Source organism: Pinus tabuliformis, chromosome 6 (genome assembly GCF_031772625.1).
Source record: "Pinus tabuliformis cultivar Carrire ecotype Pingquan chromosome 6, CPIR1, whole genome shotgun sequence".
Taxonomy (NCBI): domain Eukaryota; kingdom Viridiplantae; phylum Streptophyta; class Pinopsida; order Pinales; family Pinaceae; genus Pinus; species Pinus tabuliformis.
The window spans coordinates 1708284535-1708356623 of record NC_142292.1 but is presented as its reverse complement, the minus strand read 5'-3'; the positions used below and the strand labels follow the sequence as shown (position 1 = coordinate 1708356623).

General features: G+C 34.8%; 1 pseudogene; it reads right to left on the bottom strand.

Annotated features, from left to right (window-relative positions):
- Positions 1-29588: 29588 nt before the first annotated feature.
- LOC149265565 (cytochrome P450 94B3 pseudogene) lies at positions 29589-31470 on the bottom strand (annotated as a pseudogene).
- Between the last annotated feature and the right edge of the window lie 40619 nt (positions 31471-72089).

Genomic DNA, 72089 nt, shown 5'->3' with positions numbered 1-72089 from the left:
TAATAAAAAGTACAGTTACTCATGAAAATATAGGAGGAAAGAGATATTATTAACATATGCAAAATCCAACCAAGTCAGGGACTTCCACATACCACCCGACCATATATTGGGTTGAACTAAATCTCTCTTTCAGCCAATCACCCTGGCTCCATATTCCAAGTGTGAATGTGGGATCTCATGGAATAAACTACACAAAACCAAACTAGGGTTTCGAAAGGCCAAACCACTTCAACCCTCAAATAGTGATTCCACCTCACAGCGGGACATCACTAATACTAACCATATCAGTCTTTACCTATGATTTCTAGGGCTCCAAAGTGTTTGTACGAACTGCGACTCCAGGAACTAATAACTCAATCCACGACCTTCCAAGCCTTCATAGTGTTTTTCCAACCTGGCTCTGAGACTAGTAACTCAACCCACCAAGGGCTGCAAAGGGTTTTTCCAACCTAGGCTCTAGGAATAGTAACTCAACTCAAGTTGTTTTAGGGCTCCAAAGGGTTTGTTCCAACCAACAGTTCCAAGAACTGGTAATTCAACCCACAACCATAAGGAACTTGAGCAATAATCAGAAACAATGAGTGGAAAATCCCACAACACCAAGGCTATCTAGGAAATGGAAAGGCTAGAAAAAATCACGATAAATCCAAGAAATCCTCCATGTCAATGATAGATCATAACCAAAGAACCACATGCATATACCATGCATGCCAAAACAAGCAAGGAAATCATACATGCAACTCGATACCTGCAAGGAAATCACGTTGTAGTTGTTCATCTCAGTTATAGTATTAAAAACAATCTCCATGGTGAGATTTTAGTGTTCCCTTCTTACTTTTTGTTTTAAACAGGGAAAATCATAGTGGATCAAGACTGCATGGGCTTTAAATAGTTGGGTTGATTTTGTATCACAATGCATATGGCATTTATTTATATTTTTTATGCTAATTGGGATCTTTCTGTACAATGATAGACTAAATTATTTCTATTTATTTGGGTAATTCAACTTTGCTGCAAGCATGTCCTTTTCTAGTATGGGAATATTACGATGAAATATTGATGGTTTACAACCTTTGAAAGAATCTCTTGGTTAAGCAGTCACAGATGGGGAGTTTTCTCTGCTAGATATGGAAAGGGCTTGCACCTAGTCCCATATCCAACAAGACTTCCATACACAGGCATGATGACTTTCTTAGATGGACGAGATGGCCCATGAGGCAAAGGGATATGAGGTTTCAGACCTTAGTTAGGGTATGAAACACACCCTCTTTATCATCATACCGAGACCCTGTTGACTGTTATAGTTACTTTTTATTGAGTTTTAACTACAATTAGGATATATTTATGGGCAGATCTCTGAAGCCATGCTGAGAGTGTGTGTGCTTGATAAGCATGAAATTACAAATGAACGTTGACTTTGTCTACTTAAACACAAATATGTATGCCTTCCATACTAGCCAAATGCTTGAGAAATGCATTATGGCTACATGGATAACTTTTGTAGATCAATGACATCAACAATAACATTGTAGAATCTTGTTGGATGTCATTCAATATATTACTATTACACAACACATTGAATCTTATTTGATGTCATTCAATATCTTACTATTACAAGGCACACCTTCAGAAAATATTTTAGCATATTGCATTTTCCATTCTTGTGCAACACCATGGGCTTGTGAAGGGTGTCTTTGTTCTTAGTTACTTCAAGGTTTGCTAGTTAGTGTATGTTCACTCGACTATGATTTTCCTTGGGAAAATAACTTTATTAGACTCCAAACCAATTAAATTGCACAACTACACTACTATAATTTTGGATTTTTTTTTTAATTTTTAATACGTGTCTCTGTTTAAATTCGCTTTATTGGTGGAATTCTCATTTTGTTGTCTAATACGAATTTGATTCTTGATAATGAAGCTCTTTGTAGAGGCCAAATAGTTTTCAAATAGTTAATGGCTGCCACCAAATAGCTAACAATGCCTTCTAGCTAGAAATACCATTGGTGGGATGGGATGTTTATGATCCATCTTGTGCCCAATCATTCTGGGATCCATAGAACAAATGTTCAGCACAACCATAATGATATTTTTATGAAGACAATGCCAGTGGAATTGACATGATATAAAATCTTGTTCTTTCTTTTAGAAAATCAGAAAGGAAGAGATATTTTCTTATGTTGCTAATTACTTGTGATATTGTTATGTTCTTATTTACTTGTGATATTGTTCTGTTATGGTATTGAATTATAGTACCATTATTTGTGACAGCCTGGAGTCTTTGAACATTTCACCATATACTTTTCAACCCTATCCATACATGAAAACATATCATTTCCATCATCTGAAATGTATAAATCCTAAATCATAAGAACTAATGCATCACATTGTATTTATTTTTCATCTCGCATTTGGGGCATTGTTACCTTAACGAGTAAAGATACTTGTAGCCATAGTTACCAAACTAAACTGAGTTATCTTGGCTAGTATGACTAAGATACGATCTAAATATGGGCAGATTAGATGGAGTCAAAGCTTAACTTGGACATAATTCAAGGTCTAACTTAGACTTGAGTAGAACTATCTCAGGATTTGACTTGGGCTTGGGCAAGAATTGGGTAAAACTTGATAGTTAAAAAACAAAAGTTTTGTCCAAGTTATTTTCTTTTGACCAAATTTCTTGAATTAACTCTTAAGTCTTGCTTGATTTTAAGTCACACCTTGTTTCTTTGTCCATGCTGAGCTAGACCTAAAGCTTTATAGAAACAATTTTCGTAATGCTATTTCATAGAGACATATAATTGAGTTTAGGATTAGATGATGCTTCCATCACCGTGCCTATCATTTAGAACCAAGATACAATACATTTTTTTATTTGAAATCCAAGTGCATTTAGATATAGAACTGTGTAGCAATACTTGCAGGAGTATGGAACTTGAAGGCTTCCTATGAAGACACATGAAGAAAGAGGAGTGTGTATAGGGAAGTGCACTACACTTGTTTTTTACTTCCACACATTTTGAGGGCATGCCAATAGAAATGTCAATGTTGTTGGACACACTAGCTTTGGTTGGTTTTAGAAAAGTTTTCTTTGTCCAATATGTTGTTTTCATGAAGTAATACTTCCAACCAAGAGGATAAAGAATTTGCATGCCTAAGACATATTTGTGTTATTTCTTGCCTTTATTTGTGATTTATTAGTATTCCACCACTAATAACTTCATTACATAGTTTTCCATTTAGTAGTATATTATAACAATGACTTGTTAAAGCAAAAAGATTCTGAGTTGTTTGAATGTCATAAACTAGAAGGAAATTTAACCTTAAATTAGAAAAAAAATATGATCAAATATAGGCCTGTTGTTTGATCATAAAAAAAAAAGTCATGACAATAAGCAATGATTTTGGACACGATGAATTACATAACTCTCCAACTCAAAAACATGTTAGCATATTCAATTTTGTGTACATCAGAGAAAAATGAATGAGTAACATTAAGTTTGCTTTGAATATATATAGAATCATTTTAGAGATTCTAAATGGAGCTTGCATGTGCTAATCTTGCTCAATTAATTATAGGGAAAGCAAGGGGCATATATAATTTGTTGGCTTTTGGGAATTGGATTCCTTTTACCTTGGAATAGTACACTGCCAATTGAAAGTTACTGTATTGACGCTATATTCCTGGTTAGTATCACAATCTCCAAATTTGTCTTATTCTTTTTTAGTTTCTTGTTGTAATCTTGTGTCAACAATACTTTTCTCTACCCATTAGATTTCTATTGACTAATTTTATGGTTGAAGTGTTACTACTTCTTAAAGATAACTAGAGGAAATAATACAACTACAAAAGTGGGGCATGATAAATTCTTAGAAGAAATCGATAGCTCTGTTATGTTTTATTATGTTAGATAAAATCAAAATTTCAGTGTACCATAAGCATGGGAATTCGAAATATTGGGATAGAAATGTGTGCGTCTATTTGCATTTATTACTTTAGTTGAAGATAACATTTCATCAACAAATGTTGTACACTGAGAATAAGTAGGTACAAAATTTATTCTATGGTGACATTTTATTTGCTTTGTTTATACAGGTTGTTTGGCCACATAGCGGCCACTATTGCCCAGTTGAACAAAACTTGTCCGAGATTCTTGATTTTATGGGGCAAAATGACATTAACAATATTACTAATGTTGAGGTATATATCATATAAATCCTTTATATTCTACTTTAGTTTATATTCTAGTGTTCATCAACTTTCATGTCTTATATTGTGCATTATATCTTCTTCTTTTTTCTTTCAGAAAAAGAACTCAGTATTGATGGTAAGAAGCAAGGATTGAAGAAAGAGGAGAATAATAGCACTAGAGCGACAAAATGCAAATTAAAGAGAGAGAGAAGAGAGTTGGTCTAGTGGTACCTGTAAAGATAATATCTCGCATAAGATGCACACATAGAGACTAATGGTCAAATCTTCAGAGTTGGTGAATTCACTATAATGCCTTGGCAACATAATGATAATATTTTGAAGTGATGAAAAAATATTCATGTGTAAATTGTAATCCAAACAATATTAAGTTGGAAACTCATATTATAATAATTGACATTTTATATAATATAATTTATGTGGTTGAAATTATTTATAGTTGCACTTGATATTACTTAGTATTGTAATTAACATATGTATCTTTGCATTTTCATATTAGATGAACATGTATATTGTATGACATTTTTTTAATTTAGTTGCAAAATCATACTAATTAAATTATGTTGATTAATAATAGACACATAAAATCAATCTAAAACTACTAAATTAGTAATTTATGTTTATTAATGATGAACACAAATAAAATGAATATATGACTAAATTAGTTGTTTATAATGATTGTTAATGAAAGTAAATGAAATGAATATAAACTACTAACATAGTCATTTATATAATGAGTATGGAACTACAAAAAAGAAATGACTACATAGTCATTTATATAATGAGTATGAAACTACAAAAAATAAATGACTACCACAAATGATAAATTTGTGATTACAAATGACGGCTAAATTTTGCATATATACAACTATTAATAGCTAATTTATAGTATCTTATAGCATGACCAAAATTTAGTCATATTTCTTTGGTCATTAATTGGTTTCGAACGATGACTAAAATTTGCATATATATGACTATTAGTAGCTAATTTACAGTATCTTATAACACAACCAACATCTTCTTCATATTGTTTTGGTCATTAATTGGTTTTCTTAAGCAAGCATTTAGTAATATATTTTGTTGTATATTTGGTCATTAATTGTGGCAATTAATGACCAAATTAATGACCACATCAATGACTAAATTAATAACTAAATTAATGACCAAATATACTACTAGAAAACAACATTGAGACAACCAATTAATGACTAAGCTAAAAATGACTAAAATTTGGTCGCGTTATAAGATACTGTAAATTAGATACTATTGGTCACCGATCGAAAAATAGTCGTTTATATGCAAATTTTAGTCAGCTTTTTAGTAACTAATTAGCCATTTTGTACCAGTGTCAAGAATCTTCCATGAAACTATAATTAAAGACATTAACGCCAACAAAAGTTTCCAACATGGAGATGAACGAACAGGGTAGGAGGAGACCTCGGGGCTCTCTCGCTTTACTGAAGAGTGGCTTGCGCGAGGTCATTCGGATCACGCCGAGTAATTGCAATCCCCTGTGGAGTGACCTACGTGGAGTCCTAACGTGGAAGCTGAGTATAACCACCATGACATATAACGTAGACGTTAACAATAATACAATCAGCAGTGTTATCATATTCTCAATCTGTATGGGTCAACGAATTATTGAATCGGGTTATCCATTCGATTAATTCCATAATTGTTTTATGTTTTATTAATATATATATATATATATTATTTTGGTTAGGATGTTACAAATGGTATCAGAGCCCAGGCTCGCATACTGAGACTTTTGGGTTATTTTAACTGTCAATTAAGTTATGTTATTTTAAATATATGAAATAAAATAAGCTGAGTTTGGCTGAATATGAACACAGAGAGTGAAAGTGGGAGTTGTGATCAGCACCAAGGGTAAGATACAGAGGAGCCCTAGATTGTTGAGCTAGCTAGAGGTGCCTTATGTGGAGGCCAACCCAGAATATGGATGCAATTGAGAGAAGAATTATGATAGGCTAACACTGCCCTGCTCGAAACAGTACAACAACTTTGAGCAGATATGATGAACCTAAGGATGGACAATGAACGGTTAAGGTAGGAACAAGAGAAGATCCTTAAAAGTCTGTCTGATCTAAAAAATCAGTGGGGACTAGACCCTAGTAAAAAGCATAGAGAAAATACCCCAACTACCCATAATGTGGAAGATAATGCAGAATCCACAGAAGGCCATCAAGAAGAATAATAAGGGTGTTCAAATAACGTTTCTAATCAAAGAAAGACAAAAGGGAAGAAGACAAAGTTAGAAGGCAAGTTCAAGAAAATCAAACCCTCACTGTTTGAAGGAGGGTCGAAAGAAGTAGTAGAAGCTTAGCTGATAGACATGGGTAAATACTTCCAGATTTATGAATATATTGACAAACTTAAAGCAAGGATGGTAATTTACTAATTATGAGGAAAATCCACCCTCTGGTGGGAAGAAATTAAAACTATAAGAAAGATTGATGAGGAACAAGTACCATGGCAAGAATTCAAGAAACACTTTAAAGATAAATATTTAACAGAATGTTATTATGACGAAAAGTCAAAAGAGTTCCATGGGTTGAGACTGGGAGCCCTGACCATGGATGAATATGTAGCACAATTTACTTCCTTGTTGTGATATGTTCCATATATGCAAGAGGAGAAAGCTAAGATTCAACGGTTTATTAGTAGTTTGCCCAACTTCATGAAGGAAAAACTAGAATTCAATTATCCAAGAACCATGGATGATGCAGTACGAAAAGCCTACATCCGTTTCTAGCAGATGAAGCAGGAAAATGAAGGATCTAAAGGAGCTACTGCCAAAAAGTGAGGAATTTACCACCAAATAGACATAGAAAGCCATAAATGGCAGAAACAATCAGCAAAGGACCTTCAAAAAATTTGCAAGAAATCCGCCCAGAACTCAGACATTCACTGAGAATAGACAACCTAAAGGAATTAGTAGAACTACTACTGAGAAGCCACCAAAACCACCACTACAATGTTGGGGATGTGGAGAAGCGCATTATTACAAAAACTTCCCACACAAAGCTCGAACTAAACAACTTTCAAACATGAAAGAAGCCTCTATGGTAGGGGATATCACAAGAAGCTTGCCTAGAATTAATGATGCCTTGGATGATCATCAGGCAGAATATTAGTCCACCATGATCGAATGTCAGTGAAGGTATGATTGTTGATCAACCTGTTTCTATTTTATTTGATCCAGGTGCTAGCCTAATCTACATTAGTCCTAAAGTGGTAGAAAGGTATCAACTACAAACCAGTAAATATAAGAAGTCTTGCCTGGTTCAACTATCTACTAGAACAAAAAGAAAGTTGTTTGCTACAACAGAAAACTGCCCTATTACCATTTCAAAACAACCTATCTAGGTTAATCTGAATATCCTTCCCCTAGGTTCATATGATGTATTAATAGGGATGGACTGGCTAGAAGGTTGCTAGTCCCTGTTGGATTACAAAGAAAAATATGTAAGTTATCTTACCGAGTCAGGAAAGCAGAAGGAAATTCAGGGAATCAAGAAAAATATCAAATTATGCCCAATTATGGCCAATCAACTCGGAAGGTGCATAAGAAAAGACTGCCAGATTTATGTTGTCCAAGTAGGGTACAAAAATGACAAAAATAAGATGACTTCTTTAGAGAATATTCTTGTAATTCAAGATTTCATAAACGTATTCACTGAATCCATCCCTGGATTACTGCCAAGGTGATATATCGATTTTACCATTAAGCTAGTGCCTAGAGCAGCCCCTGTTTCGAAAGGCCCCTATTGTATGAGCATTCCTGAGTTAACTGAACTTAAAATGCAGCTTCAGGAGCTTTTAGATAAAGGGTACATTCGCCCAAGTGTGTCCCCTTGGGGAGCCAATGTGTTCTTTGTATGAAAAAAGGATGGAACCTTACGTTTGTTCATTGACTATCACCAGCTAAATAAGATGACAATCAAGAATAAGTACCTGTTACCTCATATCGATGATTTATTTGATCAAGTGCAGGGAGCTAGCATGTTCTCAAAAATTGATTTAAGGTTCGGGTGCCTTCAAGACTAGAATAAAGGAAGAAGACATCTGCGAAACCACATTCTGAACTCGTTATGGGCATTACGAGTTCGTGGTATTACCTTTTGGCCTTACCAATATGCCAACCACTTTCATGAACCTAATGCACAGCATTTTCCAGCCCTTTCTAGATAAATTTGTACTAATTTTTATCGACGATATACTAATCTACTGAAAAAACCAGGAGGAACACCAGTAGCACTTGAGAACAATATTACAGATTTTACGAGAAAACCAGTTGTACGTGAAGTTTAACGAGTGTGATTTTTATAAAAATAAAATCCAGTACCTAGGCCATGCTATATTAGTAGAAGGAATAGCAGTGGATGCAGAGAAGATTAAAACTATTATGGAATGGACCACACTGAAAAATGTTGCTGACATAAGATCCTTCTTAGGCTTGATAGGGTATTACCGTCGATTTTTTAAGGGCTTTTCAAAAATAGCCTTTCCGATGACTTCACTTCAGAAAAGGGGGCGAGCTTTCCATTAGACAGGAGAATGCCAACAAAGTTTTGAGCAGCTAAAACAATTGCTTACAACCACTCTAGTGCTAAAAATAGTAGATCCGGAAAAGTCCTTTATAGTATGTATAGATGCAAGTAAATAGGGTCTCAGTGGATTATCAACTTAGGAGGGAAAGGTCATTGCCTATGAGTCACACACACTGAAGGATTATGAACAACACTACTCTGCTTATAATTTGGAGTTGAGTACGGTAGTGCACGCATTAAAAATGTGGCGGCATTATCTTCTAAGGAAGAATTTTTTGTTATTAACTAACCACAACAGTCTGTCAAATTTATTTAATCAGTCTAATTTAAATGTGCGGCAGGGCACATGGACCACATTCCTGAGAGAACTTGATTTTGACATGAAGCACCTCAAAGGAAAAGAAAACTAGGTAGTCGATGCTTTAAGCATAAAATTAAATTGCATCTATGAAGTACATTTCAGTAAAGCACAATATAACGTACCAAAGGTTATCTGAGAGGCATCCCTCAAGGATCAATCATATGAATTCTTATGGTAGCAAGCTTTGGAAGCTCAAGTAAGAGGGAAATAGTGTGAGTATGCAATTAATTTCGATAAATTGTTAACATTCAGAAATAGGATTTACAATCCTAACCAAAATCCATGAAGTAGATGTTATTAGATGAGTTTCATATGAAGCCTTATGTCACCCACCCAGGATACCAGAGATTGTATTCTGCTATCAAGAAAAGTCATTTCTAGCATGGCTTATGAAAATATGTGGCTGAATATTTATCTAAATGGTTAGAGTGCTAATTGGTGAAGGCAGAACATCAACATCTTGCGGGTCTCTTGTAAACGCTACCCATTTCGGAATGGAAATGGGAGACCATCACTCTAAAATTTATCAATGGATTACCTCGTACTAAAAAGCAACATGACCCAATCATGGTGGTTGTGGACAAGCTGAGCAAAACCGCTCATTTCATTCCTATAAAATCCACCTATAAAACGGTGGAGATTGCAGACATATTTATGAGAGAAATCTTCCCCCTACATGGGATACCACGAGTAGTGATCTCTGATAGGGATGTAAAATTTACTTCTGCTTTCTGGAAAACTCTCTTTGTAGGACTGGGTACCCAAATCCATTTCAGCACTACCTACCATCCTCAAACAGATGGTCAGATAGAGCGAGTGAATCAAGTCCTAGAAGACATGTTGAGAATGTTTGTAACGCAACAACCGCAGAAGTGGGAAGATTACCTCCACTTGGTAGAATTCACCTACAATAACAGGCATCATGAATCTTTCGGTATGAGCACTTTCGAAGTACTATATGGAAGAAAGTGTCTGGTACCCATGGACTAGAATAGTCCGAATAATAAATTAGCATTGGGTCCTGATATGCTAGCTAAAATGGAGGCCATTGTTAAGAAGGTTCGCTAAAATTTAAATGCAGTGCATGATAAGCAAAAAGTGTACGTAGATAAGAAGAGAACTCAGAAAGAAATCTAGATGGGTGAACACATGTATTTAAAGGTTAAACCCTGGAAGAGCACCTTGTAATGGAAAGGTTGTGCCAAGTTGGCACCACGGTACTATGGACCTTTTAAGATTTTGGAAAGGAATGGGCCCATGGCATATAAGCTAGCACTACTGGGCCACATCCGAGTACACAATGTCTTTCATGTGTCCTTATTAAAAATATATATATACGACCCTCGACATATTATTAGCTGGAAAAAGATTCAGGTAATGATAAAATAGAAGCAATATGTTAAAAGAATTGTTATTTTTCATTTTTCTGACAACGGATTATGAATATGCAGGTAGAACCCAAGGGAGAACTTTTGGCAGAGACTCTTCATACCCTTGATCTAAGAAAAACCACCTTGTGGAGGCGAGCCATCATCCAAGTTAAAGTGCAATGGAAGCACTTTGGCTCGAATGAGGCTACTTGGGAAGAGGAGGAAGCCATGCAAAAAGCTTATCCTGCATTGTTTACATAGATGAAGAACACCAGGGACGGTGTTCCTCTTGAGGGGAAGGAGCTGTAACATACAATGATACATCATAAATTGTTTTACCAAGTTTAATTATCATTGTTAATTTCATTTATGTTTTTATCTGAATTACTAAAACTATTGGACTTGAAAATCCAGAACAAATATTGTTAGTTATTAACTAAAAGATTATGGACTAGTTTGTTAAAAGACGAGAGAAACAGTTGAATTAGCTTTTGAGAACATTTACAACTGTTCCTTCACCCTTCTCCTTTAAGAGGAAAAAGGGAAGAACCTTGGGGGGGGTGGTTTGAAGAAATATAACTGTAATGAATTCTTCCTAGAGATGGCAAACCTAACGAGTGTGAAAGAAAATTGTGGTAACAATTATGGGGTATGAGACTTGAGGCTGGACAGAGTCTTGACACCCAAGGTACCCAACTGTTCATCATTGTCAGATTGGAAGAGCTCGGAGGGGGAATCCAAACGTAATTGCCAATTTCGAGGTTGGGTGGAGAGACCTTCTAAATAATTATTGTGTGCATAATCAAGAACAGATAAGTGATACCACCATGTTAATCATTGTCACTAGGAAAAGATAAAATGTTCATTATTAAAGTAGAATATACATTAATGAATTACCAGTAGTAATTAATGTCTATTGATTTCTAAAAAGAATAGGAAAAACTAGATGAATATCATGCATTATTAGTAGTTACTGATATATATGAATCTAATATGAAAAACAGTAAAAATGCTAGCTTACTAGGAAGGATAGTTGTTATAGACAACTTAACGATTTAATCCAGAAGCACATGCTAAGTAGAAAACAATAAAGCAATAATCCTGTTTGTCTCTCTGTATTTTCTATATTTTGTTTTGTACAATCCGTAAAGACATTCATGCCCACAATATATAGATATCAATTCTTAGAATACACTCAGGAAATCTCTCTTTATCTGTGGTAGAGAATTGATAAAGAAAAATTTATAAATGCATTCAACTAATCCCCTATAGTTGCATCACGGATAGACAGAGACCTAGTGTTGATAGGCCTGAGTTTGGGAAGAACTCACCAAGAGCCAAGTACCCCGGTTCCATTTAACCCTTATCTTTTGGTCACCAAAAATGTCTATTATATTTACATAAAAATGAAGGACTTAGTTCAAAGAAACATCAAGGATAACCATAAATTTAAATACCATTCGGCTGGTTGCATTTAAACCCCAAATTCAAGCTCTTTTAACTGATTCACATAGCAAAGCTTGCTACAACGGTCTAGATATGGAATATTATACAAAATTTTATAATGGAAAGAGTCCTGTGAATTTACGCAGAGATAGTGCAGGGAAAGATTTAAGCGGATCAAACATTGAGATGGCTTATGCAAGCCGACAGTACCAAAACAAAACATTACATTCTTAATCAAAAGCATAATCTAGGCCATAGCCTCAAATATCGGCTATCAATACCCCCATGAAACCCTTTGTCACAGTAAATCGGCTCCAAGAGCCAAGGCACAACAAGTATAGATTCCAACACACTTGGAAAGCGAAGAAAGGATCAGATTTTATCAAGGTGGCTGCCCCTTAAAAATACATAGGCCGAATGAGGCATTCGAACCAACTTCTAAGGCCTTACCTGCATAGTGAAGTCGATTATGAAAACCCAAATTCCTGTAAGGGTTTGGTTCATTATATGATAAATCTTGTGAGTTTAGAGATGGCTTACGTGAGCGGGAGTTGGGCAGCCTTCGAAGCAGCAGCCAAGCCTGCACAGGAACCAGACACCTTCAGCAGAAGCAAAGGAAAAACAACTTTAGAAAGACAATAACATCGTAAATATAAGTGGTGCTTACCTTCGGTTGCCATAGAGTCAACCCTCTCCTACAGAGTTGAAATCCATTTCGTATCCATCACACATGTTGCAGAACGGCCCCAAGAAACCCATCAAATAGCTTCATGAACCATCACAAAACACCGAAGCAGCGACAGAGAAAGCTTAATGAAGAAATGTGGAGGTTAAGGTAGTAAAAGGCTTGCAGAACACCTACAATATCAGAGACGATTGAGTTATGCACAGGGCCGCAATGACAGAGCAGAGAGCCAAGTCGAGACATTAGCAAATGAACCAACCTCATCACCAAAAGAGTCATTAAACCTTCCAACCAGATCCGAAGCATCAAGATCATAGATCTCATCAGATCGAACGATGTATGGAAGGCCAAATGCATCGCTTTGAGACTCTTCTATGAAACTGTAATTAGAGACATTAACACCAACAGAGGTGGCCGACACAGAGATGAAGGAATAAAGCAAGAGGAGACCTCGGGGATCTCCCACTTTAATGAAGAGGGGCCTGCCCGAGGTCGTTCGGATCGTGCAGAGTAATTACAGTTCGTTGTGGAGTGGCTTATGTGGAGTCCCAACGTGGAGGCTGAGTACAGCCACTGCGGCATATAACGTAGACCTTAACAATAATACAATTAGCAGTGTCATTGTATTCTCAATCTTTATGGATCAACAAATTATTGAATCGAGTCATCCATTCGATTAATTCTATAATTGTTTTATGTTTTATTAAGTAATTTTTTTTTTTGAGTTAGGATGTTACACCATTTTTCTTTCAAAGTTAGGAATATTTGTACAACTATAAGATGTCATCATTTTTAATTGTTTTATTATATAACACTACAAACATCTTCTAATATATAAAGATGCATCATGTGATGTACAAATAAATCACGATTTTTAAAAGGAGGAGATGTTTGGAATGAAGTTTGAACAGGTTAGGTGATATTTGGAGAAGAGTTTGAGTTTACAAATTTTGGAGATATTTTAAAATTTGATGGTTATGAATGATGTTAACGATAATAAAATTTAATTAAAAGATTGAAGAGAAGAGAGTTGTAAAAAAGGTAGATAATATAAAGAATGTTGTTATTAGGAATTTGTTGATATTTTTAATTGGTGTTGTTGACACAGGGGAAATTTGATAAGATTGGTTTCCAAAAAAAAAGTAGTAAGAATGCTTCAATTGTGTTTTTCTCATAAGATTAAACTAAGATTTGTTTTAAAAAAATGGGCAGTAGGAATGTTTTAATTGTGTTTTTGATAATGGATATGGATTGAGCACTATCAATTAATTGTGTTTTTGATAATGGAGATGGATTGAGTACTATCAAAAAATTCTGGGAATCTTGAAACTTGATAATTGTATCTCAAATTAAAAACAAATTGTCAAATCTTATCAAAATTATGTTTAAATTTTTATAGTTGTCTAAACATCTTTAACAACTGGTTAGACTACAGCTTTCCAATTTTCATTTATGGTTATAAAAGTTAATCAATGTGTCAAATGCAGTGGAGAACAACATGAAAAGTGATACGACAATAATCGTGTTATGTTTTATAGTTTGAAAGTTCATTTGAATATACTTTTCATCATAGTTACCAAATTTGAATCATAGTTACCAAATTTGACCCTACTGCCAATTTTTATTTTTATTTTTTGACAAATTCGCCCATTCGATTCGATTCGTGAATCAATATGACAAATCTAGTTCAGTACAGTGCACTGAATATAAAATGTTCACATATTAATATATTAAGACTTGCAGATTTCTAATCGAGATTCTAGCTTCCAATTTACAGTTCAAAACCTTTTTCCAATTTAGGAAATGGTATAATATTATGGTTTCTAAATGATAACGTTCCATGTCAGTTTATGCAATAAGAGATTTACAGTAAATTTTTGAGCAAGCTTTTAATGAAATATTTAAAGATTTATGATTTTTATGATAATTATGTATTTATAGAGTAAAGTAAAAAATTCTTGAGCAAGTTTTTAATAAAATATTTAAAGATTTATGATTTTTGTGATAATTATGTGTTTATAGAGTAAAGTAAGAAATATATATAATGTATCTAATTTGTAAATTTGTAATTTATAGATTTATCAAATTCAAACAAAAATATTACATGAATTATTTTAGTAAAGGTGGACTTTCTTGATTAGGATTTTGAGTAAATATTAAATTATATATATTAACATTTTGTATTATTTTGAGTAAGTATTAAGTATTAAATTAACATTTTGTATTATACAAAATAATAGATGTTGTTACTCTACCGTATAAATTAGAGGTGAGTTTGGTTTGAAAAATAAATAATTAACAATTGATAATATAAGTGTATATTTTTAAAGAATGTTTGCACACACTCAAGTATCATAACTTATGGTGTAAGTGAGTGAGTGAATCAACACAAAAATTCTTAAAACTTACTATTTTACTTGCCATTTTAAATATAAAACTATAAGTTAATTGGTCCAATATATAGTTTTATTTGCAATATTTATAATTGAAACAATTTTAAACGAGTTTTTGTTGTTTTCAATGTTATAATTGTACATTTAAATGATTTAAAATATTGGAATAAGAGGTATACTGCCAAAATTTTTTTATATTGAATTTTAACTAACAAAATTTTTTCGGTACCTAATAAAATTCAAATTCAAACTTGATAACTATATTTTTGTTTCATATTACCACCACAATATACTTTCACAAAGCCTAACTCTGCAGTGAAGCTTCTAAATGCATAAGAGAAAAATTAATGTAAAATATTATCCTTCAGTTTAGCGAAAGAAAAACACTAGACAAGTGAGAGGGTATGGCTTTCGGTGATTCCAAATTTGTTATCAAAAGCAAAGTCTTCGGAGAAATCTTTCCCCCGTTTGATGTGATGTCTAATGCCAAACCGAAATCTTTCCCCCGTTTGATGTGATGTCTAATGCCAAAAACAATATAGGGTAGTTTTAAATGAAGATGATTTAGGGTAGTTTTAAAGACGATGATTTAGGAACAAGATTTCACATCATGATCTTGAATTCTCTTATAAAGTAAGCCGTAATCTTAATAGTCAACCATTTTAATTATATGATAGATAAAATAAAGTCATTTTTTATCATCATTTGCTATTATTATAATATTAACAAAGATTCTGATATCAGTTTGGTTTTTTCTCCCATGTACAAGTGGTTGACAAAGGAGGGTCTTAATATCTCCTAAGAATCAGATGGCATATTTTTTTAATAACATTAATAAGTCAACTCACATGTAATTAAATGATAATTTACCTGGCAGTAATTTCACTACTAAGTCAAGAAGGGTCCTCATATGTCCTAAGAATTAGATGGCATAGCTTTTTTTGAATAACATTAATAAGTCACCTCACATGCAAGCAAATGAATTTGACTGCTAAGTCAAGGAAGGTCCTCATATGTCTTAAGAATAAGATGTCATAGTTTTTTCTGAATAACATTAATAATTCAACTCACATGCAATCAAATGATAATTTACACTGCAATGATTTGACTGCTAAGTCAAGGAGGGTCCTCATATGTCCTAAGAATAAGATGGCATAGTTTTTTTGAATAACATTAATAAGTCAACTCACATGCAATCAAATGATAATTTACAGCGCAGTCAAGGAGGGTCCTCATATGTGCTAAGTCATGGAGGGTCCTCATCATGCAATCAAATGATAATTTACACAGTAGTGATTTGACTCCTAAGTCAAGGAGGGTCCTCATATGTGCTAAGTCATGGAGGGTCCTCATCATGCAATCAAATGATAATTTACACCGCAGTGATTTGACTCCTAAGTCAAGGAGGGTCCTCATATGTGCTAAGTCATGGAGGGTCCTCATATGTCCTAAGAATAAGATGGAATAGTTTTTTTTTTAATAACATTAATAAGTCAACTCACGTGCAATCAAATGATAATTTACACAGCAGTGGTTTGACTACTAAGTTGCTAAGTCTACTAGGGCATATATTATTTTTTACCCCTCTGGTTTTGAACATGTGGCCTCTTAAAAGGAAACAAATGTTCTTAAACATTAAACCCACTCAAACTATATACAAGATATTACTCAATATATTAAGATTACATTAAAAAATCATTAACAAAATAAATTATCAAATCTAAAAGCAAAATTATTTTATATTAATAAATTTTCTAACCACAAGGAATTTAGATGAGACCGTTTATTTATGTATTTCAAAATAAAATCTGGAATTGATAATATTAAAATAGTATCAACAAATCTCAGGCCTCAAATCAAGTTTATTCTATATAAATAGATTTAGATTTTCCAACCATAAGAAATTTAGATGAATTCATGGTTATTTATATATTTAAAACAAAAAATAGTCTTATTGAGGGCCAAGAATTCCCAACCAAAATATCTGAAATGATGAATATTTTATATAAATAGATTTTCCAACCCTAAGAAATTTAGATGAAGCCTATTTAAAACAAAAGATGGACTTATTGAGGGCCAAGAATTCCAAACCAAAATATCTGAAAGGATGATACGTCCAACGCCAATTATGATGTTGTTTGACAAATTTAAAACCGCAAGTACGTACTCCCGGAATCAAAGTAAGTGGAGGGTTTCTATGGTTTCCAATCTGGGATCATTATCGATAACGTAATTACCGGAGGAATTGGTGGATAGTAATCTACCGGTGTCTTTCTAAGGAATATCTGCGTTTGTCTTTGTACCTAGAAGTTTAGAACTACTTCACCAGTACAATCCACTTTGTTTTTACCCTTATCTACCTCTCCTACTGGCAAAAGAATAGTTATGTACCGGATCCTGCTAGAACCTTTCGTAATTCGGCTGGATCCTCCTTATTCTTCTTATAAGAGGCAGAGCCATAGTGATAAAAGTAGAAGTTTACTAGCATGGTTTCCGATATGGGTATTTGTATCTGGATTGCGGATTCTTCAAATATTCGGCAAACAAACTGATAGGGGTCATAAAAGTAAAAGTTTACTAGCATGGTCTCTCATATGGGTATTTTTATCTCGATTGCAGATTTTTTTAATATCAAGCAATCAAATTTATACGGGATTTTTTTTTATCACTTACTAAATATTTGGGGAATCAACAATAAATTCAAAACTTTGATATGCAAAGATTATAAATATTAGAAAAATAAAAATAATGATGAAAATTTGTGTTATTAAATATAATAATAAATTATACTATTAATTTTTAAATGTCTAATAAATATAGTAAAATAAAATCCATTATTAAAATTATTTGTTAAAATGATAAGAATCCATCCAATTTAACGAGTCTTTCAAATTTAAAATTCCTACCCTGATTAGAAGAATGGCAGTTAACCACCTTTCTACTCCACAAAATACTCGCGCTGCTTCTTGCGTCATCTCCGTATACCAGAAAACCACTGTGCAAAAGGGCGGAAAGTGCCCAGTAAACTAGAATCAGATAAGGTATAAATGTTTGTCAATGTTTAAAGGTACACCGACTTAGGTTTAAGGAATATTGAACTGCACCGCCGTATCAAGATTGCCCATCTACTTATTACAAGCTTTGCACACGACGAAATTTCTATGGGGAATATCCATTCGTTACTTTGGTGCGTTCTTGTCCAATCCTCCGAACGCACAGTCACAATGAAAACAAATTTATGAAAGGAGCAAGTTAAGCTGGAAATTAGGTTTACCGTGTCCAACTTGGTTTCGTTTTATTTAACTCCATGACGTCTTCAATTGTTTTTTTCACTTTGCCGAAAGAAGTGTATATTTTAATCGGTTAAGAGTGTTTTTGGTTTTTGTGAAAGTATTTTTTTATTGGTTTTTGTTATTTAAAATATATTGTGTTTTTTGCTGAAAGTATTTTTTTATTAGTTTTTGTTATTTAAAATATATTTTTAAATATATAAATATATTTAATAGTTTAAAAAATATTTTTGTGATATTTTAATTGTGTATATTTGATAACTTTAATTTATGATTTTTTGTGATATTTTAATTATGCACATTTGGTAACTTTAATTTGTGATTCTAATATATTTATAATAGATTTTAGATAAAATTGACTATAAAAATGTCTTATAAAAAGTAAAAAAAGTAAAAGTATTACATTAAAAAAATGTGTTTTTGAATGTAAAAGTAATAGACTAGGAAAATGTGTTTTTGAAAGCATAAATGGATTTGGAAAATATCTATGAAATTTGGATTGTGCACATTTCATATCTACAAATTGTAATTCTCTCTCATTTTGTTGGATTTCACACAAAATTTCATAACTCAAACTTGTGATTTCTTCACATCTATGTTAGATTTCAAACAAAATCTACCAAAAAATATGCCCCAAAAAGGGCCAAATTATAGAAGTATTAGAGAATGGCTATAAGAAATGTGCGCTTTAACTATTTTAAGATTTGATTTTTTAGGTTGAATCCAAAATTATAATTTTTTATGAGATAATGAATTTTTTTTAATCTAAAATATGTTAACTTGTTTTTGAATCCGTAAATACATTCAACACACTAAGAAGCTCTTTGAGACTCAATATCTATACACTTCATAACTCAAATTTGTGATTCCAACACATCCTTATGGGATTTGAATAAAATTTGATTAGAGAATATGCTAGAAAAAAAAGATAAAACATGTAACTTTTAGATTATAGCTATAAGAAGGGAACAATTTAATCTAAGTTTTGGATTTTCCTATTATGGGATTTGAATAAAATTTGATTAGAGAATATGCTAGAAAAAAAAGAAGATAAAACATGTAACTTTTAGATTATAGCTATAAGAAGGGAACAATTTAATCTAAGTTTTGGAATTTTCTGTTATGGGATTTGAATAAAATTTGATTAGAGAATATGCTAGAAAAAAAGAAGATAAAACATGTAACTTTTAGATTATAGCTATAAGAAGGGAACAATTTAATCTAAGTTTTGGATTTTTCTGTTATGGGATTTGAATAAAATTTGATTAGAGAATATGCTAGAAAAAAAAAATATAACATGTAACATTTAGACTATAGGGGAACAATTTAATCTAAGTTTTGGATTTTTCTGTTGGAATTTATAAATACAATTTAAAAATGGATCCAACACCATTCATTATTAAATATATAAATGGACACTAGGATTGTGGGTTCCATAAGGACAACTATATCCCCGTTCATTTTCCAATAAAGAAAGCATCAAATCTTATCATATCACTAGTAGGATTTAACTCTGCATTGAGAGGCTAATAATTATTTTTCTTAACCACTCAAGATAACCCAAAATTATAGTAAATTTGTTATTTACATGAGTATGGGTTATTTTTGGGGATTTTAATTTTTGGTGGTTTTGCTAAAAAACCTTAATAATGAAAAATTATTGTCCACATGATATTTAAAATTCATAACACTAATATTACAACTATATCTAAAAATTACATTAGCAAATCTATGAGATAAATATTCACTTGACATTATATTATAGGAAAGTTGCAATAAGCCCTTCAAATTATGATCTCATTAAAAAAAATATTAATAAAAAATATTTTTCAAAATTAAACTTTATATTTTACTTTAATTATTGTTGTTCTATTAATAATCAATATACAATTTAATTTTTATTACTTTTTTTCATAAAGATTAATAAAAATTTATATTTTTTATATTTATTTTATAAAATTTTATTTATAAGAATTTGTAAATATATTTCTATATAAAACTTTAAAATTGATATAACATATATAAAACTATGAATATTTTACCAAATAAAATTATTTAAAATTATATATATTCCAATATGTCCCTTGGAAAAATTATACAACTAATGTGTATTTGTAAAAGGAAATGACATATTATGAAGAGGGTTGGATAACAATGGTAAGTGAGTGTGGTGGTAAAAAGAGAGGACATATTATGAAGAGGGTTGATAACAATGGTAAGTGAATGGGGTAATGTTGAAGAAGAGTAAGGGATTTTTTTATTTTTATTTTGAGATAATATTTGTATATGAATATCATATTATTTATAAATATTTTTAATTTTTAGAAGTATTAGAGGATATAGAAAGTAATAAAGGTGATGGAAAATGGTTCAAATAAATGTGACAATTATGGTAAATATTATATGGTTGTAGATATTATGAATGTTGTCATCCCATAAAAGACTTCACTCATCAATGAATATTGACATTTTAAGTTTTTATAAACATGTTTTTTAATATAAGAAAACTTTAAAGCACAATATCAATATTGATTGGGAAAGAGAAAACTCAAAGAAAGATATTATTGTACTTCAAAACCTATTTAAAAAATAGGTTCAATATTTAACTCATGATTGCTAAGAATTTGAAAAAACACATACATATTTGAAAAACTCACATAAAAGTGTTTGTTTAATTTATAATACTAATAATACTCATTATGGATGAAGATTAAAATTGAGAAGGTTATGATATGAAAGAAAGATTTCCAATCATGACCTTAAAATATCTTATCATAGAAGCCTTAATCTTGTGAATAATCTCCATTGATCATGTCGTAGATATAAAATACGAATTCAAGCGGGATCCCTACGTAACAACAAGGGCTTCCATTTGTAGGCAAAGAAGTCATTGAACATGGTTTATTTTCGAGTTATAGCATTAAAAACAATCAACTATTTCTTTGGTTTTACATGTGTATGGAGGTTGAAGTCCTTTGAGCCAAAGGTTTCAAACCTACTTTCGTATCCTAAATAATCCTTATTAGTCCCTGCCATCTGGCAATGGCCAGGGACTATAGTAATCGGTTATGCCGATATTAACATTAGTTCACCTGTCTGTGGAATTCACTATCAGGATATAACCAAAGTTTCTAGACACAGACTGATTCGCGATCGAAAGTTTTTCAATACAGATATATTTTCCTTCTTATTTGGCCTCTTCCCGAGGCTGAAGAGGGAAAGCATATGTTATAAGTAGTATTTGGTTTCGTATTTTCAAACTATAAATACTAGCTAGCTTAATGCTAGCTATTAGCTGAGCACATTAAATGCTAGTTTTGTTTCACTGCATACATGGGAAGTTTAATATGATTCCTTTCGAAGCTTTCCTTTTCGACGTCTGGATCTTTTCGACCTGTGGATCTTTCTCACACTGCCATTTGGATCTTTGTAACAGTTATGTGGCGCTGGGATCTCCAGAGTTGGGTTTAAACCTTATTGCTGATAATCGATTTTTGTAGACTATGCCAGGCCAAACTGGTTGCCTCCTGCCGGACCTGGATCCCTGGAGTCAATGCTTGTGAAGGTCGTCTGCAGGAACCGAGCAGCTTATGCCTGTCAAAGTCGAGCAGCTTATGCCTGTCAAAGTCGAGCAGCTTAAAGAACAAGTCCACCTGGTCATTCAGGCTGCAAAAGCAAAGAGGGCTTATGATATCTTGAACTCACACCAGATGCTGGTGTGCGATGGTCCTGGTAACTAACCTGGATGAAGCACTGTTCCATGAACAAATGGAAGATCAAGCCGCCTAGTGCTGGCATTTTTGAAAGATAGAATAGCTTGAATTTATCATATTATTAGAATAGCTTGAATTTATCATATTATTTTCTCTTTTCTGAACAATTTGAAAATTTCGCTTGAATTTATCATATTATTTTCTCTTTTCTGAAAAATTTGAATTTATCATAATATTTTCTCTTTTCTAAACACTGTGAAAATTTCTCTGTAATTATGAACTCAAAAGGTGGCATAAAAAAGGAAAAAAAGGGAATTGATAACCAACCTGATCAATTGCAGAGGGCTTTTTCCTATGGTGAAATGTAGAAACCAGTATTGGAGAAGCAAGAAGTCGTAGCTGCTACCGCTCCATGGGCTTCTTATTCTTCTTAGTCTGCTCGAATGTCTTGACTGAGGCGAGGAACTTGGACAGCCACATTTGGACTCGTCGTATCCTCAGTGACTTGTTGTCTGACTAATGATTCCTCTGCGGCAACATCTTCATCATCAGAACTACTTTCAGGTAACGGTGGAATAGATCCTGTACAGTTACTTAAAGAACACAGACTTATCATTTTTACATTATTCCAACACTTATATGATTCGTTATCCATAACCAATTAGACCTTGAAAAAAAAAAATGCATTACCTGGTTCAGATCTTCAAAAGCAAATACAGAAACGAAGCTAATTACAGATGAGCCATGAAAATTTTCAAGGAATATCAAATATGACTGAAAGGCCTGTGTTATTAGTGTATACGAAACCTAAATTATGAAAAGTAAATTCATCAATAAAGCCCATGATATGCATATCGACCGGGTATCAAATAGTTCAACGATATTAACAAGCATAAGCCACCTCTGTAACATGCCCAACAGTATGGCTTAGCAAGGGCATTAAACATGACTTTGTGTACAGGGCTTTAGGCGTGATTAGAAGCTAATATAACAGAAGAAATACTGGAAAGCTTCGTAGAAAGCCAAGAAATATGGTATTTTAAGAATTATATTTATCGTTTGCAGTTTCTAGGTCTTTTATGCACAACTTACATTCCTCTTGAAGCAACTCCAAGCGTCCATAAAAGGTTTTGAGCTCCTCAATCTAATGTTTGCGCCATTTTTGTTTGCGCCAACTGTCTCCCCAGATATCTGTTACAAAAACAGACCACCAGATGGCACTTCAAGTGAGATCTAGACGAAAGAGGAATCATAATTACAAAGAGGAATCATAATTACAAGCACACCCTGCCAAAATACCGAGCCAAACTTGCCAAAAGTGTATCAATATTTATGAACCTTTGCAGCAAATTCATCACTATAGATTTGCAATAATTGGCATCAGTGTATGCATGACAGAGTTTATACTATCAATTTACAAACTAGGCAATGGATATGGAATAAAACATTGGTATGAAGAAACCCCTTTCACATCTCTATCTCGGCATAACCAGTGTCCATGGACGTTCTGCAAATGTTGTGGCACTTTCTTTCTGAAATCCTTAATGAACATCGGGGTAAGGATCAGACCCAGCTGCTATTGAATTAGCGTAAGGAGATGTCGATGAGGGTACAGTAGAGAAAAGAATTAGCTTTGGTTCAGAGCTTGAATCAGAATATCCTTCAGTCACCCTAGGCGAGGAGTTCGGCTAAGCCGGAAAGATAGATCGAGTTTAGCCAGCCTTAGCCAGTGATCCATACACAGTAGATCCATAGCTTCTATACCCGGGTGACGCAGTCGCATATGCAGTAGCTCCAGATCGATACCCCGATGCACCCCTTCGTATGGTTCCAGGTCCAAACGCGGAGGCAGTTCCAGTCCTTGTCGCAGCGAAGTAGTTAGTAGGTGATCCAAGACCAGAGATAAAAGACGCAGCCTCGGATATGCCATAAGGACAGAGACAGTTGAAACTGAGTCAGAAAGCCAACCAAGCCCGGAAGACTGCTTAAAAACGTGAGTGCGAGGTTCTGAAAGAAGTAGCTCGACTGAAAGAAGAGGTTCTGAAATATACTCGACCGTAGGGAGAGGGGGCTTCGGCGATACGGCTTTGTTGTGAGTCGTATCTTTGCAGCTTTATGTTGACGTGCCTTTGGACTTTCAGACAAGACTCAAAGCGTCGTATGCGGGTATCAAGCCTCTCTTCTTCAACGGGGTAACTACAGAGTTCAGTGCCACGAAATCCTTCACAAGCTGACAAATCTCAGCTCAGAAGCATATACCATTTGGTATGCATGCAGGTTGTCGTTCAGCGTGAGCGATACGTGGCACTAGCACAGGACGGTGGGACCTTCTTTTGTGACGTGGCGTCTTTGGCCTTGCGTGATGTGGCTGGATTCAAGAAGTGCCGTGCAATATAGTTCGGTGGCTGGATGCAAGAACTGGTGTGCAATATGGTTCTGTGGGTTAGCCACTAAATTATAATACTTCATCATTGTTCACATCTAAAATAATTAAGTCTTACCATTATTTTTTTTATTCGTCATTATTTCTAACTTGTGAATAATAGTCCGCTATGTTACTTTCTGAATCTAAATCAGCACATCATCTCTTATTTGATACAAATGACAGTGGCAAGCTTAGCAGAAATGAGTTGCGGTCTTCCCTTGTTCAAATGGGAGTCAAGATGGTTGTTCCTCCCTTCACAGTTACCCTCGAATGTGATGCTCTTTTGACAAACATTTTAAAGAAGCATGCGTAATTACCGGCACACTTAGCAAAGAAGTCTCCTTGTACTGCTGACTGAACAGCTGAATGTATGCCTACCTCTCTACTTCTGAGCAACAGGTTCCTAGATTGATGTTCTTGGTAACTTCTTCAGTGCCCAAATTAACCAGTTAATAGTTTGTGGATAGCTATTTTATTGATATCGACTGGTTTCCTAAATCTGTTCTTCTGGTGACGCAGAGGAAAATTGAGCCAATCTATATCATAAGCCTAACCTTGAATGTTTGCCGAATGTGCTCGATAAATAAAGGAGTGCACAGGTATACTTCAAGTTACGACTCCATTCAACATATCTTATTTACCCAGAGCTTATAGTGACAAATTACCTTCTTTGCCTTTGAATCTTGTTCCAGCCGGAGACTAGTGATGAATAATTAGAAATTACTTCCCTAAGATGAGACCGCTGCGCTCCTTGACTTTTAGTCTCTCCTAACCACCCTGGTCCAACTACTAGTGCTATTTACCTTTACTCTACCTACCTTGCTTTAGACCGCTTAGTTGTGGAATCATTGTTGGAAACTGCCCTCTTGCATTATATACTGCCTTACTACTAAGATCTATTGTACGTGTTTTGGCGGGCACTATTCAACTTTATTTTAACATCGTTTTCACACCGCTACGTCCCTGCCTGCCTATTTATGAATTTTAGTGCCCTGCTACCAACAACCTGGCTGGTGTCTTTACCACCCTTGTATAGACCGGCTCACCAAACCTTAACTCTTAAAGTATTGTTGTAGGGGCTTACAAACAAACCACTTGCTTGAGAAATGCGTGGGTAGGCACTATTGTTCGGACCGGGCTTCAGGATACTCACGAAAGGAGAGCTAATGATGGATAGGATCGATCAAACCCCTCCCCTTTGTTTTCATGGATCAACCTCACCGCTGCGCGCCTCTTTCTGCTGCAGCCCACCTGCCTTAGAGTAAGGAATCACCTTACATGCTCCGCTAATTGATTTAGCTACAGAAAAATAAGAGTTATCGACCCCACTGGGACATAGCCGGACCCACTCCAAACGAGGTTTATCTTTAAGCTTATAAAATGAATGTTTTTATAAAGCGAACCCATGTTTGTAGGGTGCCCGAGTCATAAGTGTAGTCAGTAGAAAAAGGTGGTTAACACATTTGTAGGTCGTCGATTTCAGTAATGCAGAGTAAGCTAAAGTTCATAGCAATGTTATAAGGTGCCCACCGACCCAAGGGCTAAGATATTATAAGTAAGGAGTAAATCCAAGAAAGAGGGCAGTTTCTTTCTTTGGCGTGAACTCATAGTGTGTTGGATGCCAACATATGTATTGAAATCAGATGGGGTATTGCTTCTATTAAATAACCTCTCACTCTTTCACCTGCTAGACATAGATCTTTGAAATAGGCCCTATCTCATGAGGTTTCAGGCACTTGTTAGTGGAGAAGGCTCATTCTCAGCTGTAGAATTTTGAACACTCTGAACATTGTGGCTGAGATAGTAGATACTAGTTTCCTAAATTCCATTGGTAAAGTTCACTGGCTCGGCAGGGACTTGCTGCTCTGCAGCCATCTTGTTAATTTGTAGATTCAATATTTGTTTCTTGCCACTTACATAATAGCTTTATTTAACTTCGACAAAATATTTTAATGTATATTTATATTTATATTTTTTTTAATTTAATATTCAAACTTTCTTAATTATATAAGAAAAATGGTCTAAATTTGTTTATTATAAAATGTTTCGTTTTTCTAATAAAAAAATTAAAAATATTTGTAAAAAAACACATATAAAAAATAGAATAAATATGTGACATTAAATTTGTAAGTATACCATATACAAAAAATGTAATTTTCTTTTTTTTTGGAAATTCCAAATTTCTACAAAGTCGCTAGTAAGGTTCTTATGCACCTATAGAAAAGTATACCTATAACAATTACAGGTTTTGGGTAGGAATATGATACTAAAAGAACATTTGACTTGGGGATTTTAAATGGATGAATATGCATCACTATTTCTATCTTAAATTCAATTATACATTAATATAAATTGAAAATTAAAATGAAAGTTGAATTTTTATATATAGTTTTTTCTGTATTTTTTCATGATAAAATTTTAAATTAAAATTTTCATGGCCAACCAATTACAAAGTTCTAAACAAAAGAATTTATCACTTTATTATTTATTTTATAATTTTCTATAAATACACAAATGTAACATTTTCGGTTAAAAATGTATGTAATAAAGTTAATAAAGAGAAAATAAAACCACGGTCATATGACATGTATTCCAAGTTGAATGTTGGGCAAAAACATAGTGATATCGATTACTTGTGATTAATTTATGGCTATGGAAATTGACAAAGGCAATGACAAAGGCAAAGAGGCATTTATTGGTATTTATTTACAAAATAAAAGAAAATAAGAGAAAAAGAAGTGAAGGATCACAAAATTGCATGTGAGGAAAATTGAAGAAAAAATAAAAGTCTCAATGATAAAAAAGCTAGGTTCATTCTTTGGCACTCTCATTCTATTTTCTCTCAATCCTACTCTTACACACTTAAAGAAATCTTGGAGTGTTGTTGAAGCATGTTTGGAGCACTATAGTTTTCATTGGATTTACAAAAGAAGGCAAAAGAAAAGTAGAAAAGCGCAAGGGGATAGCGAGATCAACCACTACAATTCGATTGCTTTGAGGTATCGAGTTGCATGTATGATTTTCTTGTTAGTTTTGGCATGCATGATATATGCATGTGATTATTTGGTTATGATTTGTCATTTACATGGAGGATTCTTAGATTGATTGTGATTTTTCCTAGCCTTGTCATTTCCCAGATAGCCATGGAGGATTCTTATATTGATTGTGATTTTTCCTAGCCTTGTCATTTCCCAGATAGCCATGGTGTTGTGGTTTTCCCACTTGATTGTTTCTGATTGGTGCTCATGTTTCTCATGGCCATGGGTTGAGTTACTAGTTCCTGGAGCCCTCGTTGGACAAACCCTCTTGAAGCCTTGGAACAATTTGGGTTGAACTACTAGTCCTCGAAGCCTTGGTTGGACAAACGCTTTGGGGTCCTTGGTGGTTTGACTTACTAGTCTTTAAGCCTTGGTTGGACAAAATCTTTGGAGCCCTATGACAATAGTGGGTTAAGTTACTAGTCTTGGAGTTGGGTTGGAACAAATGCTTCAGAGTCGTGGACATCTTGGGTAGAGACCGATATGGTGATGGCTAGTGATGTCCGATCATGAGGTGGAATGAGGGTTAGGTGGTTGGCCTTTGGAAGTCTGGTTTGGTTTTGCTTGGTTTATTCCATGAAATCTTACATTCATGCTTGGAATATGCCACGAGGGTGATTGGCTGAAGGAGAGATTTGGTTCAGTCTAATCTATGGTTGGGTGCTACGTGGAAGTCACAGACTTGGTTGACTTTTGCATATGTTAATAAGAGTTCTTTTCCTCTTGCACTTTTATGAATATTTATACTTGTTATTATGTGGCTTTGATGGTTGTTCTATTATTGTTATTATTCTGGTTATATGATGGTTATAAGCTTGGTTTCATGAGAAATTCTAGTTATGGCTCTTAACGTGTTTGATTGGTAAATGAATGGTTATTGAATGCATGACCTAATAGATGTTATTGAAGCCATTGTGAGAAGGCATTAGATCTTCTTGACGATTCTGAGATAAGTATCAAACCCCTATGATCAAATATGCATTTATGATTTGTAGATTACATGTTCACGACGTGTTTGACGAAAAGTCTGTCATGGTTACGCCTATATAGGTCAGTTTTTGACTAAGTTTTGCATTAATGGCTTTGTCCTCGTGTCATTCATCATTCTAGAATTTTTTATCAGTATCTCCCAAAAAGTGGCTCAAATTTTGGGGTCGCATACTTAGAATTGGAAAATCTAGACTACAGTCGCTGGGACGCGGGGTTATCCATCCGATTGGAGGGTCATAGTCTTTGGCTTGTCCTTTTATGCAAGTGACTTTGAGTACAGATCACTTAAAATGCAAGTATTTGAGGGTTTGGGCACTTGGAGTGGTTGTTTAGCTCCTGTGGGCCCTATAGCTCCTGAGGAAGGTCATTAAAGTTTCATGAGGGTTAACTCGTGAATGCAAGTATCTGAGGGTTTGGGCACTTGGAGTGGTTGTTTAGTTCGTGTGAGCGGGGTTATCCATCCGATTGGAGGGTCATAGTCTTTGGCTTGTCCTTTTATGCAAGTGACTTTGAGTACAGATCACTTAAAATGCAAGTATCTGAGGGTTTGGGCACTTGGAGTGGTTGTTTAGCTTCTGTGGGCCCTATAGCTCGTGAGGAAGGTCATTAAAGTTTCATGAGGGTTAACTCTTGAATGCAAGTATCTCAGGGTTTGGGCACTTGGAGTGGTTGTTTAGTTCGTGTGAGCCCTATAGCTCCTGAGGAAGGTCATTAAAGTTTCATGACGGTTAGCTTTCCTGGGGCTGTAGCTAGTGAGGAAAGTCATTAAAGTTTCATTTTGTCGACTCCATTTTCTTAATGTAATTTAGGAAGTCAAGTCATGTCATAGTAACTCTTCCTTTCATGTTTACCCTCACAAGCGGTGAAAACGATTCTAAATAAACAAACAAATAATAAATTTAAAATACTAATTTAAAATTTTCATTCCAAAAAAATGACAAGCTAATTTGTAATAAGTACAGCGAAAAATTCGTTAAACCCATAATGATATTTGCCAGCTTTCTCAGTGTAAACGATAGGCTTCGTTTCCAATGTTCATCCGTACATTAATAAGTTACTGATATCGTAAAACACAGAAGTGCCAACCCAAATAGTACAGTAATTGAAGTTAAGAAACTTAGGCTGATTATAGACGACAGTGGCGGATTAGACACTAAGTGTCAACCCTACAACAAAAAATGACGCAGCAAAGAAGAAGATGTTAAAGAAAATGTAAAACTAAGGTCCGATTGCCTTTTCTTTGTGTTTGGGGGCTGAACCATAGCGAAGTTACAATGAGAACAAGAACAGTAAAAGTTAGAGAAGCGCTACTGCTATGATATACAGCCCACCTCCCTTTTTTCAACAACAACGGGAAAACCCCCCTTCATGCGCGCAATCAAGCTGTGAATGAGCTTTGGAGCTCCCGCAGCAGAATACTCAGAAGGCCGCCGCAATCTGAACATGGAAATCACAGTCGCCGCAACATATTTCATCTGAGTAAACGCCATGTCTTTACCCAGACAGGTCCGCGGGCCTCCATGGAAGACTGCAAACTTGAATGGACTCTGCGGGGCGAAATGGCCATCCTCGTTCATCCACCTTTCCGGCTTGAATTGCAGACAGTCGGCGCCCCACATGGCGTCAATTCTACCCATGGCGTACGGGTGATAAGTCACCCGATTGCCTTTGCCCACGAAAGTCCCGTCGGGCAGAACGTCGTTGTGGAGGGCGTGTCTGGAGTCCAAAAGGACCGGCGGATAAAGTCTCATCGATTCGCAGATTGAAGCGTGTAGGTAATGCATGCTTCGCAGATCCTCGTATGAAAATACCAGGGGATTTCCTTCCCTTTTGGCTCCGGGTTTGACGGCCATGAGACGTGTTGTCTCTTTGTGTATTGCATCTTCAACATGGGGATGTGAGGTGAGGAGCCAGAAGAACCACGTTAGTGCAGCCGAGGTGGTGTCTCTGCCGGCCAAAACGAAACTGATGATGGAGTCTCGAAGAAACTCTTCGGAACGATAGGTGTTTCGTTCTGGCAGATCTGCTTGTACATTGGTGAGCCCCATGAATCTGGAGAGCAGATCCTGTTTGCAGGGAGAGCCGCTGGCGATCTCCTGTCTGCGTTGCAGAATAACATCCATTGCGAATTGGTGTACGGCCTCCACCGCTCGTGAGAGGCGCCTTTCTGAGCCAACGTTAAGCATTCTCTTTATCTTCCACACCAACGAGATGGGCTCAGTGGACCTCCGAGCGCTAAGCTCCGTTGCCAAATCGAAAGCCTGCGACAATTCCGAAGCAGGAAGGCTTCCATCGAGAAAAGCCGGATCGACCCCAAACGCAACTTTGCATATATTATCAAAGGCGAAACGCTTCAGAATATCCTGCAAATCCAAGCAGCTACCCCGCTCGCTCGCCTCCTCTAGAATTGGCAAGAGTCGATCCGTGACAGCCTCCAGGACATGTAGAATGAAATTGCGGATAGAGTGGGTATTGAACTCGTAGCTGGCGACCTTCCGCTGCAATTTCCAGGCGTCCCCATCAGAATTGAAGATACCCTTCCCCAACAGATCGTGGAGAATGGCCGTGAAAGGCTCGCCCTTGGGATAATTGTCGAACCGCGTCTTCAGCATGTGCTCTACATTCTCCGGATTCGCCGTCACAACTGTTCGAACGCATCCGAGTCGCTCCACCACGATGGTCTGCCTGGGGGATTCTGAAAGCATCTGGGCGTACCATTCTATTTGCCTGCTTCGATTCCTCCAAAATCCAAGCAGCGAACCCACAACCGGATACCGTCTGGGTCCGTTGATCACCGTTCTGCATAATCTAAATCCTACATTAATGTACAGAAATACCAAATAAAACACCAGGGGCAACAAAATCGCCAATACCAAGAAGAAGAACATCAATATTAGATCCGTCCTCTGGATCTGCGAGGAGGGTAAAACTAGAGATTCCTCCATGAAGTTTTCACGCACTTTCTTGCACTCGCAACAAGAAGCTTGCGCTTTTATCACGACCAGCAGGATGAGGGGTTTTAAAAGCCGCGGTTTCTTAATCTAATCAAACCGACAAGGTTCGCTAAGTGAATGTCACTATCTGAAACTGTATCCAGCACGGATTTCACGTGCGGCAATCTTTGTGAAGCGGTGCGGCAACGTCACCCGTGTATATTAGCTTTTGTTTCGTGTCGGACCAAGATTTTGACAGTAGGCTTACTACACCGGGCATCGGGAAGCACGCATGCGTCTGCCTTGCTCGCTCTCCACGAAACTCACAACCACCGAATATTGAAAAGTGCCTTGTGAGCGGAGGGAACCGACTTTAGGATTCATGCCAATCAATCGGTGTTTGAGATGCCCACTACTTTCCGCTGCATTATTGTTTCGAGCAATCAAATTGAAAGCAATGAATGAAGGAGAACTTAAAGTCTTCATTTCACATTATCCAAATAATATACGTGCATGTCAATTATAGGGAATTTTTAAAATTGTTTTGGAGATTTTTCACACATTAATAATATATGAGCAAAATTGCATGCATAAATAAACGTTACCTTCGTAATAGATAGATGCAATGCTTGTAATTTTCTATTCAGCTCGTCAAAATGACGTATATTAACGTATAATCAGGGGAGAGTTCTTAGATTTCTAAATTACTGAACATCTAAATAAGGGAGTGAGATCAATGGAAAGAAAATGTAATTTCTTTAATTAGTTTTATCAAAAATCTATTTTTTTGTTGGCTCACTTTAATAAAAGAAAATATTTTTTTATTAGTTTTATCAAAAACCTTTTTTGGCTCACTTTAATAATTTTTTTTAAAATTAAAAATAGTTATGAACCACCTGAATAATAAATAAATATTAAGTTATGAAGATGTGGAATATATATGTTTTAGTTATTGCATTTTTATTAGAAGTTAATATAAATATATATTTAATTATAAGTAATAGTGAAAGTGAAATATTTGTAGGTATCTTGTTCATGTTATTTATAATATCAATAAAGTTATTAATATTTCATAATGATTTTAGTTATAATTAACAAAAAAAAATTATTTTTATTTTTATTTTTAATATATATAATATATATAAAATACGTTTTTAAAAAAAATGTTTTATTTTATTTTAAAAAAAATACATGTTAACTCAAAGTTGAGTATAAAAAAAATTACATATAAAAATTATACATCTCTTTTATATTACACCATAAAATACATCTCTGAACACAACAATACAAAAAACACCATTTTAATTAAATAAATTCATCTATTAAAAAATAACACAATTTTAATTAAATCGAATCATTTCCTAAAAGAAAAAATTGGTCCAATGCCCATTGAGGGACAAAAATTCCACAGCAAGAGATGAGGGCCAAAACTTCCCAACCAAAATATCTGAAATGATGATTGCATCCAATGCCAAAATGATGATTACATCCAATGCCAATTATGATCTTATTTGACCAATTTAAAGCGCAACTGCCTACTGCCGGAATGAAAGTGTTGGGTTTGTATGGTTTCCAATGTGGGATCATTATCGATAACGTAATTGCAGGAGGAATTGGTGGATAGAAATCTCAGTGTCTTCCTAATGAATATCCGTGTTTGTCTCTGTACATAGAACTACTTCACCAGTACAATCCACTTTGTTTTTACCCTTATCTACCTCTCCTACTGGCAAAAGAATAGTTATGTACCGGATCCTGCTAGAACCTTTGGTAATTTTGGCTGGATCCTCCTCATTCTTCGTACCGGAGGACGGGCCCGGGTGGTAAAAGTAAAAGTAAAAGTTTACCAACATGGTCTCGAATATGTTAAATAAGTTGAAATGGAATTTATAGATAAATTGCTTTTTATGGATTGATTTCTCTAATAAAAATATTAAAAAAATCTCATAATTTGTTAAAGTAATCTCCATAAAAAATTTCATAATTTGTTAAAATAATCTAAATAATATTGAAATGGTTGAGTCTGTCAAATTTAAAAAATATTTCAGATTTGAAATTCTTATCTTTATCTTGGTCAGAGAAATTCACCGCCCTATATCAAAAAACTATTTATAAATATATTTTTATATAAAATTTTAAAATTAATATAACTTATATAAAAGTACAAATATTTTACGAAATAGAACTCTTTAAAACGTGTGTATATATATATTCCAATGTGTTCCTCCGCAAAATTATACAACTACTGTGCATTCGTAAAAAGAAAGGACCTATTATGAAGAGGGTTGGATAACAATGGTAAGAATGTGGTGGTAGTGATGGAGAGGAGTGAGGGATTTTTTAATTTTCATTTGCAAATATTAATATGGATATCATATTAAGGAGCTATTATGAAGAGGGTTGGATAACAATGGTAAGTGAATGTGGTGGTAGTGATGGAGAAGAGTAAGGGATTTTTTAATTTTTATTTTTAAATATTAATTTAAATATCATATTATTTGTAAATATATATATATATATATATATATATATATTATTTGTAAATATATATATACCTTTTTTACAGAAAGTTATGGAAGGTAATAAAGATTCTGGAAAATGGCTTACGTGACAATTATGGTGAAGAAAAATATAGGAAATGAAGTGATACTCATGATATTAGGTTTTTTTCTTATTTTGAAATCTTGTATGGTTGTAGAAATTGTGAATGCCATCATTTTTTTATAAGTTTTATGAGAACGATGTTATTATTTTTATTTATTTTGTGACCTTATTCATCATGAATATTGGCATCGTGAGTTTTTATAAACATTTTTTTTAGAAGAAGCATGTAATTATGGATGAGAAAACCGAAGGTACAATATCAATGTTGATAGGTAAAGTTAAAGTACTTCAAAGCTTAGTAAAAGGTAGGTTTAACTTTTAGTTCATGGTTAGTAAGGATTTGCAAAAACACATAGAAAATAAGTGTTTGAAAAATTCTTACACGTAAAAGTGTTTGGTTGTGGCAGTCCCTGCGGATTTGACATCACCTACCAACTTATTTTGTCGATTTGAAAACTGTATATAAATTTGAGAACGGTTTATAAATTATAAACTCTATGACTTGTTTGTCAATTTCATATTTCATCTTTTTGCATGAATTTAGAAAATGTTGGCAATAGACAACAATTGTCAATGGAAAGACGAGAACCTGGCAAGGCAGAGTCAAGCAAACAACATTTGTTAAACAAGTTTGCTAAAATTGTATCCCAAGCAGCTAAAACAAAATTACAGCAAAAGAATATCATAAGGGCTAAGACAAAAATAAGGCATATAGGTAGTTGCCTAAATGACGCATAAAAAATAACTTACTAAGACCGGTCCTACACGAAATTACGAGCCCAAACCTCATGGACAGAAAGATAATCTAATAACAAGTCCTTCACTGAAGCATTATTTAAGGCGTGAGGGTGCGAGGATGAGCGATTATCACATACATAAATGCACACAGACCTCCTTCCTCTCCGATGTGATGGTAGCTTTGGCATCACATCCAGAATCAAAACTTGGTTCAGTTGTCTCTCTTTGTTTTATTAAGCATAGCCATAATTAGGTGTGCAGATGGTAAAGAGTGTTGTGGGTTTCCACTATTTGCAGGCTGTGACTACGCTTTGTGGGCCGGCTGGGTTTCCACTTCTTGGTTGTACTGGAGGTTGGGGTTTAGGCCCGACTAAAAACCTACCACATTTGACTTCTTTACCACTAATCTCCAGCCTAGATAGCAGAAATTAGGCCTGAAAATAATTTCAGATTAAAGTTTCTAAACTTGAGAATCAAGTCAAAAGGTTAGAAGCAGAAAGAGATTAGCAAACAACATCCTCGGTAGAAGTCTGTAATCAAAAGAATGAGGTTATCGAAGGATTACAAGAAATAATAAAAGATAAGGAAACAAAGTTGCAATCCCTACAAAACTTATTGAACTAAGAGTCAATATGGAGAAAAATCCTTATAAAAGAAAAATAAAAAATCTGAAGTTTGATGTTATAACAGATAGTTTTTGATGTTATGGTAGATAATTTTCCACCTAATGATGTCAGTTTTTAAAGCAATTACTCTGATGCTCTGATGTTATATAGGATTCAGTTCCAGTACATCAACAATAATAGACATTTCATTGGTCATATATATTGATATCTGACCCGATGATGAGAGTAATTCCAAAAGCTTTTCATGTATTATAATTCTTCTTTGTTACATCTGAGACTAAATGTCTCATAAGATCTAGTTTCTTACTTGAGTTTCTTATCGAGTAAGAAGATACAATACAAATTTAGAAGCTATAAATCCATCTATAGCGATGTGTAAGAGAGTCTTTCCATCATGTAGAAGTGGTGGTAAAGATAATAAAAACTTCTTAACAATGATGAAGTGATCAATGTAAGATGCCACATGTAGTGTTGTGTTTCCATAATAATCTGTAGACTCTATAATATCTGGTTATACTCTATAATATCTGGATATGCTGTAAGAAGTAGCTCCTCCACCCCTGCACTACAAAACAATGCATGTATCATGAACTAGAGTATAAAACCAAAAGAGTATCGTGAATTAGTTGGTTGAAAATTTGTGACCAGTTAGTGAAGATATCCTACACTAGGGTTGAGTTTTTCCAATTTAAAAGAAAAATCATAAATTTAACATGAAAAATCATAAATTTAACATTTTTTTATGCTTCATCTCGTCAGTCCATGGAATATTTACATGTTTGCAGCATTTTTTGAAGTTTTTTCAATAGTTCCTAAAGACAACACTATCAACTGCTACAAGGAAAAGAAAACATTGTAATTGATAATGCAAAATATAGGCTACACTTATCCTGATCCATTCCAAATTCCTGCGAATGCCATAACCCAAATCCATTCCTTTTGATCTATTTGGATGTAATAAGGACCTAATGACTAGTCTATCAAAGAGAATGAAAAATGGCATATGAACTGAAGCAACAATTCTAATAACCTGCACCATGTTCATCAATTTCTAGTAGAGTAATATGAAGGACTAATTTCATCAATTTGTAGTAGAGTAATATGAAGGACTAATTTCAAAGGAAAGCTACATGAAAGCACTAATGAAGTGTTAGAAGAATCAGCACTACATTCTAGCATGAGATTCAATCTTTGGAAAACTGATAGTTGAGATTATTTTCAGAGATCTTTGTGTCCTTATGCTTCTAAATAAACTCCTCCACAAATTACCTTCGCCACCATACTTTCTGCGAACTAGGATGGAGATGGCCTGGAGTAGGGTTTTTTAATGCTCTTAACTCGAAAGCAGGAAAATCTGCCACCGTACTTTCTGCGATCTAGGTTGGAGTCTCTGGCACCATACTTTCTGTGAACTAGGCTGGAGATGGCCTGGAGTAGGATTTTTTACTGCTCTTAACTCAAAAGTAGGAAAATTTAGCACCATACTTTCTGCGATCTAGGTTGGAGTCTCCGTCACCATACATTCTGTGAACTAGGTTGGAGATGGCATGGAGTAGGCTTCTTTACCGCTCTTAACTCGAAAGCAGGAAAACCTCTTTACCACTCTTAACTCGAAAGCATGAAAACCTTTGATAACATCACCAATTTCTCTTTCGAAATACCAAATTTGTTCTCAATGCCCAAAGTTTTGAAGACAATAAAATCCATTTATATGATAACTAAAAGGCGTACAGATGGTAGGGATCTGGTGTCCTATCAGATGGTGGGGATATGGTGTCATCTAGCTAAAATGCCAGATGAACTAACTACCCATACATATATAAGATATGAGCGAACATGTACTTTATAAGATGTGATCAAACGTTTGAAACATTTTTGAAGTAATTTTAAATATAAATTCACATTAAATTAGCATTGAAATATAATTTCAAATTGGTTATCCTATGTTTTAGGAAAATTATACACTCAAGCTCGAAATAAGAAACTTTGCATAAAAGTTTGTTTGGCGGAATATTTTTCGTAAAACATTGGATTAAAGATGAAATAAGTTAGTTGATAACACTATTTAATGCTAAATCAATACTTATCGAACGCTATAGTCCCTACCTTTATCCTAAGTCTCAAGCCTGCAATAAGAGGTCTAAATGGAAACTTTGCATAAAAGTTTGTTTGGTGGAATATTTTTCGTAAAACATTAGTTTAAAGATGAAATAGGTGAGTTGATAACGCTATTTAATGCTAGATCAATACTTATCGAACACTATAGTCCCTGCTATGCCGAAGGCAGGGACTAATAACACTCATTATGGATGAAGATATGTAAAAGTGTTTGGTTTAATTTATAATACTAATAACACTCATTATGGATGAAGAATAAAAGTGAGAGGATTATGATATCAAAGAAAGATTTCAAATTATGATCTTAAAATATCTTATCACAAAAGCCTTAATCTCGTGGATGATCCTATGGTAGATATAAAATACAAATTCATGTTCATGTACGAGATCCCTAAGTAACAACAAGGGCTTCTATTCGTAGGCAAAGAACTCATTGAACATTATTTATTTTTTAGTTATAGTATTAAAAACAATCAACTATTTCTTTGGTTTTACATTTGTATGGAGGAGCAATTCATAATGGAGCGCCTTTATTTTCAAAAGTTGTTCTTCTTAAGGATGTCATGAGAAGAGCAATGTCTACTTCAACTTTTCTGAATGTTCCTATATTTAATGCATATACGATGGATAAATTTATAGAGATGTCAAGGTTGAAGGCTTTTGAGCCAATGTTTTCAAACCTATTTTCATTTTATAGATGATCCTTATTAATTTGTAGATTTAATATTGGTTTTTTCCTCTTACATAATAGTTTTATTCAACTTAATGTTGGAGAAAACATAGTCATGGAGATCACTTGTGATTAATTTAGGAGGTTTTTCTTACTTGAACTCCTATGGAAAGTACTACTTCTCACTCCTCCTATATGAATGGTGATGGTGATGATAATGTTGTCTCTCTAAATCCGAACTAGAACGAGATCCACGATCATCACCCCTCCTGCCAGGTTTGTCCAAGAAGCTACATCTATGACTATATCATCCCTATCAAACCTGTATCCTGATTGAGACCTACTACCATATGCCCCATTGGTATTTTCCTCCTATCCATGACTAATCCTAAGTGTTCCCTATCTATGCAAATTCTATACACTCTAAAGAATTACCACATTAACCTTTGCTTGTTTCTCTTGTGCCCTAGCAATTCTTTCCTATGACTGAATTATTCTGTCAATATATGTCTTACAACTTTTGATCTCTGCTTTCAAACTTCTCAATGCATTTGTTATGTTAGGGAAGTACTCATCACCATGTTGTTCATTTGATATGTAAGGAGAATCATGTCAGATAAACCAAACATAAACATAATCAACATACCTGAGTGAAGTTCATGGGAGGCTATCTCGTCTCCAAGATCAATCTAAATTAGCACAATATATATATATATATCTATTGAAATCAACATATCAATCATCTCAACATTGACATCATCAACCTCTACATGATGACACTACTTAAAATAGTGACAGTCATAATGCATGCATAATGAACAAATATATAATTGACATGCATGTATGACAAACAAATTCCACCCATCCAGTCCAAGTGTTGAACCTGGGAGCTTTGATACCATTCTATAACCACCCCTCCCATATCTACCCAGTTTCACAGGCCTGCTGGGGTGAACATGAGAATATGAACTACTATGACATGACCCGGCCTCCCAGGTTCCATTAAGGAAGTGCGGCTGACTATGAAAGATAAATTGACAACCCATAACATTCTACAGGGGATATAGCTCACTCAGAGGCTAAGTAACCACCCTAGGTGGCGAAAAGTTGAGCTAGACACCCTTTCCTCTGACCTGGGTCCCAAATCATTCCCAAAACATCCCCTCCATGCGATCAAAAGCCTCCAACTGCATAAATAAGCTTACATCCATGTTGTTGCAACCTAAAATCTCTAGTTTAAAGCATGCGGTCCTGGATTTTGAGCCTATATTCTAGGTCAGCCTCCAAGCCACTTCCTAGAACTCAGTGAGACTTTCCATAATAAATAATTACATGGAAACAATGTTAGACATACAAATTTGAAGGCATAACTTTACGTAGACTGCTTAGGACATGACAGGAATTTCGTCAAACGTGTTTAGGACATGTAATGTACAAGTCATGAATGCATATTTAAACATAAGGGTCTGATACTTATCTGAGAATCATCAACAAGGTCTAATTCCCTCTCATAATAGCTTCAATAACATATATTACCTCATGCATTCATTAACCATTCATCAACAAGTCAAAACATCAAAAGACATAGCCAATTTACATCAAATAACCAGCAAATGAGCAATATATACACCATGATCGAACAACCATCTAAGAAACATAATAAAAAGTACAATTACTCATGAAAATAATAGAGGAAAGAGATATTATTAACATATGCAAAACCCAACCAAATCAGGGACTTCCACGTACCACCCGACCATATATTGGGTTGAATCAAATATCTCTTTCAGCCAATGACCCTGGCTTCGTATTCCAAGTGTGAATGTGGGATCTCATGGAATAAACTACACAAAACCAAACTAGGGTTTCGAAAGGCCAAACCACCTCAACCCTCAACTAGTGATTCCACCTCATAGCTAGACATCACTAACGCTAACCATATCAGTCTTTACCTAAGATTTCTAGGGCTCCAAATTGTTTGTACCAACTACGACTCTAGGAACTAATAACTCAACCCATGACCTTCCAAGGCTTCAGAGCATTTTTTCAACCCGGCTCTGAGACTAGTAACTCAACCCACCAAAGGCTCTAAAAGGTTTTTCCAACCTAGGCTCTAGGAATAGTAACTCAACTCAAGTTGTTTCAGGGCTCCAAAGGGTTTGTTCCAACCAACAATTCCAAGAACTATAATTCAACCCTCAACCGTAAGGAACTTGAGTAGTAATCAGAAATAACAAGTGGAAAACCCCACAACGTCATGGCTATCTAGGAAATGGAAAGGCTAGAAAAAATCACGATCAATCCAAGAAATCCTCCATGTCAATGACAGATCATAACCAAAGAACCACATGCATATACCATGCATGCCAAAACTAGCAAGGAAATCATACATGCAACTCGATACCTGCAAGGAAATCACGTTGTAGTTGTTGATCTCATTGTTCCCTTATGTTTTCTAACTTGTTTTTGCCTTCTTTCTCTAATTCCAATGAAAACTAGAGTGCGCCAAGCATGCTCCTACAATGCTCCAAGATTTCTCTAAGTGTGAAAGAGTGCACGAGAGAGAGATTCAAGCTAAAACTGACAAAATATATGAATTGATCCTGATAACACTTTTTATCATTGAGGGCTCTATTTTCTTCATTTTTAGTTAATTTTTCTTCAATTATCCTCACATGTAAATTTGTGACCTTTCACCTCCCTTTTCTCCTATTTTATATTATTTTCATAAATAAAATGCCAATTAATGCCTCTTGTCCTTTTTCAATTCCGTTTCCAATTTCCATAGCCATAAATTAATCACCAGTGATCCCCATCACTATGATTTTCCCAACATTCAGCTTGGAATATGTGTCATGTGACGTTGGTTATTGTTTTTATTTATTTACACAGGAAATCGACTAGGGGTTATTACATTGCACTACAAAGTTCTAGTGGATAGTGGGTTCATCCCTCAATCCCTATAAATCTAGACTACATAATCCCTTCCTCCTCTTCCTTGAGAACTACGCATTGTGCAGTCACAGTCAGCAATTACTCCACCCTTGTCTCTTGGACATGTCCTTTGTGCAAAATATCCATCAATAATCTCCTACACTACGTAGTGTGAAGTTAAAGTCAACTGTGAGGCATCCGTGGACCCTTGCAACAGAGAACTGTGAAAAAACTTATCTCTCTATCTCTCTCTTGGGCAACTTCAATCCTCAAGCCTCTAGTCACTATCACTGATACTTCACACACATGATTTTTTCTTCCCGTTTCCCTAGAACAATGTAAATTTATAGTGCACAGTATCCCACTTCTTACCTCCTGTAGGTGTGCCATGCACCCAAGGAAGCCTCTCTCTCTCATCCCTTGTCCATTGTCCCATGACAGTGAGCATCCTCCATGATAAATAAAAGATAGAATAGATGGCTTTCAAATGGATTTTGGCTTGTCATGAGTGGCCTTAATTTGTATGTGTTATCATATCAACATGGTAGGGTGATTCTCAAGGGAGGTCATCAAGGGGAGATTACAAGAAGGCACTTTGTGAAGTAGAAGAAAAAGGAGGAACCAACATGAAGGAAATGAAGGAAATGAAGGAATATTGGACCAAGACAAAGATATGGCAACTTATGCTTACTTGAAAGGTTCTAATACTCATCTAGACCCTTTTGAGGGTAAAGCTCGAGTGCAAGAAAAGTTCTATCATGAAGAAGTCAAAGTCATAGTAGCAAACAGAAGAGATTGGCATTTATGAAATGAATTTTTATGCCATCATCACCAAATCATGGCTCCTCAAATTGTCACCACAAAATTATTTTTCCACATCAGATGTGGAATGTAATTATGTAATTTCCAAAAAATGTGAAAATGTAAAATGTGTGGAAGCCCAAGGGTCCCACATGGAATGTGAAATTTCATTAAAAATCTCTAAAGTCATGTAGAAGCTCAAAGGTCACATAGGATTTTGAAAAGTCATATTATGATCTCAAGAGTCATGAGGGAGGTGAAGAGTCACATGGGACGTGAAGAGTCACCTCATTTGTTATAAATACACCCTCATAGCTCAAGTGATGGATGTTGGACTTTTCACCTTGGCTTCTCTAGCTTGGCATAGGAAAATAGATCATTCTTTGGAGGAGTAAGTGGTGACTTAATGTTCCACTATTGGGACTAGTGTCACATCATTGTAATCGTGTATATTGGGACTTTCACTTAGTATATGAAGCTCTTGGAGCTGACGCATTTTCATGCATATGTCATGAATCATGTGAGACTATTCTTTCATTGTTTGCAGTGTATGTTTATGTTAACACATATTAATGAAAACCAATTATTTTGTTCGCTTTGGTATGCATATTGTTGAATGTGCATTGTTGTTTATTTTATGATCGTTGTTATCTTGTGAACTACTTTACAGCTTAATCATGATTGCTTCTATGCTCGTGGGTGTCTCTTTTAGGATAGTTCTATTATTTTTCTTCTAGATGCTCACTCTTTCCTTGCCTTCTATGAAAGTGCCTTATATACATTAAATTTGCATCCTTTATAATGTCTACTTAATTTCTTGTTTAAATATTGTTTTCATAATATCTCATGTTGATAATTGCATCTAAGGAAAATCCCTTAGAATTTTGGCAACCGGCCTTATTTTCTGGTTGGGGCTCCCGCTCTCAATGGTTTGAGGTCTAGATGGGACTTCATACTCGGGAGAGACCCCTTTCTTGGAAGATTTCCAAGAGAAAATTTCTTTGCAAGCTCTGGATCGCCTACAAACCCTAAGGGTTTTTGTTGGAATTTCAAGGAGGATTGTGTGTTTGGGGAGGTGAGACCCCAGATTCGGTACGAGAGTTCACCGACACTAACATCATGCTCAACCTTCCCTTTCTTTAGTAATATTCCTGACACCCACTGATAACTTTCCTCTGACTTGACCATACTTCTTCTCATCATTTTCCTTCGAGTTTTCCTCTTGAAATTACGAGGATAATTTTTTAATTCTTGTATAAATGTTGAATTGATAGGATAGTGACCTCGTTACATAAGGATTTCACATGCAGATTTGGTTATTGGTTGATAGTTTCAAGGTTCGTTCTGACTCCTTCTGGAACCAGCTAACTAGTTAGTGTGGTAAGTAATTTTCGTATATATATATATATATATATATATATATATATATATATATATATATATATATTTGAACATCACTCTGCCAACAATGGCTCCTCTTTTTGGGGTTCGATGGACAAATTAACTCACTAGGGTTTCATTTATGTGCTTGAAAATACATGTATGGAAGGTGGTTTTACCATCACCGCATGGGTAGAAACGAGAACCCTATTCGAGAGGGTTTTTTCCTTTTATGAATCCTTTTAAAGAAAGAAACCCATGCTTGAAATTCCTTACTAACCTTGTTATTCTTATCTATTTGAAAGTACGATGATACTTATACAACCAAGTTGTAGAAAGGGAAGAATTCGACCTGTGTCTTTCCTTTAGTTGACAAAATAGATATGACTCTTGCAATGGGTTCTCATACATATTTTTATTATTTGGAACAAGGTTGTGGTTTACAACCCTGCAAAATTGTTTTGCGTATTAAATTTGTTGTGAAATCCCTAACTCATTTAGGGTTGGGCCTCATCCCAACTTCTTTTCAATTTTACCTTGAATTGTTGGAATCTTTTGATTTTTTCCTTAAAGTAATAGCTTGTAGGCCTTTGTTGTTCTTAATCTATGTAAAAGGTACTGTTAATTTCATACTATAATTTAGTTACCTAGATTTTTCATAGTCTCTATGAACCAGAAAAAAAACAAGGGTTCAATTGATCATTGTTTTACTATATGTATTCAAGAGAACTAATTATGCCATATCAAACTATAATGTAATTATGATTATTTCCTTGATTTCATACCAATATATTTTCATGGCAAGGCATGATTTTATATGAAGTAGGAGTTACACATTAAAACATGCAACTTTAGATATCGATTACTTTGAATATTTCTTCCCTTTCTATTCTTTTTGTCTTTATATGTGTGTGTGTGTGTACCATAATTTTCTAAATGATTCTGTCCTTAGAGCTACTTTATGTTTTTCTTTAAAGAACAAACATTTATTTTATTTCTCTTACTCTTATTATCTCAATCTTATGTTCAACAAATACCCTATCCTACAAACAATCTTCTTATACGTTTATACTTACATAGAAAAACATTGTTAGTTCTCTGAATGATTTTATGTCTTTTCTGTTTATGTGTAATTGCACACATTTAGGGTTAGTTCATTTATATTTTATCATTTATTTTATAAGGTCATATGCTAGAGAATATAATTAGCAGATCTCTATAATGGTGAACCCTTGTTGATCCAAAAATAAAAGTGAAGGTTTTATTAATCAATTTGCAGGTTAGTTTACGTCATTTTAGGAAACGGATCGAAATTGTGAAAGTACATAAACATGAGTTAATTTGCAAAAGAAATATAGATAAAGTGGATAAAAATGAAACATAATACAAGTGTGAATTGATAACGACTTTCATCCATCTTGGGCTACGTCTTCGAGTCTAGCTTCCAATGGCGATCGCTTTATTAAGATACTCAAATGCTCGTTACTCAAAATATAAGCCTCAATCTGCAAAAATAATGCTCCTATGTTGTCCAAAATGCTGAAAAACCCCTATCTAGGCTCTTGTTGCACACAAAAAGGCCTCTAAATGGTCAAGAAACAACTCTAAATTATACAGTGATAAACTCTACAACAAATGGGAATTCGTTCTCAAAACCATTCAATAATATGGCCCATACCCTAATAGTTATGCGTTGTAATAGTAGCCCAAACGTTATCGGCTCGATTCAACAGGTTTGGTTTCATTGTCAGGTTCACTGTTAAATATTGAATATTTTTTTTAGTACAATCCCCACCCGTAGCACCCGCTCCTAGTCTTCGTCAACAAAGATACGACCAGGGGCATGGGCGGTAACTCCATGCGCCCAACCCTTCCTCTCCTCTATTGATGGTCTTACCTCTCGTTACATGTTATCACATGAGCATGGACCATGGGAGCGGGCGGTGTGCCATGCGCCCCAACCCCCCTCATTCCACTATTGGTCCCATTGTCTCATGAAACCTTGGGTTGGGTCAATCAGGCTACCCCAATCGCCGACTCCATAAACATTAAATAAAAGGCACCCCCTAAAGGTTAATAGGCACCATACATAGCCCAGTTGGTCAGGTGATCGATTTGTGTAACAGAGGTTGTGGATTCAATTCCACTAGAGGTTGGTCGAACTATTAACCAATTTATCACCTCATCTAGCTTGCCATGTGGCACCCTGGGTTTGGGCTGCATGTCACTCTATGATTAGCCCACCTACGAAATCATCTACCCAATAATAGTGTGCCACGTTCCCTCACATGATTGGCCCACATGTTGGCTTCTAATTGGCTTCCACTTGATGAGTCCGTACTCCCAACCAGCATTTCCACGTCAGCATTCGTACCCTGCAATTTGACTTTTTAACTTTACCCTAAAATTCAGAACGCTATAACTTTCTCACATGTTTTTGGATTGAGTCGATTCAAGCCTCATTAGAATCAGAATGAAGAGCTCTATGATTTGACATTGTTTCAAGAGAATTTGAGCACTTTGATTTTTGAGTATTTTCTTGATCCCCTAGATCACTACTCCCCATTGGAACCTTTTCAACCACCAAAAATATTTTTTTACTCAGCAAGTAAGTGAGGGTACAACTCTGTCAGTTTCCAATCTTTATCCACCTTGCTTTACCTGGATTGGTACCTTTGAGCCCCACACAAAGATACTCCACATTGCACATGCATGAAGTATTTATTCTTTTGTCAAGAATAATATCTTCTTGCAACTCATTCAAGTATTCAAGAGAAAAACATTTTTGATATAGATTTATGCAGGAATGAAACAAAATATAGATATAAACATAAACACAAAGATGCAGAAAAAATAAATCTTCATTTCATTAATATCAAAGAACTGAATGATGCTTGCATACAGAATGGAAATAGACTAGCTCGGGCAATGGTAGCTTATCTCTGAGAAGAGATGTGGTGGCTACATGCCTCTAAACTATGTTACAGTGAGGCTCGAAGGCCTATTTATTATTGAGAAATAATGGAAAAAATTAAACATCCAAAAACCTAACCCTAGGAGATGAAGCTCCAAAACTATGGGCGTCATTGGGGTAAATTGCTACATCAACTTCTCAGGGTCATAAATTTGGCATACGACCTCTCATTTACATGTACGATAAATTATTATAAATATCTATTCGAGGACTAAAACTCCAAACAAGAGTTTTCCCATTTTCCAAAAAAATGTTGTTTAGGGCCTCAAAACGGCTCCAGAAGTTTAGGACCCAAAAACTGCCAAAATAGTAAAATATGTTACTATTACGGAAACTAAAAGAAATAATGGTACAATGGTGGGTGTTGGGTCCATATAATAGTAGGATTACCCCATTACTATTGTAGTTATACCCCTTATTTATATTGTTGTGCCCCTATTACCCCCATATTGTTATTTCTGTGCCCCATAGAATCCCTCTATTGTTATTTTTGTGGCTTTATATTATTATTGTTAGGTCGGCTGGATTATATTGTGACTCCCTAGACTCCTACATATAGAAAGGAGGTTTCGTCATTTGTATCATCCAAGAATTGTTCATTTATGTAATGTAAAAGAAGTTGCCCCCTCGAAGAGGCTGAATTCTAAGGCGTTGATCTATCTTTTCTATCTTTTCTTGAGCTGGTTCCATAACATTTGGTATCAGAGCTTTGGATTCTAGGGTTTCGCTGCTCCAAATAGGTCATCGTGTCATTTTAGCTATAACCTTTTTTCTGTGACGTTTTAGAAGTCGCAAAAATAACCCATTTGAGAAGAAATCATGCTGAACCTTGGGTCCGAATTTCAGAGCTTTTCGCGTGATATTTGCGGAGATATGATCTGAGGAAGTTGGTCTTTTTGCAGACTCCTGAATTACATTCAAAAAAGGTGACCTGGGGAAAATCGTCATAACTTTCTCTCTGGGGATCAGATTGAAATTTCGTAAGGTACAGAAAGAGAACGGACTGTAGTTTCATGTATGTGTGTTTCAGATTCAAAGGTTGAAACAGTGACTCCTAGCACGTCGTACAAGTTCACTCTACTGAACCAGTCTAAAAACAAGTCACTCGGGAGATTTCACATAACTCTTCCTTGGAGAATCCAATTTGGCTCAGACTTGTGGCATTGGAAAGAGGACATAGAAGGCTACTACAAGTAGCAATTTCAGAACAGGATGATCCGAAAGTACAGAGATACATCAGATTCAATATCAGGCTTCTATAAAGTGAAAAAAGGTGTGTAGTTTTTTTTAAATTTTTGTGTAAGCTTGGTTTAACGGAATTCAAAGGGCATAGTAAAGCATTATTATCGGTAACTGATGCCTCGAGGAAAGAAAATGCAAACACCTAGTAAGGAACCTGAAAGCTCTAGCATGACTCATGAAGAAGAGGAAGAAATGCTACATGATATATCAAAATTACAAGAACAAGTGCAACAAATGTCACGCTCACAAAAGCTAATAGAAGCTAAGATAAGTGGCGTGGAATCTAAGATAAATGGCATGGAATCTAAGATAAAAGGCGTGGAAGCTAGGATGGATGATTCGAAGACAGATTTGAAGAGAGACATGGCAGATTTGAAAATAGATTTGAAGACAAACATGGAAGAATTGAAGAAGTTGCTACAAGAAAGGGCCACTAATGGTGAAAAGGTAGTAAAGGAAACTCATGATGAGAACAAAAGAAATGTTAATCATGATTCCATAGATGCTAATGTTGGATCGAAGAATCACCATATTCCAAAAATCGATATGAGGAAGTTTGATGGCAAGGATCCCGCCACATGGATATTACAGATGGAGCAATTCTTCGATCTCAATAATGTGCAAAACGCACAAAAGGTACGTATGGCAACTGTATATTTGGAACCAAATCAGTTTGTATGGTATCAATGGCTTTTCTCTCGTAAACAATTTATCACTTGGGCAATTTTTACGAAAGAATTGATAGCACATTATGAAGATACAAAAAGCAACACTTTTTTTAGCCAATTGATAAGTCTCAAACAAAAGGGTTCAATAATGGAGCACATTGAGGAGTTCCAAAAATTGAACATAAGGGTAAAAGATATTCCAGAGGAGCATAGGATTGATGTGTTCATAGGGTCTTTAAAGGATAATATCCAACATGATGTTCGCCTTTGGGAACCTGATTCATTAGAGAAGGCATTCAGGTTAGCAAGAAAAATGGAAAGCAAAATTATGGCAACCAGGAAGCATACCACTCACAACTATAAAGATGGAAGTGTTGTTGCCCCTAGTCTTCCACAACCTATAAGGTTGACACCACAACAATTGGAAAAAAAAAGAGCAAAAGGGCTTTGTTACAGTTGTGATAGCAAATACACTAAAGGTCATAAGTGTGCTGAGAAGAAATTATTCTACATAGATTGTGAAGAGGAAGAAGAAAAGGAGCAAGAAAGGTCAAAAGAAGAAGATATACTCCAGGAACAAAGCCTAGATGAAGAACAAATAAATCCGACCATATCTTGTAATGCATTGGCGGGAATTACCACTCCTCAAACCATCAAGATAGAAGGACAAATCAAGAAGAAAAAGGTAATAGTGTTGATTGATTCAGGAAGCACCCACAATTTTATTCATTGTAGGGTAGCAAAAGAATTGAATTGCTTCCTATATCCAGCACCAGAGTGTCAAGTGATGATTGCAAATGGAGGAACAATAAATTGCTCTGGAAAGTGCCATAATATCAAGCTATCCATGGGAGAATATGTATTGACTAGCCCAATGCTTTCCATTCCAATGGGAGGTGCTGATGTTGTACTAGGAGTCCAATGGCTACAATCCTTGGGTACAATAGCTTTTAATTTTCAAGAACTTTTCATCAAATTTTCTATGGAAGGAAAGGAAGTTGAATTAAGGGGTATTGCAGGGAAACCAGGAAAGATAATCAGCTCTAATGGTATGACAAAGCTTCTAAAAAAGGAGCAAAGAGGTGTAATTGCACAATTATGTTCGCTAGATGTTTCCACATTGGAATCATCTATTTCTCCAGATCTCCAAAAAGTCCTGGACAATCATTCCAAGGTATTTGAGACTCCCAAGGGTCTCCCACCTATGCGTGATCATGATCATGCTATTCATCTGATTCCAGGAAGTGTTCCTCCAAACATCAGGCCGTACAGATATCCCTATGTCCAAAAAAGTGAAATTGAACGTATGGTTGCAGAAATGCTAGAGGCTGGTATAATTCAACCGAGTCAAAGTTCTTTCTCAGCTCCAGTAGTATTGGTGCACAAGAAGGATGGATCATGGCGCATGTGTCCGGATTATAGGGAGCTCAACAAGCTCACTATTAAAGATAAGTTCCCCATTCCTGTTATTGATGAATTACTGGATGAATTGCATGGATCAATTTACTTCACCAAGTTGGATCTTCGTTCAGGATATCATCAAATCAGAATGAAGATTGAAGACATTTCGAAAACGGCATTTAGAACTCATGAGGGTCATTATGAATTTTTGGTCATGCCTTTTGGCCTTACCAATGCACCTTCAACATTTCAAGGTTTGATGAATTCAATTTTCAAACCATTCCTTAGAAAATTTGTGTTAGTATTTTTTGATGATATACTAATCTACAACAAGTCTTGGAAGGATCATGTTGAACATGTTGACAGGGTGCTACAACTATTGGAGGAGAAACAATTATATGCAAAAAGATCCAAATGTTTCTTTGGAGTCCAGGAGGTGGAATATTTGGGTCATATTGTATCTCATGAAGGAGTTAAGGTAGACCCTAGCAAAATTAAAGCCATTAAGGAATGGAAAATCCCCACATCCATAAAGCATCTGCGAGGATTTCTTGGGTTGACAGGGTATTATCGCAAGTTTGTTAAGAATTATGGGAGAATAGCAGCACCTCTAACAACATTATTGAAGAAAGATTCATTTTCATGGACTCCGGAAGCAACAAAGGCCTTTGAACATCTTAAAGAGGCAATGTGCCAAGCACCGGTCTTAGCTACACCGGACTTCACAAAAACCTTTATTGTGGAATGTGATGCTTCAGGAAATGGAATTGGTGCTGTTCTAATGCAAGATGAAAGACCCATTGCTTTTGAAAGTCGTCCAATCAAGGGAAAGTTTTTAAGCAAAGCTATTTATGAGAAGGAAATGTTGGCAATACTCCATGCACTTAAGAAATGGCGACCCTACCTAATGGGAAGACACTTCAAGGTAAAAACGGATCATGATAGCCTTAAATACTTTTTAGAACAAAGATTATCCTCTGAAGAGCAACAAAAGTGGGTCACAAAGATGTTGGGTTATGACTTTGAAATCATCTACAAAAAAGGGAAGCAAAATGTGGTGGCAGATGCACTCTCAAGAAAGGATGAGGATGTGGAAGCATTGTTGTGTGCCATTTCTATTATCCAACCAGATTGGATAAACGAAGCAAGGGAGGAATGGAAGAATGACGAAGAAGTGTGGGCACTTATTCGAAAGCTACAACAAGATTCCAGTACTTCTGATACATTTAGCTGGAAAAATGATTCGTTATGGTACAAAGATCGCTTATACCTCTGTAAGAATTCCCAGCTAAAACAAAAGATTCTTATGGAATTGCACACTTCTCCCTTAGGAGGGCACTCAGGATTTTTAAAAACTTACCACAGGGTTAAGAAGGAATTTTTTTGGGATGGCCTTAAATCAGATATTCAAAAGTTTGTGGCGGAATGTTTGGTTTGCCAGCAAAATAAAGTTGAAACAATTAAGACACCGGGTCTATTACAACCTTTATCCATTCCAAGCCAACGTTGGGAGGAGGTTTCAATGGATTTTATCACAGGTTTACCCAAGTCTGAGGGAAAGAGTGTCATCATGGTGGTAGTTGACAGACTTACCAAGTATGCACACTTTTGTGCATTATCACATCCATTTAAAGCCAGTACAGTTTCTACTGCATTTATGGAAACAGTTCAAAAGCTACATGGAAACCCAAAGATTATTGTAAGTGACAGAGATCCCATTTTCACTGGAAATTTTTGGACAGAATTATTTTCTTGTCTTGGTACTCAGTTAGCTCATAGCTCATCTTATCATCCTCAATCTGATGGGCAAACTGAGATAGTAAACAAATGTTTGGAAGGATATCTTCGTTGCTTTGTATCTGATAAACAGACACAATGGGTCAAATGGTTGCCTCTGGCTGAATGGTGGTATAACACTTCCTTCCATACAGCAACAAAAATGACCCCATTTATGGCACTTTATGGGTATCAACCACCATCCATCACATCATATTTAAGAGAAAATTCTAAGGTTCAGGCAGTGGAACATCACATCGAACATCAACAACAAGTCCTCCAACTCTTAAAGGATAACCTCGTGTTGGCACAAAATAGAATGAAACAACAGGCAGATCAACATCGCAGTGAAAGAAGTTTTGATGTAGGTGATTGGGTATTCCTACGGCTACAACCATATAAGCAAATGTCCCTAAAGCAAGCTAAGAAGGATAATAAATTATCACCAAAGTATTATGGTCCGTACAAGGTGTTGCAAAAGATTGGTACTATGGCATACAAATTGGAGCTTCCTGCAGCTTCTCGATTGCACCCAGTTTTCCATGTTTCATGTTTAAAGAAGGTTATAGGTGACAAGCTCCCAATTCAAACAATATTGCCAGAACTTGACGAGGAAGGAAAAATTATATTGGAAACCGAAAGCAGTCACAGAAACAAGAACTCGACAGCTACGAAATCGATCAATTTCAGAGTATCTTATCAAGTGGAAGAACTTATCCGCTGAAGATTCCACATGGGAGGATGAGAATTTTATGCAGAAGTATCCAGAACTACTCAAGCGTTGAGGACAACACTTTTTTGAAGGAGAGGGGCATGTTGGGTCCCTATAATACTAGTGATTACCCCATTACTATTGTAGTTATACCCTTTATTTATATTGTTGTGCCCCTATTACCCCCATATTGTTATTTCTGTGCCCCATAGAATCCCTCTATTGTTATTTTTGTGGCTTTATATTATTATTGTTAGGTCGGCTGGATTATATTGTGACTCCTTAGACTCCTATATATAGAAAGGAGGTTTTGTCATTTGTATCATCCAAGAATTGTTCATTTATGTAATGTAAGGGAGGTTGCCCCCTCGAAGAGGCTGAATTCTAAGGCGTTGATCTATCTTTTCTATCTTTTCTTGAGTTGGTTCCATAACAGTGGGGCTCCAAGTGGAATAATAGAGTGGTCTCCAATATCCACCTGAATCAATCCTCCCCCCATAGGAAGAAATGGACCCCATTGTGTTGAGTGCATCCATGAGATGAGGAATTTATGCTAAAGTTGGTCCCTAGTGAGCCACTTGCCTTGGTGCAGGAGCTAGCCAACTTTGACAACCCGATATAGTTGGATCTCTTGCTGGTGAGTGTTCTTGATCTACGTATCCATGATCCGATCAGTTGTGGTTTATTCCATGCATTTTTGGTTTAGCTCTGTTGGTGTGAGTTGTTCTGCAATGGCTAATGTGTCCAATAATGGTGGAAAGTATGGATGAAGGCGGTCCACATTGAACATTGGATACAGGCCAAGGAATGGGGTAATGATGAGCTCAAAAGCATTGACTCCCACATCCTTCGTAATGGTGTAATGCCCATATCAGAGTGGTTTGAGCTTCCGATGGGCTCTCGTAAGGCATTCCTTTTGCAAATGCAACCAAACTTTGTCACCCACCTGAAACTTGTGTGTCACCCGATGTTGATCATGTCGCTGCTTATACTTGGTATTGGATTTCTCCAATATGTCATGAACCTGTTGGAGGATGTGCTGGATGCATGATCCGAATGGAAAATGGCATCAACCCATGGTACTCATCCACCCATATTATTCATCGACCCATGGAATTTACCCATGGTATTGTAAATGGCATCCGCCTGTGGTATTGTAAAATCCACCCATGGTATTCATTCACCCATGGAATTTACCCATGGTATTGTAAATGGCATCTGCCCGTGGTATTGTAAAATCCACCCATGGTATTCATTCACCCATGGAATTGACCCGTGGTATTGTAACTGAAAAATACTATAAGTAACAAGTCACATTTTGTAAAAGGACAAATTGTCCGCTCTGCCACAATTGGCTACATTGCGGCGGACAATCCGTCCTTTTACAAAATGTGACTTGTTACTTATAGTATTTTTCAGTTACAATACCACGGGTCAATTCCATGGGTGAATGAATACCATGGGTGGATTTTACAATACCACGGGCAGATGCCATTTACAATACCATGGGTAAATTCCATGGGTGAATGAATACCATGGGTGGATTCTACAATACCACAGGTGGATGCCATTTACAATACCATGGGTAAATTCCATGGGTCGATGAATAATATGGGTGGATGAGTACCATGGGTTGATGCGATTTTCCATTCGGATCAATGCATTCAATAAATATGGTTTCTTTATCATCCTTGGACTCTACACGTGTGGATTTTGTTCGTGTAGTTGCATGAGGCATGGAAACATCAATTAGACACAATGGTTGAAATCCTAAACCCACTTGAAATGGATTGCAACCATTCAAGTTATGGGGAGATCTGTTATAATTGTGTTGCACGTAGGGAAGGCTCTTATCCCAGGTTTTTTTATGCTTGGACTTGTAAATGCATAGTATGTGCACTATCATCTTCTGGACGACCTTTGTCTGGCCATCAGCCTAGGGATGGAATGTAGTCAACTTGGTGAGCTTGGTATCCAATAATATCCAGACGCTTGACCAGAATTTTCTCAGGAACCTTCTATCCGGATTTGATGTAATGGTTTGCGGGATCCAAAAATGTACCCACAATCATTCAAAGAAGAGTTTGGTAGTGTCTTATGCTGTGATAATCTTCTTGCAGGCTGCCAATATAGCCATCTTAGAAAATTTGTCTACGACCACAAATACACAATCATTACCATGCTTTGTAGAAGGGAGGCCAAAAAGATTGTCCATGTAGATGGATTCCCAAGGTTGGTTGGGAGTAGGCAAAGGAGTGTAAAGGCCTTGCTTCTTGATGGTTGGCTTGGTGATGGTGCAAGTAGTGCAGGATCTTATATATTTCCCAACATCATGTTAGAGTTTTGGACAATAAAAGTACTTTTGTAGTATGAACACAGTTTTCTCCAAACCAAAGTGTCCTGCGACCCAATTGTAGTGCACCTCCCAAATCAACTTAGCACACTCGCTTGAAGGAACAAAAATGTGTCCCAGGTAGCATAATAATTCATCTTAGAGGTGGAAATTAGGAACTTGCTTGCCATCCACTAGCATATGGTATGTGGAGGTGAACTCTAGATCCCTTTTGTATAGTTGCGACCATCCAAAGGTCTCGTGGCCACAATAGTTGAGAAAATTAATTAGTGCTACAACTGGGAACTGGCTGAGGCAGTATGCAACATGATTTTTATTTCCCTTTATGTATTTAATGTTCAAGTGGAATTGTTGCAAATATGTAGACAAATTATGATGGAAATCAATCTGCAACTTCCCTTGTGTCTGTATAAACTGAAAAGGTTAGTAATCAGTGTGGATGATCATCTCCTTCCCTAGAATGCAATGATTCCATTGTCGACAAGCCTACATCATGGAATACATCTCTTTATCATTGGTGGGTTACTTTCGAATTGTATTAGAAAGTGTCTCATTATTATAGGCCACTAGATGCCTATGTTAGGTGAGGACTACACTAATAGCATAGTCGGAGGTGTTTATCTCAATTTCAAATGGTTGTTGCAGGTTTAGAAATGTGAGTACTAGTACAGAGAAGAAGTGACACTTCAACTCAATGAACACCTTCTGTTGGAACTCGAACTAGGAAAACTTTTCTTTCATTCCGCCCTTGGTAAATTGACTCAAATGCCAAGTGATATGGGAGAATCCCAACACAAACCTCTAATAAAAATTTGCAAGGCCAAAAAAGTTGTGAAACTCTGTTAGAGTGGTCAGGGTTGTTGAATGCTAAATGAATTGGATCTTAGTCGGATCCACATGCATGCCTCACTCATCTATGATGTAACCCAGATATTGGACCTGGTTCATGCCAAAGGTGAATTTATCCAAGTTGGAACACAATTTATGATGTTGAAGGGTTTGAAGGACCTACCGAACGCGTTGCAAGTTTTCTTCCTAACTCTTGCTAAAGATGAGGATTTCATCTAGATAAAGAACCAAAAATGAGTTGGTGAAGGGCTGCAAGATGTCATCCATTATCCTCATAAAAGTAGCAAGGGCATTTTTCAACCCGAAGGGCATAACCAACCATTCAAAAAGTCATTCCTTAGATTTGAAAGTAGTCTTCCATATATATGTGGGATCGATTGGAATCTAGTGATATCCAGACTTCAGATCGATCTTGCTGAAATAATTGGCTCCCTTGAGTTGGTCAAGGAGGTCATCAATCTATGGGATGGGTATCTGTTCTTGATAGTTATTTTTTTTAGTGCCTGATGATCAATGCAAAGCCTCCAAGTCCCATCCTCCTTCTTTACAAGTACAATCAGACTCTGACAAGGTGCAGAACTTGGCTAGATGTGCCCTTTTTGCAACAATTCTTGGATTTTGTTCTTAATCTCTTCATTTTCCAGAATGGAGCGATGATATATTGGCCATTTGGGTAGAGGTGCTCCGGGAGTTAGATCAATCGAATGCTTGACCTGACAGTGCAAGGGTACCCCTATGGGTGAGGATAATATGTCCCTGTATTCTTCAATGACATTATCCACCTACTTTTGTTGCGTGGGGGAACCCTTCCCAGGGGCCATGGGTTTAGCCACTATATTCCCCTTACTATAAGAGAAAATCAGAAATAAAAAAAAAAAAAATTGATGATCTCGGAGATGATCTTACTGCATTTCTTAGCAAAGATCAAAGAGATGTCAGTGGGAGGGGCTACCTCTGGTATCCTATATAACTTAATTCCAAAAGGAGTAATAATAGTGTGAGGTCTTGACTCATACACAACATGACGCTTCGATAATTATGGTTCACCTAATAATACATCACAAACTTTAAGAGGAGAAGCATCACACAATACCTCATCCATGAAGGGCTTGATGATGTAGGGAAGGGGCACTACTAGCCAACGTGAAGGTCTCATCCTTGATGAAGCCACCTGATTGTGTACAACTATGGGTGTGGTGTAGATGGTAGGCCCAACCACTTCACGACCTCTATTGAAATGAGGTTATTTTGCTCCTGCTCTCAAAAATAAATTGTAGTGGAGAACCCTTCACCCACATCTATGAGTGGAAGAGATGCTCCCTCTCCTCTAGATCTTTTGGCTCAATCTTCAGGATCTTGGTGGTCGCAACAGTGGTGCTAGGCTCCGCATCAACAATCTGCTTCCCTTTGTCATTCTCCTTATCAGTTTTTGACTCAGAGTTGGAACATGTATTTGACTCTGAAGCCTTCAGCTCGGCCACTAGGGATTGCTTCGATCCACACTCACTTGTGTTGTGAGTGGGGCTCTTATGGAGCTCACATGATTTTCCTGTGTCCTTCTTTGTCTTCATTGTGTTGTTCCTTTCTTGTGGCTTTGATGGGTTTCCCTGGGTCACCCCGCCTTTGCATTTTCATTTTTTCTATGGTTTGGGGGCACCTTTCCCTTGCTTCAGATTCATAAATCCAAAGTCTCGCTTATTCGGTTTAAACTTCTGCTTGATCTTGACAGCATATCGGTAGGCAGTGCCAAGCGAGGAGATGTTTAGGAACTCCATCTTGTCCTGGATGTATTTGTGTAGAGAACCATTGTACTTGACTACCAGATGTTGCTCAAAATCCTTGATACCCAAATTCGTACGAAGGATATGAAAAATATTTGTGAACTCCGACACATCTTGGTCCCTTCCCTGCTACAATGTGGTCCACTTTATGTACTTATCTTCATAGTTCCTGAGAGGGTAATACTGCTCCTTGATGGCATCTTAGAAAGAGTTCCAAGTGGGTGCAACTAAAAGTAGTGAGGGTTACCTCTTGTCATTCTGCTCATAGTAGGTTTCCCACGAGTCCTTGACGTGGGGGTGGCTTTGAGCAGTGTAATAGTAATCTTTTCCTTATTGGAAAAATCATGAACTGAAAAATACCCTTCCAACATATTTAACCATCTATCTATGATGTTTGCATCTATTTTTCCTTCAAATATGGGAATGTCAAATTTGACTTGTACCTTGAAGGGAGTGGTGCCTCTAGAGTGGCTGTCAGATGAAGATGCATCGCTTATGGGCATACACTGAAGGATCTGGGAAAATTTGTCCATCCTCACGTTCCTTTCTCACTCGAGGGCTTCTTCATGCAATATTTTCAAAGGATATCCTACTCCCTCGTCTTTCTTTTCTTCCACCATGGGAGGCTATCGGGTTTTGCGCCAATCCTACAAAGGTTCAACCAATTCAAGCCCTAACTCTTTGTACCTTGACATCATTGGGGACATGCAAATAAAAAGAGAGAAAGAGAAAACTGCTCTGATACTAGGGATCCGGATTTATGCAAGAAAAAAACAAAACACAGATATAAACATAATCATAGAGATGCAGCAAAAATAAATATTCATTTCATTAATATCAAAGAACTGAAATATGCTTAAATATCGAATGGAAATAGACTAGCTCAGGGGATGGTAGCTTATCTCTGAGAAGAGATGTGGCAGATCCATGCCTCTAAACTATTTTACAATGAGGCTCGAAGGCCTATTTATTATTGAGAAATAATGGAAAACCCTAAACATACAAAAATCTAACCCTAGGAGATGAAGTGCCAAAAATCTAACCCTAGGAGATGAAGTGCCAAAATATAACACACATATGTGCCATGTACCATCATTTTTTAGAACCAAAACAATAGGAGACCCACAAGGAGATGTAGTAGGTATGATGACCCCTTTTTCAAGAAACTCTTGAATTCATCTTTTGATCTCTACATTCTCCAAGTATGACATTCTATACATGCAAATGTTCAAAAGTGGTGGATCCCACTGCAATTGTATCTCATGTTGGATTCCTCTTTTCAGAAGTAAATCTTCAAGTTCCTAAAACATATTCTAATAAGTATTAACAAGTTCAACCACTTCATGCTTGAATTTAAAATTGCCTCTTGAGAAAGCTTCAAATTCAGCAATATCTTTAGCTTTTATCATCAACAACACAAAATTATTATTAACATTCCCGAGCCTTTTCATTTGTCCTACTCTAGCAAGAGATAAGTTCATATTCTTGTGATGTGATCTAACCATGTACTCAAATCCATATTTTAAAATATGATACGTGTTCTCATGATGATAGAATATTAATTTTTGGTCATATAAATATGGACTCCCTAAAACAACCCCACAAATTTCAAGTGGTACAACTTCAAGCTCAACCTCATCTATAAAGTTGGTAGTGATGGCAAATTTCAGTTTTCATTTTCTTGTCACCTGCATTTTGGCATCATCAGATACCCAACCCAAAGGGTAAGCTTTTGTATAAGGTGTAGTCTCTAAATTAATTTTCTTGACAAATGTTTCCAAAATAAGATTGACTTGAGATAAACTATCAAATAGTTTATCAACCTTTGTATACTTTGTAATAACCCTGATATGAAAAAAATCACTTATTTATTTATCATTTTAAGATTCAACAGGATTGCTAGAAGAACTAGTACTGGCGTTAGAATCTATACCTTTCATTCCCACGGCTATGATTTTAGTTTCATCACCTGAGTAAGATCCTGGATCTTGTTCAGTTATAGCAACATTCTTCTGTTTCCCCTTGTTATTAAACTTCTTTGGTCTCAATTCTATATGTAATTTCCAACAATGGTATTCATCATGGCCATCATTTGAACATTGTTTGCAAGTTTCTTCCCTCTTTCTTGACTGCAACACTCCTCTTGTTTTTTCCTTTAGCTTTCCCCTTTCCGTTGTCTCCAGATTTAAAGGGTTTCTTACAAAAATCTTGAGGAACATTCTTGCCACTTGATTGTAAATGAGTATCCTGAACACATACTTCATCTAGATTGATGGGATTAAACTTAAGTATAGTATGTCTCAAATAACTATGCAATCTACCTATGTATTTAAGAATAGTATCTTGTGAGCTCAAATTAATACCCAAGATTAAAGATGTCCTTCTAAATTCTTCAGTGTAAGTTTGGACACTTTGATCTTTAGCTTGTCTAAAATTTTGCAATCCATTAATGATTTTTGCATGTAACCTAATGGATAAAATTACTTCCTTAATGTAGATATAAAATTATTCCAAAAAGAGATAATTTTACCAATTTGCTTAAAATCTTTTTGAGTTCTGGCTTCCCACCAGATAAGAGCTACATCTCCAAAATGAAGAGAAGCAAGTTGGACCTTTGTGACATCATCATCAATATTTTGGATCCTGCATTAAACTTCAATTTGATGGACCCAATTTTCCAAATTTTCAGCATTTACTTCTCCATTATACAATGGAAATTCAAACTTGACATCAAGCTTAAGCAAAGGAGACTTAGCACATCCTCTTGGAGATGTAGGAGGAGTTGGTCTATGTGAAGAAGGAGGTGAAGAATCAGGTGAGGAAAGAGGTGAGGGAGGAGGAGGTGGATGATTTCTCCCCTCGCCACCATCACCTTTCAGCTGATTATAACTTTCTCCTTTCAACCATTCATTATATAAAACTTTCACAATTTTAGTCATATCAAAGAAATATTTTCTGAAAGCTCTCTCATACTCAGAAATAAATTATTGTCCTTTTCCTTCTTCATCTTCCATGACTTGTGGAGTAGGTGATATTCTTGAGCCAACTTGAGCATTAGGTTCTTCAAGTGCTCCTTCTCCTCTTCCCAATCTAGACCTTGTAAGCATTCAAAAACCTTTGCAAATTTTGTTAGACCTTCACAAAAACCATGCTCTGATACCAAACTGATCCAGAAATAAAAGTGAAGGTTTTATTGATCAATTTGTAGATTAGTTTATATCTTTTTAGGGAATCGATCAAAATTGCAAAAGTACATAAACATGAGTTAATTTGTACAAATTTTACAGTAAAGAGAGGATAAAAATACAGCATAAGGCAAGTGAAAATTGATAATGGTGTTCACCCATCTTGGGCTACATCTCCAAATCTAGCTTCCAACGGTGACCGCATTATTAAGATGCACAAATCCTCATTACATCTAAATATAAGCCTCGATCTAGAAAAATAACACTCTCATGTTGTCCAAAATGCTCAAAATCCTTTGTCTAAGCTCTTGTTGCACTTAAAAAGGCCTCCAAATGGCCAAGAAACACCTCTTCAAAATTCTACACTGATAAAATCTTCAACAAAAGGGAATTTGTTCCCAAAACCATTTAACAATATGGCTCATTGCGTAATGGTTAAGTGTTGTAATGGTAGACCAAAGGTTTTGGGTTTGATTTAGCGGGGCCAGTTTCATTGTCAGGTTCGTTCTTAAATATTAAATAATTTTTTTATTATGGGCCCCATATGTAGGACCCGCTCCTTTTCTTATTTAACAAACATATGGCTAGGGGTGCGAGAGGTAACGCCATGTGCCCTACCCCTTCTCTCCTCCATCGGCATTCTCGCCTCTCATTACATATTATCACATGACCATGGGCCATGGGCGTGGGTGGTGTGTCATGCACCCCAGCCCCCCTTGTTTCACCATTCATCTCATTGTCTCATGAAACCTTTTGACAGGATGGTCGAGCCTGCCCATTAACACCAACCGCTAAATCCATGCACATCAAAAATAAGGTTCCTAACAATGGTTAATAGGCACCATATGTAGCTCGATTGATTGGATGATTGGTCCATGTAACAAAGGTCATGGGATCTATTCCTGCAGAGGGATGTCGAACTGTAAACTAATTCTTGACCTAATCCAGAGTGCCATGTGGCATCCTGGGATTGGGCCATGTGTCACTCTATGATTGGTCAAACTACGAAACTATCCTCCCAATAATTATGAACCACATGCCTTCACATGATTTTCCCACATATTGGCTTTTGATTGGCTCCAACTTGATGAATCCATACTTCCAGTTATCCCAACCAAACCCTCCTACAGACTTCCACATCAACATCCATACCCTACACAGTGAACCCTTCATGTTGACTTTTTTACTGTTTGGCCAAAACTTCATAATGTGATAAATTGCTCATACGGTGTCAAATTGAGGTGATTCAAGTGTCAATAAAATTATAATGAAGTGCTCCATGATTTGGCACTAGTTTCAGGAGAATTTGATCACTTTGATTTTTAAGCATTTTTTGGATCCCCTATATCATTTATTGTTTCCTTTGAGTCCTAACCCTCTCATTCAGAACTGAAGGTTGTTAACTGCATGAATCCTTCCTATCGTCTACCTTTTAATCTATTTGACAATTTAAGAAAAAAAAATTACTATTGTAAATGCCACACACACACACACACACATATTGACCCGTTACTACTTTGTCTCAATATTCTTACTTGAACATACTAAAATAACTTCAAAACCCAAATTTTCTACTATGACCAATAAAAATTCACACTGGAACTATGCCTCATTCATTTCCTACAACAATTGTAGTTATTCTCTATAGTGGATTTCTCCTATGGCCACTAATATTTTCTTTTGCTCACACAATTCATAAAATATCATTTTCCTATAGAGATCATAGTTAGTTCTTATACTTGATGACATTCTAATTAGGTTTCACACACATTTTACACAAGAAAATATTTGTTCGGCCTTTGAGTTAAACCGTCCGCTTCACCTGGAACCTCAAATCTCAAGTCTCATGCTTTATGCATACACTGATTTTCTGCATCACCTTGGTTAGCCAAAACATTATTATTTTCCAAGATTCTATCATCAAGTCCTAATAGAATATTTCCATTCAAATATTTTACTATGTCTCACTTCTAATGTATATAAAAAAAAAATATAAGCTTCATATATTTAAGGAAAACATAAACAATTTTCCTTTTTTTTTGTATACTTATCTGATAACCTTCTAGGATAGGCTAAAGACCTCCATGATCCACCCAACTATGAACCAACTTTTTTGGTTGGTTCCCCCCTCCTGCCCCCATAGCTCTCCTCTAACTACGAGGGAAAACTTTTACAAAATTTATTCTGATTTGTGCCTCTTGAACCCTTAGCAACATCCTACTAATTTTTTCTAACTTTTGAACCCTTAGTAGCGTCCTACTAATTTTTTTGGGTTCTACCAATTTTTATCTCCCACTGGTAATATTTTCATGTATTTTCTTTATCTCCCATAGTCCTGATTTAATAGAGACCACACTGTGGCATTTATCTCCAACCATAAATTTTATTGTGGTTAGTATATCTTTTAGTTTTTCTTCCTCTTTCCCTTGAATCTTTTCAATGGAATTTTTCTTTTTTCCTTTGATTTTGCCTCTACTTCAACCATTTTTTCCTTGAGAAATAGATGTTAATCTCTCACGTACATATTTTTGAGAGGACTATTATACTAACATAATTTCTCATTTCATTTTCTTTTTGAAAATAAAAATAAAATAATATTTCATCACATGTCATTTTTCTTATTATTTATTTATTCTCATTAACTTTTCAACCAAATGTTAAAAGTCATAAATATTACAAATATATAAAGAAACATCATGTAATATATGAATAAAAAATTGCTTATGCTTGGCTAAGAGCTTGTCTTCCTCGGAAATAAGGAAACAGGCTAACGGCCCAAGACCCATAGGCATCTAGAAGGAGTGAAAGCCCGCCCCCTTACGGACCACTGTTCTAGGTGGCATGGTTTTCCTTGAATAAGGGTGATGAGTCAGCCTGCATTCGCAGTTAGAAACCACATATGGTTGTCCTCACTACTGGTGTGACAATTGAGTTATGATAGGTTTTCCCACTTGTGAAAAGAAAAAAGTAATTGATCTTAAAAGGAGATGTTTGGAATGAATTTTAAACAATGTATGAGATGTTTGGAGAAAATTTTGAGTTAATTTTTAACTTAATGGCATATTTTAGAGAGATATTGTAATTTGTTGGACATGAGTAAGGTCAACTGTTATAAAATTCAATTGAACGATTGAAGAAAATAGATTTGTAGAAAAAAGTGAATATGGTAGGTGTAATAGAGAATGAAAAGAGTTTTAGATTAAAGAAACGAGATTGATAGAAAAATTCAATTGAAAGATTGAAGAAAATAGATTTGTAGAAAAAGGTGAATATGGTGGTTGTAATAGAGAATGAAAAAAGTTTTAGATTAAAGAAAAGAAATTCATAGAAAAATGTAAATATAGTCAGAGTAATAGAAAATAAAAATAAAAATTGTTTTTATAGGTATTTTGATATTTCCAATTTTATTTCAAAATTAAAAATATTTATACAACCATAAAATGTCATCATCTTTAATTATTGTCTTCATATTTAATTATTCTCTTATATAACATTGCAAACATCCTATAATATATAAAGAAGTATCATGAAGTATCATGTGATGTACAAATAAGTAACTACTTGCAAACATCCTATAATATATAAAGAAGTATCATGTGATGTACAAATAAGTTACGAGTTTTTAAAAGGAGGAGATGTTTAGAAAGAATTTTAAACAACTTATGTGATATTTGGAGAAAAGTTTGAGTTAACAAATTTTGGAGACACTTTGGAATTTGATGTAATGAATGATGTGAACTATAATAAAATTTAATTAAAATGTTGAAGAGAAGAGAGTTGTAGAAAAATGTAAATACGGTGGGTGTAGTAGATAATAGAAAGGAAGTTTTTAGGAATTTGTTGATATTTCTAATTGGTTTTTTGAGAAGATTTTTTTGGCGTCAATCACATTAGAATGCATTTGTACATATGTTTCCAACCAAGTGTGGTTAGGACAACTTGGACAACTTGTCCTGATGAACCACACTCATTGGTTAGGACAACTTGGACAACTTGTCCTTATGAACCACACTCGTTGGTTTAAAACAAGTCGACAAATGCATTCTAATGTGATTTACACCGAAAAATCTTCTCAAAAAACATGATATGGATCACAGAAGCCTAAATTCAAAAATTTCAAATTGGTGTTGTTTACATAGGCTTGTCGTCAAATTTTCTTATAAGATTAAAAAAAGGAAAATAAGGAAATTTGGAAAAATTATTTTCAAAAAAGATTAGTAAAAGTGTTTGAATAATGGTTTTAATTGGAGTACTATCAGAAAAAAAAAATATCGGGCACCCAAAACCTTACTGTGATCCAAATTTACAAAAAAAAAAAATTGTAAAATTTTATCAAATCATACTTAAATTTCCAAAATTTTCTAAGCAACTCTGACACCTCTTTAGACTACAGATTTCCAATTTTCATTTATGGTTATAAAAGTTAATCAATATTTAAGAAAAGGTAAGCAAATGTGTTAAATGCAGTGGATAACAGCGTGAAAAGTGTTACGATAACAATCGTGCTGTGTTTTTATAGTTTGAAAGTTCATTTGAATATATTTGTGATGCATGTTGCCACCGCAATATGCTTTTACAAGCCTAAGTCTGCAGTGAAGCTTCTAAATGTGGAAGAGAAAAAATTAATGTAGGATATCATTAATTTGTTGTCTCTCAGTGATTCCAAATTTGTTATCAAAAGTAAAGTGTTCGGAAAAATATTTCCCCGTTTGATGGGATGTAAAAAAAATATTTCCTCGTTTGATGTGATGTCTAATATTGATGTATTAATGCCAAAAACATTATAAGGTAGTTTTAAATTGAAAAGATGATGATTTAGGGTAATTTTAAAGTGAGAAGATGATGAACTGTAATCTTGATAGTCAACTATTTTAACTATACGATAGATCAAACACTAATCTTAGCTCATGCAAGAGATCCATGTGGGTTAGCAATGACTTATGCTTTCAAATAAAGTCACTGTTGATCATCATTTGCTATCATATTATAATATCAACAAAGATTCGGATATCAGTTTGGTTTTTGTTTTCACATGGACAAGTGTTTGACAAGATTCGGATATCAGTTTGGTTTTTTTTTCACATGGACAAGTGGTTGACAACGGAGGGTCTTCATATGTCCCAAGAAAAGCCCTCTACTTTAGCTAGTATGAACCCTGCTCTATCTGGTACATATATCATGAAGAAGTTTATAAAGGTAGGTTTATTTATTTATTTATGTTTGGGTAATTTTGTGAATTCAATGATTTTTGGTCATTAATATAAATTTATATTAATTGAAATCAAGATATTTTAAAATGGTTTTGGAAAGGGGAGAATTTTTATTTATGTTTTAAAATTATTTTTTTACTAAGAGTTTGTTTAATTTTAGATAGCATAGTTTTTTTTAATAACATTAATGAGTCTACCGACAAGTTATTGCAAAGACCTTGAAAGCTTGTTTTTTATAAATCGTCAATATGTAATTCTAGATAATATAGTTTTCTTTGAATAACATTAATGAGTCAACCCACATGCATCCAAGGAAGGATTTGAGGAAGGCATACATTTTCTACCTCTCTGATTTTAAAGATATAACCTCTTAAAGAAAACATACTCTTAACCATTAAGCCCACTAAAACTATATACAATGCAATAAATGCTACCCAATATATTAGAATTACATTAAAATATCATCATCAAAATAAATTCTCAAACTAAAACTATATACAATACAATAAATACTACAATACATTAAAATTACATTAGAAAATAGATTCTCAAATCTAAAATCAAGTTTATTCTATATTAATAGATTTTCTAACCATAAGGAATTTAGATGAGACCGTTTATGTATTTCAAAACAAAACCTGGAGTTGATGATACTAGAATATCATCAACAAAATAGATTCGCAGGCCCTCGGATCAAGTTTATTTTATGTAAATAGATTTTCCAACCCTAAATTTTTTTAATGAAGCCAAGTTTATTTGTATATTCAAAACAAAAGATAGACTTATTGAGCGCCAAGAATTCCCAACCAAAATATCTGAAATGATGAATATTTTATATAAATAGATTTTCCAACCCTGAGAAATTTAGATGAAGCCAAGTTTATTTATATATTTAAAACAAAAGATGGACTTATTAAGGGCCAAGAATTCCCAACCAAAATATCTGAAATGATGATACGTCCAACGCCAACTATGATCTTATTTGACCAATTTAAAACCGCAAGTACGTACTCCCGGAATCAAAGTAAGTGGAGGGCTTCTATGGTTTCCAATCTGCGATCATTATCGATAACGTAATTACCGGAGGAATTGGTGGATAGTAATCTACCAGTGTCTTTCTCAGAAATATCTGCGTTTGTCTCTGTACCTAGAAGTTTAGAATTACTTCACCAGTACAATCCACTTTGTTTTTACCCTTATCTACCTCTCCTACTGGCAAAAGAATAGTTATGTACCGGATCCTGCTAGAACCTTTCGTAATTTTGGCTGGATCCTCCTCATTCTTCTTATCAGAGGCAGAGCCATGATGATAAAAGTAGAAGCTTACTAGCATGGTTTCCGATATGGGTATTTGTATCTGGATTGCGGATTCTTCCAATATTCGGCAAACAAACTGGTGATAAAAGTAAAAGTTTACTAGCATGGTCTCTGATATGGGTATTTTTATCTTGATTGCAGATTCTTTTAATATCAGGCAATGAAACTATACGGGATTAGTCAATTTTTTTATCACATTTATTTCTGTCTATATTATCAAATATTCGGGGAATCAGTAATCTAGATAAGTTCAAGACTTTGATATGCCAAGATTATAAATATTAAAAAAATAAAAATAATGGTCGAAAGCAGGAATGGAATTTGTCTTGTTAAATATAATAATAAATTACACTATTAATTTATTAGAAATCTAGATAAGTTCAAGACTTTGATATACCAAGATTATAAATATTAGAAAAATAAAAGTAATGGTCGAAAGCAGGAATGGAATTTGTCTGGTTAAATATAATAATAAATTACACTATTAATTTTTAAATATCTAATAAATATAGTAAAAAAAATCCATTATTAAAATTATTTGTTAAAATGATAAGAATCCATCAAATTTAACGAATCTTTCAAATTTAAAATTCCTACCCTGATTAGAAGAATGGCAGTTAACCACCTTTCTACTACACCAAATACTCGCGCTGCTTCTTGCGTCATCTCCGCATACCAGAAAACCACTGTGCAAAAGGGCGGAAAGTGCCCAATAAACTAGAATCACATAAGGTATAAATGTTTGTCAATGTTTAAAGGTACACCGACTTAGGTTTAAGGAATCTTGAACTGCACCGCCGTATCAAGATTGGCCATCTACTTATTACAAGCTTTGCACACGACGAAATTTCTATGGGGAATATCCATTCGTTTACTTTGGTGCGTTCTTGTCCAATCCTCCGAACGAACAGTCACAATGAAAACAAATATCTGAAAGGAACAAGTTAAGTTGGAAATTAGGTTTAGCACATAAATTTATTCTCAGTGTCCAACTTGGTTTCCTTTTATTTAACTCCATGACGTCTTCAATTTTGTTTTTCACTTTGCCCAAAGAAGTGTATATTTTAATCGGTTAGAGTGTTTTTGTTTTTTGTGAAAATATTTTTTTATTGGTTTTTGTTATTTAAAATATATTGTGTTTTTTGGTGAAAGTATTTTTTATTAGTTTTTGTTATTTAAAATATATTTTTAAATATATAAATATATTTAATAGTTTAAAAAATATTTTTGTGATATTTTAGCATATTTGATAACTTTAATTTATGATTTTTTGTGATATTTTAATTGTGCACATTTGATAACTTTAACATGTGACTCTAATATATCTCTAATAGATTTTAGATAAAATTGACTATAAAAATGTCCTATAAAAAGTAAAAAAAAAAGGTAAAAGTATTACATTAGGGAAATGTGTTTTTGAATGAAAAAGTAATAGACTAGGAAAATGTGTTTTTGAAAGTATAAATGGATTTCGAAAATATATTTTTAAATATATAAATATATTTAATAGTTTAAAAAATATTTTTGTGATATTTTAATTGTGCATATTTGATAACTTTAATTTATGATATTTTGTGATATTTTAATTGTGGATAACTTGTGACTCTAATATATCTCTAATAGATTTTAGATAAAATCGACTATAAAAATGTCCTATAAAAAGTAAAAAAAAAAAAAAAAGTATTACATTAGGAAATTGTGTTTTTGAATGTAAAAGTAATAAGCTAGGAAAATGTGTTTTTAAAGCGTAAATGGATTTGGAAAATATATTTTTAAATATATAAATATATTTAATAGCTTAAAAAATAATTTTGTGATATTTTAATTGTGCATATTTGATAACTTTAATTTGTGACTTTTTGTGATATTTTAATTGTGCACATTTGATAACATTAACTTCTGACTCTAATATATCTCTAATAGATTTTAGATAAAACTCACTATAAAAATGTCCTATTAAAAGTAAAAAAAAGTAAAAGTATTACATTAGGAAAATGTGTTTTTGAATGTAAAAGTAATAGGCTAGGAAAATGTGTTTTTGAAAGCATAAATGGATTTGGAAAATATATTTTTAAATATATAAATACATTTAATAGTTTAAAAATATTTTTGTGATATTTTAATTGTGCATATTTGATAACTTTAATTTATGATTTTTTGTGATATTTTAATTGTGCACATTTGATAACTTTAACTTGTGACTCTAATATATCTCTAATAGATTTTAGATAAAATTGACTATAAAAATGTCCTATAAAAAGTAAAAAAAAAATAAAAGTATTACATTAGGAAAATGTGTTTTTGAAAGCATAAATGAATTTGGAAAATATATTTTTAAATATATAAATATATTTAATAGTTTAAAAAATATTTTTGTGATATTTTAATTGTGCATGTTTGATAACTTTAATTTATGATTTTTTGCGATATTTTAATTGTGCACATTTGATAACTTTAACTTGTGACTCTAATATATCTCTAATAGATTTTAGATAAAATTGACTATAAAAATGTCCTAAAAGAGTAAAAAAAAGTAGAAGTATTACATTAGGAAAATGTGTTTTTGAATGTAAAAGTAATAGACTAGGAAAATGTGTTTTTGAAAGCATAAATGGATTTGGAAAATATATTTTTAAATATATAAATATATTTAATAGTTTAAAAAGTATTTTTGTGATATTTTAATTGTGCATGTCTGATAACTTTAATTTATGATTTTTTGTGATATTTTAATTGTGCACATTTGATAACTTTAACTTGTGACTCTAATATATCTCTAATAGATTTTAGATAAAATTGACTATAAAAATGTCCTATAAAAAGTAAAAAAAAGTAAAAGTATTACACTAGGAAAATGTGTTTTTGAAAGCATAAACGGATTTGGAAAATATATTTTTTAAATATATAAATATATTTAATAGTTTAAAAATATTTTTGTGATATTTTAATTGTGCATATTTGATAACTTTAATTTATGATTTTTTGTGATATTTTAATTGTGCACATTTGATAACTTTAACTTGTGACTCTAATATATCTCTAATAGATTTTAGATAAAATTGACTATAAAAATATCCTATAAAAAGTAAAAAAAAAAAGTAAAAGTATTACATTAGGAAAATGTGTTTTCGAATATAAAAGTAATAGACTAGGAAAATGTGTTTTTGAAAGCATAAATGGATTTGGAAAATATATTTTTAAATATATAAATATATTTAATAGTTTAAAAAATATTTTTGTGATACTTTAATTGTGCATATTTGATAACTTTAATTTATGATTTTTTGTGATATTTTAATTGTGCACATTTGATAACTTTAACTTGTGACTCTAATATAGCTCTAATAGATTTTAGATAAAATTGACTATAAAAATGTCCTAAAAAAAGTAAAAATATTACATTAGGAAAATGTGTTTTTGGATGTAAAAGTAATAGACTAGGAAAATGTGTTTTTGAAAGCATAAATGGATTTGTAAAATATATTTTTAAATATATAAATATATTTAATAGTTTAAAAAATATTTTTGTGATATTTTAATTGTGCATATTTGATAACTTTAACTTGTGACTCTAATATATCTCTAATAGTGTAATATCCCTATTATATTTATCCCTCCGTAAAAAAATAATAATTGTAAATTACAAATCGGTTAATCAAACCGGCGTAAAAGTAATTTTAAATTACAAATCAGTTACAACTAATTCTTGGCGTTGGTTAAACGGATTGGGGAGGATTTGCTGGTGCTCTCCCTTGGGAACAGGGCGGTTCGCTCCTTGTGCGGAGGTTTCTTCACCGGCATCTCCATTATGTAGAACCCGCTCCGCACAGGTCTCGGATTCCCCATTCCGCACAGCGACTAAACCGATTTGTATTAGAGGCAAAATACTTTATTTCGGCAAGCTGAACTATGTCCAGCAAAATACCCGGTTGGGGTATCTGTTCTTGGTCGTGCTCAATACATAGTGGGAAGCTTTGGGGTTTTTATACAGAACGGTTAATGGCACCTCAACGTCGGTGCTCAGGATTGTCCAGGGGTTTCTCCAGTCCCGTTGGCTGCCAACGAGCAAGACAATCCGTCAAGGTATCGCCGTCCTTGAAGCCATGGTAACTTTTTCTCCTTTTTCCTATGTGGGTACTATTTCATTCGAGTGATAGCGTTGGTTTTGCTGGAATGTATGCGGTAGCTTCTGCTGTGGGGCTAACTTCAGGTTCTGGGGTCTGGCTCATTCACCATTCCATGTTTCCTTGGAAAAACTGAATATTCATCGAGTCTTAGCAATTGAGGGTTTGATCGTTTTTACTGAGGGTTAGACGAACTTTTGCTCCCGTAGTAGCAGTAACTTAGATATTGTTAAGATTGTAGTTCTGGTAATGAATATCTCTGTTACTTCGTTGCTCTACATTGGCTCGGCTGCTTCTGAGCATCATTAGCTTGAATTATTCAGCTTGAATACGATCATGTTAATTAGTCATAACTTAAAGATATAAATTTTGTGGGGTTTCAGTAAGCAGTTTGATTGCGATTTCTGGGTTTTCTTTTACGCTTCCCATCCCCACAGGATCTGTACTATTCATTAATGTATGGCTTACGCGCCCGATAGAGAGACCCTTGCATCGAGCAGGGTTGTTTCTCTGCCCATGTGGTGTTTAATATTAGATTATTTATCAAGCATTTGTATTGTTATGGGAGCACACTTCTGTGTCCCGTCGAACTAACCATTATTACACCCAAATAACTATGCGAAGGCTAGATTCACCTCTTTATGGTTTCTTGATGTTTATCCATAAATATAGGGTATCTTTAATAGTTTCTGGAAAGATAACTATGTGAAGGAATGCATGTGCAAAGGCACAGAACAATAGTTTATTACCTAGTATGTAAACTTAACCATTGTGTTATATGTTTTAAAAGAAACATGGACTTGTAAACTAATGGTTAGATCTCTTAGAGAGAGATATGCACCGGTGTGAATAAGCTTTGTGAAAAGTAGAACAAGAATCTACTTGAATAGATGTACTAGTTAGTTAGTATGTTATGCTTGCTCATGCAGATGAGTAGATGATAAAAGATCATTTTTTTTTAGAGGTTGTTTAATGATTTATTGATATTGTAGCTAATCTTGTTGCCAAGATTGTTGTCAACAGCATTGACAGGAAAAGATGGCGGTTGGTGCCAAAGGAAAGTAATGTTTAACATTATGGCAGGAAAAAGGATTATTCGTCCATGCAGATGAATTCAAGCTGCAGTATTGTCCATTGCTAGAACATTTATGCCACAAGGAATGTTGCATGTGGCGGTATGTAAATAATAGAATACATGTAA